Here is a 72,089-nt window from a genome sequence, read left to right as displayed (position 1 = left end):
AAGTCTCCGACATTTGTTCTCGCGGTTGGTGAATGCAACACCAAACTTAATGGACGGGGACATTAACCCTTGGGTATTTCAAAGGCTGTGTCACACACAGCTCATGGTGCCCAAGCGGAGCTCGCTGACGTCCTCCCGCGCCTTGCGTCTGATGTTGGAGCCCACCCACTTCTTGAGCTCCCTTCCTTCTGGAAACGGGGTGTCACTCTTATTTTTCAGCAACACAGTGTGTAGTGTAATTTGGATGTGATTTCCAAAACAACCCTCCCCACTCCTTGACTTTGGACGTTCAGCCTCCAGAAGTGAGAAAATAAATTTCGGTTGCTTTAAGCCACCCAGTTTGTGGTGATTTGTTAGCATCCACAGAAAACGAATACATCTTGCTTTATTCTAATGTGTTAGGGGCACTAAACCCCGCTTAGGAGATCCAGCCTAAGTTGTAGAAAGAAGGAAATGTCATAGCTTTTTCAGGGCAGGCCCGGTTGCTTCAAAAATAGTCCAGTCATCAGAGTTTCCAAAATAATATAGTTACCTTATTGGCACAGACACTTAGCTTAGCAAAATTGGACTTTATCTTTTGCAGCTGCCCTGTTTAATCAGGACCTTGCAGTTGTAGGCTGTTCTTTGTCTGGTAGGAGACAAACATCCTTGTATAATGAGTCAAGAAAACTTTTTAGTTTCATTAAACAGCTCTCCCAGAAAGCTTAAAATTAATTTGCTTTGTAATTTCTGATAATAAACGCTGATAGCAAGTTTCCTTGCCAGCATTTGTAATCCTGTTGACACCGCAGAACCTCTGTCACTGCAGGAAATTGTTCTGCTGGAAGGCAGTGGTGACACCGACTGCTAGGAGGGGAAAAGAAACACCAGGAAACTCTGTGCTCAGCAGCAAACTGGCAAATGAAGAAGGAACTGGTTTTTCAAATAATTTCCCTCACCCTGGCTGGTGGAGCTCAGTGGCTTGAGCTCGGACCTGTGAATCAAAGGGTTGCCAGTTCGATCCCCAGTCTGAGCACATGCCTGGGTTGCAGGCCAAGCCAAGTTCCCAATATGGTGCGCACAAAAGGCAACCACACGTTGATGTTTCACTCCCCCTTTTCCTCCCCCCTTCCCCTCTCTCTAAAAATAAATAAATAAAAACCTTAAAATATAATAACTTCCCTTAACTAAGCAGCAGTCTCAATTACTTGGCTTTATTTATTCAGTCTATTTATTTGCCTAACCTCACTTGTAGTACAAGTACCTAGTCAAAACATTGCAGAGTATAGACCAGAGTTCCTCTCTTTGGAGGTCCCCTGGTCGTGTTACCTCATGTCAGGCATGAGCAGAGGGGCTAAAATACGACCCAAGCACAGTGCAAGGAGATAATTTTTAGGAAGAAAAAAAGAAAAGGAAAGAAATTTTTAAATGAAGAGAAAATAATACAGATGGCCAATAAACACCTGAGCTGGGCAATCTCACTAATTATATTAGTTGGGATTCTCCAGAGTAATAAAACCATCAGGATGTGTTTATATAGAGATTGAGCTTTACTTTAAGGAACTGGGTCGTGCATTGTTGCCACAGGTGGGTCCAAAATATTCAGAGGCAGCCAGTGGGCTGGAGACCCAGGAAAGGTGACCTCAGTCTTTTCTCTTAAGGTGTTCAACTGATTGTGTAAGGCCAACGCATGTTATGGAAGGTAATCTGTTTTACTCAAAATATACCAATTTACTTATTTATTTAAATTTTTCCTTTATTGTATTTTTTCCATTACCATGCATCTTCCACCTCCACCCCTGCCGCACAATCACCACACTGCTATCCATGACCATGAGTCCTTTTCCCTTTTTGCTTCATTCTTCCAGCCCCTAACTATCTCTGCCCAGAGCTGTCAGCCTGCTCTCTATCAGTCCGTCTCATTTTCACATGTTAGTTCAGTCTGTTCATTAGATTCCACATATGAGTGACATCATATGGTATTCATCTTTCTCTGGCAAAATATACTGATCTCAATGTTAATCTCATCTAAATATGTGTGTATGTGTGTGTGTATCTTCACAGCAGCATCTAGACTAGTGTTTCACCAAAAACTGGGCACCAACTTCCAGCCAAGATGGAGGTGTAGGTGGAAATATTGTGCCTCCTCCCACAACCAAATTTAAGGACAACAAAGATTTAGAAACACAAACACAACCAGAACAGACAGAAAATCGAACTGTACTGAAGTCCGACAATGAACCATTCATCCAGACCAGTAAGAGGGGCGGAGTCTGCAGCCGGGCGGAGAGGGGTTGCAGCAGGAAAAAGTGGTGGTTGGCAGACCCCGGGTGTGAGGAGGAAACCAGCAGACCCAGTGAGGTGCACAAGGCAGTTGGCTGACCGTGGTCACACATTCAAGCGCAGAAAAAAACAGGTGAAAACAGGCAGTGAGACAGACCACATAGCCCAGGGCCCCGGTGATGAGAAAGAAAGCCTAAAAGCACCAATTGGAAACACTTGTTGGGGGTTGAGTTGCCAGGAGAGACTCCCAGCCTCACAGGAGAGTTTGTTGGGGAGATCCATAGGGTCCTAGAACACACACAAGCCCACTCATCCAGGAACTAGTACCAGAAGGGTCCAATTTGCTTGTGGGAAGTGGCAGAGGAGAACAAAATCCAAAAGAGCTGAACAAGCGCCATTGTTCTCTCTGACCCTGCCCCCACACATAGTGTCACAACCCAGTGATGTTCATTACTCCTCCCTGGTGAACACCCAAGGCTCCACCCCTCACTATGTAACAGGCATGACCTGACCAAAAAATTATGGCTCAAACAAAAAAAGAAATCAAAGCCCCAGAGCCAATACTTTTAAGCGACCAAGAGATAGCCAACCTATCAGGTGCACAGTTCAAAACACTGGTGGTCAGGATGCTCACAGAACTGGTTAATTTTGGTCGCAAATTAGATAAAAAAATGAGGGCTACACTAAGTGAAATGAAGCAAAATGAACAGGGAACCAATGGTGATAAAATAAACAAAACTGGGACTAAAAATCAATGGAGTGGACCAGAAGAAAGAAAAAAGCATCCAACCAGCAAAGAATAAACAAGAATTCAAAAAAATGAGACTTAGGAACCTCCAGGACATCTTTAAATGTTCCAACATCCGAATTATACGAGTACCAGAAGGGGAAAAGAAACAGCCACAAGGGGAAAATGTATTTGAACAAATAATAAAGGAGAACTTCCCCAATCTGGCAAAGGAAATGGACTTCCAGGAAGTCCAGGAAGCTCAGAGAGTCCCAAAGAAGGTGGACCCAAGGAGGAACACACTAAGGCACATCATAATTACATTAGCCAAGATTGAAATGAAGGAGAGAACCCTAGAAGCAGCAAGAGATAAGGGGACAGTCACCTACAAAGGAGTACCCATCAGACTGTCAGCTGATTTCTCAAAAGAGACCTTACAGGCAAGAAGGGGCTGGAAAGAAATATTCCAAGTGATGAAATCCAAAGACCTACATCCAAGATTACTCTATCCAGCAAAATTTTCACTTACAATGGAAGGGCAGATAAAGTGCTTCTCAGATAAGATCAAATTCAAGGAGTTCGTTATCACCAAGCCCTTATTATATGAAATGTTAAGGGGACTTGAATAAGAAAAAGAAGACAAAAAATATGAACAGTGAAAGGACAGCAAACTCACAGTTATTAACAACCACACCTAAAACAAAAGCAAACTAAGTGGACACCTAAAAGAGGAGCGGAGCCACAGAAATGGAGATCACACGGAAGGTTAGCAACAAGGGAGTGGGAGGAAGAGAGGTAGGGAGAAGGTACAGGGAATAAGTAGCATAGAGGGTGGGGAAAAATAGGGGGAGGGCAAGAGTAGTGTGGGAAATGTAGAAGCTTATGACACATGGACATGAACTAAAGTGGGGGACTGTGGGGGAGAAGGTGTGCAGGATGGAGGTAAATGAAGAGGGGGAAATAGGACAACTGTAATGGCCTAATCAGTAAAACATATTTTAAAAAGTGAGCACCATAGGCTAGTCAAGTTGACATATAAAATTAATCATCACACTAATTTTAAAAAGCAAGTATTAAAAAAGCAAATACAATGGAAAATAAGCTACTCTTCACCCAGCAGGCATGCAAAGATGGAAAAGAGCCACATCCAGTTCTGTAATGAGCTAACAGAACACTCATACACCTTTGGTGAGGGCACAGGTACCAAAAACTTTTCTGTAGGGCCGTTTGGCAGTTTCAAAATGTGAAATGTGCATACTCTTTGACCCCACATTTCTACTTCCAAGAGCTCACCCTAAGGGGATATTCAAACAAAGGAAAACTGAGTATGTGTAGGTGTTCCAGTGATGTTATGTACAATGAAAACTGGAAGCAGCTGCAGTGCCCATCAGCTGGGGCAGGCTCGGTACGGCAAAGCTGGGAGGCACTGTGGGTTTGGTTCTGGCCCACTGCAACGAAGCGAGGGTGGCAATAAAGCAAGCCCTGATCTTTCTGCTGGCAGAGGGCCTTACCTTTAATGTGTGCAAAACAACAACTGTGAAGTTCAGTAAAGGGAGGTGTAATAAAATGAGGTGTGTCTGTACATTTGTGCAATGGAATACATTCTGATGTTAGAACGAGTGAGGATGGTTTATGTCCCTAGATGTGAAATCATCTTTACAATATCATGTTGTGTGAAAAAAATCAGGTTTCAGAACATTAGTAGAATTTGATCTCATGTATGCACAATTGAATAAGTAAATTGATCTATTTCTTAGAAATCACATTTACCAAAATGTTAATATTGGTTATCTTTGGGTGGTAAAATTTCGGGTTATTTTTTTTACATTTATTGAGGGAATGTTTTGTGTCAGGCATTCTTTTAAGTACTTTACACAGATTAAATCCGTGTATAATGTATACTGTCTGCATTTTTTGAAGAACAAAAGCATGTATCACTTCCCCCCAAAACTGCAAAGCTGTTTTTAAACTCTCCTTTTTTCTCTCATCTGAGGGCAGCCTTGGTTTCCTAAAGCACCACAATCTGGGCACCACTGAGAGTCTGATCACACCCAGCATTATCATCGGGAACCTGCCCGTTTCACAAAAAGTGGACATTCCCGTTGCTGTTGGAGCGCTTTGGTTGTTTGTTTTCATGGCCCCTCTCTTGTTTACTATGGGCTTACATCAGTGAGTAATGTGTTCCCTTCTAGCTCATTCTTACTCTCAATCCTATCTCACAGACAGCCCTTCTACTGTATTCAATTTGCCTCCTTTTGTTACAATGCATTCTTATACAATATGCAATGTTTAATGAGCTTGTATATTTAGTTTACCTACATGGTTTGATCTTATATTTCGTTCAAGGGTCCTCCCTGCCTCCCCTTTACCCATCCTGTGCCAGTACCCACTTAATGCTCTCACTGGTTCTGTTGTTGCTGACCTGGGATTCCCAGAGCAGGAAGAGTGGGCGCTAGCAACCCTCCACCAACCACCCGCTCCTAGTCACGTGGCTTGCCCCGGTGCCTAAGGTTCATTAAACCACCCAAAAGACAACCTTGGCTCTTGTTTCTATTTGTCACACATGCAGCCCTCTCTACTGAGAAACTTGGGACAAGTTCCCCATTTGCCCGCTGGGAGGAACTGCAAAGCTAGCAATGCATGCCCGGTGGAGAGCATTTCATTCCTTGTAGATCCCAAACTTAGGTGCCTGGAGAAGGCTCTGTCGTCCAGTTCTCTCACCTCTGAGTAATTCCTCTGTCCTCCTCAGTCACATTCTCTTTTCCACTGGGTTCCCAGTTTGTGCAAATGTTTACATCAGAAGGCCTGATCTTCAGCCCAAGGCTCTTTTATTTTCTGGAAGACCTAACGTGTCCTTGGTCATCTCCCAGTTGAGAACTCAACATGTGCACAAGGAATAGGAATGTGCAATGTGTGATGAGTCCCCAGTGTGAGCTTTCTAGTTTCTGCCACCCACAGCACTAATCCCACTGGCTGCCTTTAACTTTAGTTTGATTTAATCTGCAGAAAATGCTAGAACGGGGCACGGTCAGAGCAGGGTTTATCTCAAAGTTGACGAAGCTTGAGTTTCAAGGCCCCTAGCTGGTAAAGGCCCTAGGAGAAGTTTTAACAATGTGTGCACAAGAACACATGTTTTTGTTAAATTTGCAAAGCGAAGACATTTTGACCACAATCGGTTAAGACCTCTGTTTCTGCTCTCTGAGTTTCCTTCCATCACAGTCTCTCTCGTGTCAGCCAGCTTTGGAGGGGTCTTGAATGGTGCGGGATCTGGTCAAAGCCAAGTTTGCTCAGGGATGCACATACCGGAGGTTAGTGGATATATTCACATGTTTTTAAGCACTAATGTGTTTTCTTGTTATAGCATTTTTATCCTAAAATTGTATTGTTTTCTCACAGAGTGTTTTCCAAAATTATAACACTTCCCTCCAACTCCCAAAGCAGAGACTCCCCATACAGCGAAGCGGTGGCATTTGCTTCAGAACCCACAGATCCCGAGGGCCAGCTGGACTTCCCCGGCTCTGTCCTGTCTGCAGTTTGGGAGCCCTCCTGTAGGTGTAGCTTCTACTTACCATGTCAGCTCAGGGTACGGCTTCCAACCCACATCTCTTTGTTGGTTTTCTCTCTGTGCCTCTTCCTGCTGTTCCCCCCACTCCCCCTCCCTACTGCTCCTGTATCTGGTTCCGTTGAATTTTCTATTTATGTACAAGAAGCTGAAGTGAAGATTGGCAAGAAGCCAGTTTTTAAAAATGAGCTCCAGTGTACCAGGCCAACACTTTCAAGAGTGCCTGCGGCTGCCAGTGTTCAGAGCGCAAGGGCAGGGATGGGGACATGTGGCAGGTGCTCTGTCTGGCTCTTTGGAACTGATGCTGTCTAATGAGGTAGAAATAGTTCCAACTCTTCGCCTAACTAAAGAGTAAAAGGACAAAATTCCTCTAAGTGAGAAAGGGCCCTCAAACCAACATCTCAGTAAAAATTTTAGCACACAAAAACAGCGCTGGAGAATTCTTACATTAACAGGATCTCATTTTAGAGAAAAGCACTCCATACTGCACATGGACTCTGAGTTCATCTAAAATACCCTGGATAAGAGGTCTTCCATTGGCCTTTGTTCAAGATCAAATTTTTAAAGTTTTTTTAAGGGGTGAGTGGGGTAGGAGTGAATTGTTTTATTTCCTTTTCTCCTTGTAAAATACCTTTCCAGAAGTATTAACTCTTTCAAAAAAATGTTATCCTTTATCCTTCTGGCAGATTGTTAAATCATTTTTTCTAGTTATAAAAGTAATCCATTCATGTATTGATTGAACAAATATTTACTGAGTGCTTACAATATTTCAGACCCATTCTAGGTGCTTTGTTCACTAGGAAAATTTTTCATGTTATTAAGTAATTTTTGGAAGCATTTTTAATATAATATTTTATGACAAGCAGGCTTGATTATTTATTAGGCATTCGTTCTCTTTTATTAAATGTTGAGACCATTTCCAATTTCTTCCTCTTGTAAATAACGTAGCAGTGACCTTCCTTGTAATAGACTCTTGTGCAGTAGATCCATGATTCATTTCTCAGGGCAAACATCTAGGAGTGAATTACTAAATCAAAGTGTATGGACACTTTTAAGTCTCTTAATAAATATTCTGGCAAACTTTCTAACACATATTATCACCTGGACCTCCTCAAATCCTCATTGAGTGAAGAATCACCCATTCCTGTTTAAAGACTATTCTCTATTCCATCTACAGAGGTCTGCTGAGCCCTAAAATAACTTCATTTTCTGATGGCAATAAAAGCAACCTGGTGGTGATAAAATGGACATTGTTTTCTTGAACACTTATGTACATACTACACTCCTCTTATGAGGACAACATTTCTGCATTCTTTAGGCAAAGGCAAAAGGTTTAAAGAAGAAAGAACATCCACACACTCATCTGCACACCAGTACTGCTCTCAGCAGACAAGAAGTCAATCTGGGGAGGAAATCATCCATGAAAATACAAAGTATTTGCAGGGCCGTGCGAAGGGCGCAAGAACATAGCAATCATCTTGCTTAGTGCACTATGGGGACTGGGGGCAGGGGGGAGGGTGTGTAGGTAAACACACTCCCAAACAGTGTCACTCACAGCAAGAGCACAGTGAGTAAATGAGCCTTCCTAGCTCATCAGCACCTCCGCTCCGGCCAGTCAAGTGGGATAAATGCCTCACGGAGGTGCATTTCAACATAGAAGCGGGCTTTACTGCATAGCATTTTATCCTCTGTTTTTTTTTTCCTGGAACTTCATCCTCTGACTCTCTACTAAGAAAAAAACTCTGCTTTCCAAGAAAACCAGTGCACCTTGAGGATGCCCCAAGGTCTTGTTGCTGAAGAAGAAAAATAAAGAAAAACAAACAAAACCAGGAGTCAGTCTTGGCCTAGTCCAAGGTGGACTGTTTGCTAACTTCATTGCCTCGTTGTCTTATTTGAATCCGAAGCTCTCTTAGTGGGAATTTTGTTCATATAATGATCTTCTTAGGACAAGACCTATTAAGATTGAAATTCAGCTTTTGTCTTTTCTGGAAGTGAGGCAGCCTAAGAATAACTGCTGGCCTGGGGTTTTTCCCTCCAGCTGAGTCCAGGCCCCAGAGAAACCCATGGTAAGGACAGAGTTTATTCTTTGGAAAGAGATTTTACTCCAGTGGAGAACAGAATCTGGGGAGGGGCCAAGAATAGCCATTGTTCATTTGTCCAACAATGACATACTGCGGGCTTAGTGCGTGCCGGAAGCTAGGCTCGCCACGGTGTAGATAAAACAGACATGTAACCTGCCCATGTGGAACTTGCTGCTTAGTGAGAGGCAAACATTAAACCAGTCCTTGTGCCCATAAATATAAAAGTGCAGTCTTGGTCTGTGCTGGGGCATAGGAAACTCAGCTAGGCAAGCCTGTTGTAGGGATTTTACCTCCACAGGCAAGGCAGGCAGCTGCCTGCTGCTGGTGGTCAGGTGTGAGAAGGGAGCTGCAAAGGGGGTCTGGCAGAGGGAAGAACACTCACAGGAGGGCTGGGTTCAGAGAGCGAGGGCAAGGGGGGAGCGTGCGGGACCTCCCCGGAGACATGATCAGGGCCATGCAGTTTTGTTCTTCATGCTACGTGGGCGTGTAGGCTGTGAAAGCCGCTATTACTTGACAAGTCCACTCTTAGGTATTTACCCAAGAGAAATGAAATTATACGTCCCCACAAGAAGTAATATGGACATTCACAACAGCCTTAAAATAGCCTTCAAACTAGAAACAATTGAAACATCCATCAATAAGAAAATGCATAACTAAATCGTGGTATATTTATACTCAGTTGAAAGGAATGAATACTCATCAACATGGAATACTCTCAGAAAGATTGTGTTGAGTAAAAATAGCTGATCACCAAAAGATCCCTGCTGTGTGACCGTATTTGCCTCAAATTCAAAAACAGGTGAAAATAATCCATGGTGATGAAAATTAGAAAGTGGATGCTCACTCTCCAGCGGGCACGCCGGTGCCTTTCCCTTCCCCCGCTCCTTCCCTCTCAAGCATGAACTTCCTCCTAAACTCTAAGGGTCCCCATGAAACTTGCAACAAGGGAACAATGCGCAGCAGCAGCTCGTCCTGTACTAACCGCCGCCCACCCCCGAAACCTGTCCCCAAGGCCCCCACTTCTCCGACTCTCCAGTGAGCTTCCAGCAGCCCCACTGTGGCCCACTTCGTTCCCATAGCATTTCTAGAGCCAGAGCAGCCCCGCCCAGACTCTCTCCTGTTGCTCCTTCTGTCCTAAGCCCTTCCCTGTCCCACTGTCCCAGCTTTAATAAATGGACTCTCAAAATTAAAAAAGAAAAAGAAAGTGGCTGCCTCCAGGTGGGAGCCAGGCAGGACACAAAGTGACTGCAAAAGGACAGCAGGGAGCTTTCTGAGGTGACAGAAATCCTCTTTATCTTGTTTGGGGTTGTGGTTTCACAGGCATACCCACTCACCAACACTCCTCCAACTGTGCTGAAGATACGTGTGTTGTATTATTTGTATAACTATGTCAAAGTTCTGTTTAAAAGTACACTACACACAGTAAAATGTGTTAAGCATGGGAATGACACCAGATTTGCAATGTGAAAAGAGCCACCTGACTGTGGCATGGAGGGTAAGAGGCCAGATGGAAGTAGGTGCACAGGTTCCACCGCTGCTTGTCAGTGACTCAGAAGCCGGAATACCCCCAAGCACCAGTGCATGGGAGCCCCTCACCTGCCCATACTATAGGAGAATGCAGACCTCCCCTTGGCCAGCCTCCCCGAGAAACTGTGCAAAACAGTTGGCAATGGACTGCAAAGGGAATTTAACTGGAGAAAAAAGGCCAGGAAACTGTGGCAAAGGAACCAAAGAACCCACAGACAAAGGGGACAGATTGTGCTACACTTCCACAAGGGCGAATCTTTCAAGGCAGGGTAAAAGTGGTCATGTTTGTTTTTAGCATTTTAAATCTGTCAAATGCCTTCTTAGGTTCTCTTCCCCACATCTACAGTTTTCTTCCAAAATTGAGAAATCTAGCAGGCTGGGCTGGTAGAGGCAAGAGTGGAGCAAAAATTATCTTTTACCCAACTGAAATGAACAGAATTAAAATGAGGTAAGATAGAGTCAGGTTATATCTCAAGAAGAATATGGGCAATATTGCAGTAATGAAAAAGGTTCTGGGACGAGAGGACTGGTTTGCAGACTCAGCTGTGGGATCCTAGAGGATTTGACCTAGACAACAATGCAAAGTTGGAAAGGTACTTGCTTGCTGAACATTTAAAAAACCACAGAACTGAAGTGTTTTAGAGCCAGAAAGGATTCTTGGAGGCCATTTCAGCATACACATTTCATGGATTAAATATGGAGGTAAAGGGCCCATATTACCCAGGCATATTCCTAACTAACATTTGATTAGCTCTTTACCAAGTACTTTCATGTTTATTGCCTCATTTAGTTTTCATAAAGCACTGGCACACAGCAATTATTAATTCTACTCAGAAGAGGAAATTGGACTCAAAAAGTAAAGCAGAAGAAGCTAATTCTCTCCAGTGCTGGAGTTTCTCTTCTTTGAGGCATGCTGGTAGACCATAGCTCCTAGCTCTCCTGCAGTCGAAGGGCCGCGGGCGGGGGGGGGGGGCAGAGTCCTGGCCAATGGAATGTGGCCATTCTAAACTTGCATATACAATCCATTGTTTGCCAGATTTCTCATTTCTCCTTTACCTGCTTTCCAGACACACAGAATCCAGTGTATGAGTCCAAGGTCTCAGAGATAGTGAAGCCACCATTTTGCAGGACCCTGGATGCCTGAATGACTTTGTAGAGCAGAGATGGTCTTTCCCTATTCACTGACCTGAGTTAAACTGCAACAGGGGTGAAAAATAAACCGTTATTGCGTCAGGCACTTTGGTGGTTCTAGTATCATTCAGCCTAACTAACTTAAAAAGGAAGTGATGCAAAATCCATGTATTCACTTATTTAACAGAAATCTACTGAGCACATAGTGTATGTGCCAGAGGCACAGTGTGCCCGTGTACTTGGCATTGAGTATATGTCAGTGAATTAAGATAGATCTGGGCCATACCCTCAAGGAGCTGACATCACGTAGCTCACAGTTATGAACAAAACTAGGATCCCAATAAAAATCTGCTAACTCTCACGTTCTTCTGTTTCCTACTCCGCATGCTTCCTTCCAACTATTTGAATAAAAGTGCATGATATTCCTCAAAGGTTACTTTGGGGGAAAAAAGATTTGTCCCTCCATAGGAGTTATAGGATGGAGAGAAAGAGGTAGGGGTTCTTTGTTAAGTTTCTATGTTCCTCTAGACTAGGAAGGCCAACCCACAGTAAAATTCCCCTGTATTGTAGAATCTCTGTTAATAAAAAGGATTGGAAAACCATAGTTTTCATGTACTTCAGTTTTTAATTAAGGATTAACCTAAAACATGTTATTTCACTTATTGTTGAAAATGGCTGCATTAGTGAGTATGATAGGTGATCTTTAACTCCTGCAGATCAAAACTTCTATGAGCCTATGAATATTTCTCTCTGAAATCTGGCTTTCTGGAGTCTCCTGGTCACTACTCAGAAAAACTATTCTCAATATAGTGCATTGTTAAGGCCTGGGCTAAATCCCAGACTCAGGATATCCCAAGCAATTTGTCAGATTTTTAGAATAAACAAGAGCCTAGTTTCTTATGCTTTAGTCTCTTTTCTTGACAAGTATCTTTGGCATATAGGACAAGCTGACATGGCCAATAGATTCTGAGTTTTCATTTGTTTCTCAGATCTTGCTCTTTAAAATAATCAGATATATATGTATATATACAAGTTTTCATTGTATTCAACTGAATTTCCAATGATCATTATTACATCAGTTAAAACCCTCTGTTTATAAGTAACAGAAAGATCAATTCTAATGGGCTTAAGCAAAAAATAATTTTTGGTTCAAGTAACCAGGACCTGGTTCCTCTTTCTCCCTCTCTCAGATCCCCATCATTGGGCTGGCTCCATTCTCAGATGGACAAGCATCGCCTCATGACGATAAAATGGCTGCAGGAAAGACAGCTGCATAGTCCCTTAAATTCATATTAAGTGGGGAGGAAAGACATATCTGCTGGTGGTATTCATAAACATCTCAAAATGTGCTCTGGCTGTACTGTTTGGTCATGGAACCTCAGGACCATGTGTGCACTTGGCTGGGGGCTGGGTCATGGATCCTCTTGATGTGGAGGTTAGAATGCCACTGAACCCTGCAGAGTGACCGTGGGGAGAGGGTGAAGCCCCAGAAGGAAACGGGAGGCTGATTCTGTCAGGAGGGGTGGGCAGAGAAAAACCACGGGATGCAGTGGCCAACACTGCATTGCATGATTATAAGCTTTGAACAAAACCCAGATTCTTTTTAAAGAACAAAGCTAATAACTAGCTTGACTAGCTGTCCTTGAACTGAGCAAATGTCTGGGCACACACAGGATTAGGGTTTCTACTTAGCCTTAAGGGGTAGAAAAGCTAAAAGGGTAAATAGGGACAGTAAAACCTGTTTAAAAAACTCTCGGTAAGAGAAGGTGTAAGCTTGAGTAGGCACTTAGGCAGTTGTTTGTAACTAAAGGAAGAAAGATAAGAAAACATACACACTTTGTCTTACAAATGACTTATTTCATGTTGCTTTAGAAAGGAAGCATTTAATAAAGAGACAAGATAATGCACCTTCGGTGCAGCCATGTGCTAGGGGAGGTGAGGAATGGAAATACGGTGCGAACTAAGGTCGTTAGAAAGACCCTTGGGAAAGTACCTGGATCGATGTGCTAATGTTAGACGCAGATAGAAAGAAACCATTTTGAACAACTGCTGCTTTTATTAGGAAAAACTCAACAGTCATTTATGTTCACTTTATTTCTTGTCATTTTGGGTGAGATGTATGAGATGCTTCTCAAAATGACGTTAGCTTCTGACAACCTAAATTAAAACCAGATGTATGTGAAGTCACCATAGGAGTGAGGTCTCTCTCTTTCTGTAAAAAGGGCTGAACTGGCCCTGGCTGGTGTGGCTCAGTGGATTGAGTGCAGGCCTGTGAACCAGAGGACTGGTTCAATTCCCAGTTAGGACCCGTGCCTGGGTTGCAGGCCGGTTCCCAGCAGGGGGCACTCAAGAGGCAGCCATACATTGATGTTTCTCTCTCTCCTTCCCTTCCCCTCTAAAGATAAATAAATAAAATATTTTTTTAAAAAGGACTGAACTGACACCCAAGTCAAATCAGCATAGCAAAGAGGATCGCTGTTGGAAGGCTCCTGTAGTTCCCAGTACACGGGGCACACCTGGGCCTCATGGATAAGGAGTCAGAGGTTCAAACACCATGTGGAGTCTTCTTTCATCTCTTATCTCTGCTTCTCTCCTGTTAGCTTTCTTCTTGGGAACTGTGCCACAAACAAATCAAATGTCCCACCTCTTCACTTGTCTTAGAGAGGGAGTAAGCCTCTTTGCCCAGCTTTACTTTTTCAAGCCATGAGGAAGGATTCTTATTGGCCTAACTTAGGTCGTGTGCTCACTCAGGACCAAAACAGTGTGTTTCAATCAGCCCTACTTGACATGGTTATTCATCTCTCTGGTCCCATTAACTATGGCCAGGAGTTGGAACTCCCCACAAGATCTGTTTGTAGTAAGACAATGGGGATTTTTTCAGAAGAAAGAGGGTTGAAATGCTAAGTCAACAAAACCCAAAATGTTAACACCAAACATAACAGAGACTATTAAAGCCCGTAAATGTAAGTACCATTTTAACAAGCAGAGTTACAGTTGCCAAGCTAAAGCCCACATGCCAGGATAAAATGCTTGGCACAGGGAGATGATCCCACACATTTCACAGGTGGCCTCGCGCTTTGCTTGGTGCCCAGCCTTGACAGATGGCTTCTCTCCCCTCTGAGACCATTTAATGCCTATTGACAAGCAGGACTCTGCCCAGATTCCTGAAATGAATCCAGAGACTTGGGGAAACCTTTGGAGTTCTACAGGCCACTATGGGTCTCAAGGTCAAATCAAATCATCTTTAACCTGCTCTGACCTTCAGCTTCAGCTCTGATTATCAGAATTTTACTTTGTTTATCTACACCTAAGCCAACTTCCCCCCTCTCTCTGTCCTTCCATTCCCCTGTGTGACGACTACGTAGCCACAGCACTTGACAGACAAACTTTCATTTAAAAGTACTACACCAGATCTTGGTTCCAAAATACTATTTGCCACTGAAAGGAAAAAGGAGTCCTTAGAGAAATGTCTGACTCCTGCTAGGGGAGCGTTAGTGTAAGACGATCCTGAATGAGCCAGAAAGTAAACAGGTGCTCAAAAACTGACGGGGACGTGTCAAACAGCTTGAAAGGTCCTGTCTTACTTGACTTCTTCTCAGTGTATAAAACTATTGGTCTCATTCTCCCTCTTGAAACTCTCTCCTTCTCTAACTTTGGGTCTTTTTCTACTTCAGTCTCTTCTTTCCTCAAGTGCCTTCTGGGTATCTCGTTTTCTGCCCACCTCACAAATACAGGTATTCCTTAGGGCTCTGTCCTCAACTCCCTGGTGATTTTAGGGAGTTGAGGACAGAACCCTGTCCTCAATTCCCTCCCTGGTGATTTTAGTTAATCCCATAGTTTCAATTATTACATAAACAATGGCTCTCAAATATATAGTTCTGAGTATATTTATGTATGGGTATGAATTAGATAGATTCAGTACAGACATCTTTTTGAAGCTCCAGAGCCAAAATCTATACAACTGCCCATTGGGTATGTCCACTAGTTTGACCCAGACATTTCCTTCCTCTCCTCTACTACTCACTCTTCATTTCCAGTACTGGTACCACAAGATTGTCCAAGCAAGGAACTCTGGGGTCGTTCTTCACATCGATGCCCTTCGGCCCAAGATCCCCAGGAGCACACCTCTAGCTGAAGCTGAGTTTATTACTCATTGCACTGAAGGAGAATGCACAACCCAGGCAGCCATGAGACTCAGTATGAGAGTGTGAGAAAGAATTTAGGGGATTACAGAACCTGGCTGAGCGCTTTGAGAGCAGGACTGACAGGCAGGGGGTGCTGCAGATTGGCTGTTGTCAGAAGGAGCCTTTTATGACAGGGATCTCAGCACGTCTTATCTACAAGGACTGTTCAGAGGAAGGATAACTGTAATTGGCAAAGGAGTTAGCCACAAGAGGGGGTATTTGACACTTTGTAGATGGCAGAGCGAACCTGGTTTTGTCTGCATTGAGACAAAATTGTGATGTTCTCAGACAACCGTGTGGTGAAACCCTGAGGAATGGGGGGCGAGGGTTGGGTGGAGGTGGGCAAAAGCATCCGTAATAATGTAAACAATAAAAATAAAGTTAAAACACAAAATAATAAGTTTTATTACATTTGAAAAAATTACGAGGTAAAGTTGTTTTGTTTTTTTTATATATTTTATTGATTATACCATTACAGTTGTTCTATTCCCCCCCTTCATTCCCCTCCACCCGCACACTCCCTCTCCCACCATTCTCCCCCCCCCTTAGTTTATAACCACGTGTCTCAAGTTCTTTAGATTCTATATTTCCCCCACTATTCTCGCCCTCCCCCCTATTTTCTACCTACTGTCTATGCTATTTTCTGTGCCTTCTCCCCCCTTCTCCTCCTCTCACCCCCCTGTTGCTAACCCTCCATGTGTTCTTCATTTCTATGGTTCCACTCCTGATCTAGCTGTCCTCTTGGTTTGCTTTTGTTTTAGGTGTGGTTGTTAATAACTGTGTGTTTGCTGTCCTTTCACTGTTCATATTTTTCATCTTCTTTTTCTTATATAAGTCCCTTTAGCATTTCATATAATAAGGGCTTGGTGATGATGAACTCCTTGAACTTGACCTTATCTGAGAAGCACTTTATCTGTCCTTCCATTCTAAATGAAAGTTTTGCTGGATAAAGCAATCTTGGCTGTAGGTCTTTGGATTTCATGACTTGGAATACTTCTTTCCAGCCCCTTCTTGCCTGTAAGGTCTCTTTTGAGAAATCCGCTGACAGTCTGATGGGTACTCCTTTGTAGGTGACTGTCCCCTTATCCCTTGCTGCTTCTAGGATTCTCTCCTTCATTTTGGTCTTGGCTAATGTAATTATGATGTGCCTTGGTGTGTTCCTTCTTGGGTCCAACTTCTTTGGGACTCTCTGAGCTTCCTGGATTTCCTGGAAGTCTATTTCCTTTGCCAGACTGGGGAAGTTCTCCTTTATTATTTGTTCAAATAAGTTTTCCACTCGTGGCTGTTTCTTTCCCCCTTCTGGTACCCCTATAATTCGGATGTTGGAACGTTTCAAGATGTCCTGGAGGTTCCTAAGCCTCTCCTCATTTTTTTGAATTCTCATTTCTTCATTCTTTTCTGGTCAGATGTTTAGTTCTTCCTTCTGGTCCATTCCATTGATTTGAGTCCCAGTTTCCTTTCCATCACTATTGGTTTCCTGGACATCTCCCTTCATTTCAATTAGTTTAGCCTTCATATGTTCCTCTAATTTGTGACTATAATCAACCAGTTCTGTGAGCATCCTGATGACCAGTGTTTTGAATTGTGCTTCTGAGAGGCTGGCAATTTCTCGGTCGCTTCGAGTTATTGGCTCTGGGACTTTGAGTTCTTCTTGCGCCATCTTTTGGGCTGTTCGTGCCTGTTCCGTAGCAGGATCGGAGCCCTAAAGTGTTCACTAGAGAAGGGCAACTCAGTCACTAGGTTGTGACGTTGTATGTGGGGGCGGGGTCAAAGAGGAACAATTGTGTCCCGTCTGCCGCCTGCCGCCGCCGCCACTGTCACCAGGCCCACGAGTCACCGCTGTCAGCCCTCCACCACTGGGTTCGCCCCCTGGGGCCTGCGTGGTCCGTCTCACTGTGCGCGAATGTGCGACCGCGGTCAGTCTGCCCCGCACCCCGACTGGTTCTGGGCTGCCTGCTCGCCTAGGTCGGGGGATCTGTCCTGCCTGACCCTGCTCCACTGCTGGCTCCGCCTCTCTTACCGTCCCCATTGAATGGTTCGTCCTTGTCGGACTTCCGTATAATTCAATTTTCTGGTCTTTGGGTGTGTCTTTGTTCTCCAAACCTTTGTTGTATTCAAACTTGGCTGTGGGCGAAGGCACAGTGTTTCCACCTATGCCTCCATCTTGGTGGAAGTCGAGGTAAAGTTGTTTTGTGTCCTGTTATTATAATCACAGAATAATCTTTTCTGACATTGGTATTCTGTAAGATTTTTACGCCCAATGGGAAAATAACATGGTCTAGCTGTGAATGCCACGTCGGCTCTGGAAATCAAGAGCTACTTCCTCCCCTTTTTCATTCATTACTGTCTTCCCATAAAAATTAGTTATGAAGTCCTATCGATTTTACTTTCTACAGAAGTCTGAATGTGGAGGAGTTTGAGTAAAAACAGACAAACCCTTCTCTCAATCTTCTTCTCTGTTTCTCTGCTCCAGACCATTGTCAGTTGTCATCTGAATGACTGCACCAGTCACTCAGCAGTTCACCCACCATTCCTCCTACTCCTGTGCCAGCACTCCTGTGCCAGCGATCCTCTGCCCTCTGCTCTCCAGACAGAATGAACTTCTGAATATGTCGTGCCTGCTTAGGGTCATCTTTGATTACATTACTGGCCATGTTGCTAATTTTTAAGTGGTAAAATTAAAAATCAGTGAGGTCAGCAACAGAAATAAACTTTTTTTCGTTTTCCCCCCAAAGGAACCAGAAGAGTGGGAGAATGTGTTTACACAGGATAGACAGGAATAAGCTAGATTCAGACACCATTTTGATATATTCTGACTCCCTCCTGAGAAAGTACGACTCAATACAAATCAGCTGAGTGAGACACCCGCTAAAACACTTCATGCATTGTTTGTGCCATTAGCAGAAGTACATTGTCCAGAACAAGAAACTAATGTTCAGTTCAGCTCAGGGTAACATGTTTTAAGAAAGACATTATTTAAAAACTATATTCAGAAGAGGGGAACCAGTACAGGGAGGTTGTGGAAACCATGCCATACTGATTATCAGAAAAAGGAGAACTTAAAGAAAAATAAAGAGGGATATGACAGTTGTTGGAAAATATCTGACAAGTTGTCATGTGAGAGGGAGTAAATTTATTTTGTAGAGTTCCAGGGGCAGGATAAAGTCTGAGGATTATAAAGCATAAAAAGATTAATTGCTACTCAATATAAAGAAAAAGTTTCTAATAATCACAACTGCCCAATAATGGAGCTAGCTTCCTGGAAGCTAATGAACTCCTACTCACTAGAAGGGTTCAAGCCAAAACTGAATAATCATGTAGAAAGTATATTGTAAAACAGAGGTTTTCAAACCATCTGTGATAAAGGGACAGTTCTGTAATCCAGTGCGGCCCAATAGTTTTTATAAGTTACAATATATTAAATTAGTATAAATAAAAAGAAAAAACAAAATATAAAATCAAATTTTTCATTATCTGATAGGGAAGTAGAAAATAATGGTTAAAAACTCTTGTTCGCTAAAAATGTACATTTAAGATGAATATGGATCTATAACTCAATTTTTTGTTCTTCAATTGTAATCAACATTGTGAGTGAATTAGTAATTCTCTAGATTAGACCATTTCATATGCATACTTGAAATAAACACCATGCATATTAATATTTTTAAGTTTTTAATGTGATAAATGAGCTTGTTTGTTTCTTACCTATCTAACCCAGATTGGATCAACAGCAATGCTGCTCTCAGGAAGTGATGTCTATATAAACTGCTTTGAGGTTTGGTCTTAATATCACTCATAAGAAAGAACTAGGGTTACAAAGGAATTATTCTGCAAATGGAGATTTAAAGTAATACTGGTTTGCTCAGAATATTCATTTTTAAGTTTTGTCCAAAATAAAGCAAGTAATGCTGTATTTTCAAGATTCACTTTAAATTCTTCATTAATTGCTAGTTAGAATCATGTTAAGTTTATACTTAAATTTAAACCATTGATTTAAAAAAATGATTCCATATCTAAGAATCTGTTAAATGTGGACATTCTTTTAGTAGAAAATAAATTCAAACATTCTATCAAACTCATAATGGTTTGATAACTTTTTGCAAATGTGCAACATCAAAATAATCATCTACTTCACTGGCACGTGTTGTTAAATTGTGGAATGTGAAATAACGGTCTATAGAAATTTTGTTCTTTTAAGCATCTAACTTTTGTTTTTGCCCTTCAGTTTTATCTGCCAGGAAAAACAAGTTGCATTCCTGCCTTTCATGGAAAAATTCTAAAGATAAAAGTCCTGACTATACAAAAAATTAATAACTCAAGCTGGCCAGTGTACATCTTTAAAAAGATGAAGCCAAAGTGGTTTCACGCAGCAATGCTAAGTTCAAATATGCTCAGAAAAACTTTCCTCTAGATAATAACCATGACATCTCAGCATGTAATCGCGGTTGTTGTTTATCATTGTCTTCTATGATAGTACATAATAGATAGAACAATCTCAAATTACTGCATTAGCCTTTATATAATTTATAACCTTTACTAAGGCACTAAGCACACTGTTTACATCAGTTGATAGGCTTTTTATATCAAGCCTTTATCAGTGAAAGTAGTATGTTGATTTATGCTCTGGAATAAGGTCCTCAATTTAGGTCACTACTCCAGAACATTTCGTTGTCACTGCAACTGTGCCTCCAATTTTATTCCTACACAAAACCTCAAACCTCATTCGTTGACAGTGTAATTTCTCATAGTTTTCTGTTGTTCAGAGTTGGTTACATTTATAGGCAATGAAGCAGAAATGAAGAGAATTCTTTACATTACTACTATATCCAGATAGCATATGAACTAAGAGAATTGCCATATTAGCAACATGTATATACTCACACCCATCAGTCAGGTTGCAAGTGAAAATGAATTACCTTTACTCATTTCTATGAGTAATCTACTTGCATCGTTCAAGCTGTGTTGTTGGTAAGTGACAACTGCAGTAACTTCTTTGCCACAGATGCTCTCAACCTTCCTAAGACAGAATCTTCTGAGGCTTTCACTGCCTGGACAATTGTGTGTGTATGTGTACACAATATTACATTATATTTTTAAAGACACATTGTCTTAATAAGAGGTTTCTTGGAGGAAAAACATACTATATTAAATTGTCCATTGATTTTAAGATGCAATCCCGGTTTTACAAACCTTAAAATGTGCATCTTAGAACTGAAGAAGTGCAGCAAGCTACAGCCACTAATGGCTCTGCTTGATCCTTCTACCAGGACTCAGAATGGGCCTTCACTGGCACTGGTCCCTTTTGCCTTTCGTATGTCTTCTTCTGTGAGTCACCCACAGTTTTAAAGATTCACCCATGTGGGTGGTATTGCTACAGTTTGCTCATTTTCACTGTCCGTGGTGTGCATATACTACAACTTATTTATACAGTCTCCCTAGGAAGGCTCTTTACTGAGACTAGGGTGACTTGGTCTGTCCCCACTTCAGGCCTGCCAGAGTCTACCCTGCATGTACACTTAATGTTTTCTTGCACATGTGACTTCATATTTGTTCACAAGAGATTTCTCCTTCCTGAAATATATCCTGAAACATATTCAAGGCGCTACCTCTCCAACCTCATTTCTTCTGCTCCTCATCACACACTTCCCACTCCAAGCATAGTAAATGACCACAGTTCTGAAAACTGTGTGCTCACTCTGCTCTTCTGCCTCCGTGCTTTTTCTACCCGGAGTGCCCATTTTCTGACCAACTCTTACCCACCTGTCAGGACACAGCTGGTTGGAAAAACCTTTTCCCACAACATTCTAGCTTGGGGCTTTTCCTTGAGCTAACAGGGACTTCCTGAAGTCATCTCAGGTTTCGTCAGCTTACTCAGGCTTTTCCAAAGTGTCCACTGTATTACCATAGTTGTGCTTGGTGCCTGGAAAGATGGTAAAAAAGGTCTGTTTTGTGTAGTAGTAACTGTAAAAAACAGGAAACATGGAAATAACCTTAGAATGTCAGTACCCAACTTATCAAATGTCCTTAGGTTAGGGGTAGGGCACAAATCACATCCTTGTTAGTGAAAAAGAAGTGGATATATACATACTATTTTCATTTGCCTTAGGACTTTAGCTAGATTCCAGAGGACTTTCTCCAAGAGCAACAAGATAAAACTCTTTACCCTGAGCTAGTTCTCTGGCATGGAAAATAAAACCTATCATTTGTCTCCCTCTTCATGTTTTTCTTTTCTTTTTTATATGATTTATTTAAACTAAAAACAAAAACAAAAACAAAAACCAGTTCACCCATTTCTTCGACTCCCAACTCCCCACTTCTGGCAACTACTAATTTCTTCTCTGTATTTGAGTTTCGTTTGTCTGTTTTTTTAGATTCCACATATAAAAGATCATATATTTGTCTTTCTCTGACTTATTTCACATTTTGTAATGCCCTCAACATTCATCCATGTTGTCACAAATGGCAAGATTTCATTTTTTAAGACTAATATTTCATTACATATATATGATTTATCCATTTATTCAGTGATGGACATTTAGGTCGTTGCTATACCTTGGGTTTTGTAAATAATGCTGCAATAAACATAGGGGTGCATATATCTTTTCAAGTTATTGTTTTTGTTTTCTTTGAATAAATAACAAGTGGAATTGCTGGATCATACGGTGGTTCTATTTTTCATTTCCTTGGGGAACCCCCACACCGTTCCTCACACCAGCTGCACCAGTTTCCTCTCCCACCGACGGTGCACAAGGACCCCTTTTCTCCACATTTAGTGTCTCGACAACTGACAAGTTTTAGCAACTCAAAGTTGTTCACTTCATATGGAGCCTGTAAAGCATTAGTTTATTTGAGAAATGTTAAACATCTGCTTTTTCCAGTGTTTTTCATTAGTCTTTCTTTCAAAGATGTCTTTGGATTTTGGACTTATCTTTCTGATTGTTTAAGGCCATTGTTGGGGAGAATTGATAGCAAAGGGTCATGAGATGATAATTTTGGGGGAGTGATAAAAATATTTTATATCTTGATCATGATAGCAGTTATCTGGGTGTATATGTTTGTCAAAGTTCATGAAACCATATATTTAAAATGTGTGCATTTTGTTACATGTAAGTTATACCTTAATAAGGTAGATTTCAAAAATGCTTCTCCATGAAGCAAACTTCCCTAGCTAATCTGATCTCTAGTGAATGCCTTTTCTGAATGTGAATAATGACACACAATTTACAAATTGACTAGTGAACATCTTACTTTGGTCTCTAGTTCCTATGAAGTCCATACTGCCTTTTCAGTTGGCTCTCTCCCTAACCCCATCCCACACTTAGCTAACAGGTGTGTGTGGAAAAGAGATGGCATTGAGCCCTGGCTGGTGTAGCTCAGTGGATTGAGCGAGGGCCTGCGAACCACATGATCGCGGTTCGATTCCCAGTCAGGGTACATGCCTGGGTTGCAGGCCAGTTCCCAACAGGGGACGCATGAAAGGCAACCACACATTGATATTTCTCTCCCTCTCTCCTTCCCTTCCCCTCTAAAGATAAATAAATTTTAAAAATATTTTTAGAAAAGAATTAAAAAAGAGAGATGGCATTAAAGCATATGGTTTAAATTGATAAGAAAATGATCAATTATTGGGCATATCAATGAGTGATCATGAAAAAGAGATTAAAGAGATGCTAGTGGGAGAGATGGTGCAGAGCAGGGGAGGATAAAGGGGAGGAAAAACGGGACAACTGTAATAGCATAGTCATGAAATAGAGACTTTTATAAGTAAAAGTTATGAATTTCTTTTGGACATTGGGAAAGAAAACTCCCATCGATTTCTGACTGAGAGCCTCTGGCACTATGTGTATTCAGCCCAGTCCAAGAGAGATGTGACCATCTAAACCCATAAACAAATCAGTTAAGCTTCAGTGGTTCCTATTGTGAAGGAACGGCCACAGAATTTGCTGCTTATCCCTTCAAAAGGCATAGTGTACTTCCCCACACCTTGAACCTGGGATGGCCTTATGGAAATGGTGTTGTGCCAGTTCAGAGACTAGGCCTCAAGTAACCTTGTAGCTTCCAGTGCTGCACCCTGGGAACCCTGAAGCCATGTGAACAAGGCAGAGCTGGCCTGCGGAATAATGGGAAACACACAGTTCCCCTTACTGCCCCAGTTGACAGTCACTCATCACCAGACATCTGAGTAATACAATGCAAGACCAGCCAGCCTCACCAACCCACTAACGATCTCAGACGCAAAGGCAAACCCAGTCAGAATCAACCTGGGTCCAATCTAGACCAGAGAATTATCCAGAAGAGCTATGAACTAAATAGAGCGTTATTTTAAGCCAGTAAATTTGGGAGTGATGTGTAACTTAGCAATAGATAACTGATACTCAAGAATTTATCTAAAGTTCCCTTAAAAGCCAGACCCTCCAAGTAATTTTATGATTTTTTTAAAGGGGGAGAGAAACACGGATGTGTGAGAGATACATGGATCTGTTGCCTCTTGCACACCCCCAGCCGGGGAACCAGCCTGCAACCCAGGTATGTGCCCTGACTGGGAACCGAACTGGCAACCTTTTGGTTTGCAGGCTGGCACTCAATCCACTGAGCCATACCAGCCAGGCCCTCTAAATTTAAATCTATTTAACTAGATTTAAATACTTATTAATTAGTCATTAAATCCTTAAGAGAAACTGAAAGTGAAGGTTGAAATTGACATAAAAAGAACAATTTATCTCTCCATAAAAATATTAATAAAAAAATAATATAAAGTGCCTCTGAATGGGTAACTAGAATGAGTGAAAAAATTAACTAATGCTCCAATATTAAATGTATAATTTCAGGGGCACATCCAGAGAAATGCTTGTTTGTACACACCAACCTGTGAGATAATTATTTTTTTAAATTTATTTTTCAAATACAGTTTTATGTCTATTACTCCCATCCCATCCTACCGCCCGTGCTCCCCCCTCCCTCCCATTTCCACCCTTCTCAGTTGTTGTCCATGTATCCTTTATATTTGTTCCTCTAAATCCCTCCCCTATTTCCCCTGAAATTCCCTCCCCTCTCCCTTCTGGTAACTGTCCCCCTGTTCTCTATTTCAGTGTCTTTGGTTATATTTTGCTTGCTTGTTCAGTTATTGTATCAGGAATTTTGTGAGCCAGTTGTGAAACTGTTTGTACCTTAAGTCAGCTATCATGACAGTGTTTACACCATGGAAATTGGTAAACAATACCAATCAGAACCAGCTTTCAAACCTTTACCAGTATACTGTTAGGCATATGTGTTGTTGGAGGTGCATTTCATTGGTGTGTGTACATAAATATACATAGGAAAACATCCTTAATATTTAAAGAAGACACTGAGTGGTTCTGCTGTATGGGAACTTAAAGTCAGTCAGTCTCACTGAATCTTAGTTCTCATATCTATGAAATCAAACTCTGTGCCCCCAAATCTATTTTTCGGCTCAACTATTCTATCTTCTATGATTCTATTGACAATTATTTATCAATACTGATAATTATACCTGGGTAGCAAAAACTGAGATCAATGGGATCAATCCCAATTGTCACACTGACCCTATTACTAAGCAGGAACTGCTCTCATTCAAGACACAGCAAAGTGGTATGACAGTGACTCAATGTGCATCAAGTACGGCAGAGTAAGAGGCGAATTCTTACTAGAGGGGAAAGAAAGGAAGGCTTGAAAAGATATTTCCTCAATTGGGAATGAGGGCTCATTTTTAAATCCACAGTGGTCTGAACTCTATAGGTGCTTAATGAAATTTCCTGAAATGATTAACTGCCTAGAGACAACATACGAAAGAAGATATAGTCCTGTTAAAATGAAGAGTTCAAAGAAATTAAGATTCTATTGTACTTGCAATTTCCAGATGTAATTGTGAGACTCGTCTTCAGTTTTGCCATCTAAAAACAGGTGCTAATTTACAAGCAATATTACAAGAACCCAGGCAATTGTGTTTGTGGAGCATTTTAGACTTCCTGCAGGAAGGTGCTGTATAAATGAGGTAATGTCACTAACTCAAAGTGAGTGCCTTGGTGCAAAACTAGAATGTGCATTACACATTCTTCCTGAGCACTTCTTCCCAGTAAATTAAAAATATTAGTTTCAGAAGGTGAAACATTAGAAAATAGTAGGTTTGGAAAAATTGGCTGAGCTGTAATTGGGAAAATATTTCTTTGGCATGAGAATATTTCCAAATTATTTTGGTAAGAATATTAGCAAGTCATTTTGAACTTCTCAGAAAAAAAATCTAAGAAGTCAATACCTTTACCTATAAGAAATGGAGACATCTATTTATGCCTTCAGTGAAATTATTTATGCCTTCAGAGTTTGTGCACTGACATTCAAATTAACTCATTTCTGGAAATCAAAAAAATGCACATCAGAAACTGTAAAAATGTTTGCCTAAAATGCTTCAGCCATCCAAAGCAAAGGCACCTGTCTCGTTTTCTTCTTTTCTTAAAAATAATGCGTGGACTCTAATTAAAGCTGCTTCTTAGAATATGTGGAAACCACACTTTCTATCTGGCATAGCAATATCATTCCTGTACTAATATCATTATGTGCTTAGCTGCAGGCAAGTAAGAGCTAGGGCGTGAGGTGGCGACACAGTGTTTTATGAACTGATGAAAAACCACAGACCTATCCCTAGGAAAACACATAGACACATATTCTCAGACTTCAACACAATTTCAGGAGTTTCATAAATACCCCACCCCCAAATCCCAGTTAAAATCCTTTGCACTAGAGCAATTTCTTTCTTTCTCTACCTTCTTCCTCCCTCCCTCCCTCCTTTCCCTCCTTCCTTTCTTTTTATTATTCTTATTTATTCTATTACAGTTGTCCCAATTTTCCCCCTTTGCCCTCCTCTGCCTAGCCCACCCCCTGCTCCCACGGTCCATCCCCACACCGTTGTTCATGTCTGTGGGTCACCTGTACATGTTCTTTGACCAATCCTTTCCCCTCCTTTCTACCAGTCCCCCCTTCCCCTCCCCTCTGGTAGCTCTCAGTTGTTCCATGTGTCCATGTCTCTGGTTCTGTTTTTCTCATTGGTTTATTTTGTGCATTAGATTGCTTTTACAAAATCACATTTATATGCTTGGGGTACAATGAAGGTTCCAGTCCATATGAGGCACCAGGAACACTGTGGTATACCTAACCTAATTACGAACTTTGGTCAAGTGCTGTGGAGATAACAATTACACCCACATTTCTTCAGCGAGCAAGAAGAGAATGGAGTGAAATAGTTAAAAGTTGAGAGCCAAGAAAACATTCATTTAGAACTCAGTACCCTACAAAATTATCCTTCAAAAGTGAAGAAAAAATAAAGACTTTCTCAAACAAAAATTGAGGGAACTTGTTGCCAGTAGCTCTGCCTCACAAGAATGTTAAAAGAAGTTCTTCAGAAAGAGGGAAAATGGTATAGGTCAGAAATGTGAATCTGCATTTAAAAAAGGAAGAACAGTAGAAAAAAATAAGTGCATAAAACCTTTTTCTTATTCTTCATTAATTGAACATACAATATTGTTCAAAATACCAACAATGCATTTGATTATATTTATATGTTTATGTGTGTATGCTCATGTTTAAGAGAAATGAATGACAGCAATGATACAAGGAATGAGTATGAGGAATCAGGATGATTTTGTTATTGTCAGGTACTCTGCTAACCACAAAGCAGTACAGTGTTATTTGAAAGTGGGCTTGGCTTAGTTGCAAAATGTATATTACAAACTCTAGGGCAACCAATAGAAAAAAAATTTTTGGTGTAATAGATAGGCTAAGAAAGGAGAGAAAAACAATCACATAAAATGATTAATAAAAACCACAAAGGCGGAAGAAGAGAAGACAAAAAAGGTAACAAAAAACAGGGCATAAAATAGAAAACTAACAAATATAGTAGATAGTAAATCTAACTGTTTCAATTATCACTTTGAAGGTCAACAGTCTAAATGCACCAACTAAAAGAAAGTGATTGTAAAATGGATCAAAAGACAAGACCCAACTATATATTGTCTTCAATAAACCCACTTTAAGTATAAAGGCACACACAAATTAAAAATAAAGAAACAGAGAAAGATATACCATATTAATACCACTTCAAAGAAAGCAGGAATAGCTATATTAATTTCGGAGTGTACTTCAGAACAAGAAAGTTATAAGGAAAAAGAAGGACATTACATAATGATCATAGGGTCAATTCTCCAAGAAGACAGAACAATCCTTAACATGTACACACCCAACAAAACAATGTCAAAATACATTAGGTAAAAAATGATAGAAGTGAAAAGAGAAATAGATGAATCCACTATTATAAGTGGAGACTTTAACACATCTCTATCAGAAATGTGCAGATCTGATTTCAGGCAGGAAATCAGAAGAAAGAACATAGCTCAACTCAGTAACACCATCAATCAACTAGATATAATGGACATATAGAGATGACTTTATCCAACAACAGCAGAATACATATTCCAACCTCACGTGGAACACTCACCAAGATATAGCACATTCTGGGTCATGAAACACACATTAACAAATTTAAAAGAATAGAAATCATATGGTGTCTGCTCTCAGTCCTCAATGGGATTAAATTACAAACCAATAAAAGACAGTTGGAAAATCCCCAAATACTAGGATATTAAATAGTATGCTGCTAAATAACACATAGGTCAAAGAAGAAATGCCAGGAGAAATTAAACAGCATTTTGAACTAAATAAAAATAACAATTTTTCAAAATTTGTGGGATGTCGTTAAAGGAAATTTTAGCACTGAATGCTTATGTCAAAAAAAATGAAAGAACTAAAATCAATTATCTTAAGCTTTCACCCTAGGAAACTAGAAAAAGAACAATTTAAATACAAAGTAAACAGAAGAAAAGGAATATGACTTGCAGGAGAAACAAATAAAAACAGAAAATTAGTAGAAAAAAATATCAACAAAATCAAAAGCTGGTTCATTGTAAATATCAATAAGAATCAGTCCTGGCTGGTGTGACTCAGTGGATTGAATGCTGGCCTGTGAACCAAAGGGTCACTGGTTCAGTTCCCAGTCAGGGCACATGCCTGGGTTGTGGGCCAGATACCCAGTAGGGGGGACTGGAGAGGCAACCACACATTGATGTTTCTCTCTCTCTCCCTTCCCCTCTCTCTAAAAAGCAAAATAAAAATCTTTAAAAAATAATCAATACACCAGTAGCCAGGCTAACTAAGAAAAAAGAGAGAGAAGATGCAAATTGCTAATATAAGAAATAAAACAGAACATCACTACAGATCCCATTTACATTAAAAGGATAATAAAAAATATATGAACAACTCTATACCCACAAGTTTGGTAACCTAGATAAAATGTATCAAGTCTTTGAAAGACACAATCCAGCAAAACTCACACAAGAAGAAGTAGACTAGAAAGAAATAGCATCAGTAATTAATATTCTTTAAAAACATTAAGCATCAGGCCTAGATGGGTTCACTGGTGAATTCTACCAAACATTTAAAGAAGAAATAACAGCAATTCCCTATAATCTGTTTCAGAAGACAGAGGTAAAGGAAATACTCCCTAACTTAATATATGAGGCCAGCATTACCCTAATATAAAAAACCAGCCAAAGTCATTACCAAAAAAAGAAAACTGGAGGCCAGGATCTAAAATGAAAACAGATGCCAAAATCCTCAACAAAATATTAACAAAGCAAATCCAAAAGGGTATGAAGAGAATTATATACCACAACCAAGTGGAACTTACTTCTGGAATGTAAGGCTGGTTCGACATTTGAAAAGAAATTAATGTAATCAATTAATATTTAACAAAAGAACAAAGTTAAATGAAAGACACTAGTTAAATGACAAGACTTACTATAAAGCTACCACCATCAAAACATCATGGTACTGGCAAATGAAAAGACAAATAGGTCAATAGAACAGAACAGAGAACCCAGAAAAAGACCTACATAAATACAGTCAACTGATCTTTGACAAAGGAGTAAAGGCAGTACAATGGAACAAAGACAATCTTCAACAAATGGTACTGGAACAACAGGACATCCACACACACACATAAAAAGGAATCTAGAAGCAGCTCTTAAATTTTCCACAAAAATTAACTCAAAATAATTTGTAACATCAATACATTAAATGATTTTAAAATTTAAAAATTAACTCAAAATAGATCATAGACCTAAATGTAAAATATAGAACTTTAAAACTTTTTAGAAGTTAACATAGGAGAAAACCTAGATGATCTTGGGTTTGGTGATGACTTTTTAAATATAACACCAAAGACATGGTCTGTGAAAGAAATAATTGATAGGCTAGACTTCATTAAAATTAAAAACTTCTGTTCTTTGAAAAGACACTATCAGAGAATTAAAGATAAGCCACACACTGGGAGAAAATATTTGCATAAGACATATCTGATACAGCACTGTAAACCAAGATATACAAAGAACTCTCGAAACTCAAAAACAAACCAGATTTAAAAATGGGCCAAAGACCTTACCGGACACCTCACCAAAGACATACAGATGGCAAATAAGCATGTAAAAAGATACTCCACCTCATAAGTCATTGGAGAAACACAAACTAAAACACAATACCATTTCATACACTTTAGAATGGCCAACATCCAAAACACTGACAACAAATGCTGAATGATGAGGATGTGGAATTCTTAGTCACTGCTGTGTGAATGCAAATGGTCCAGCCACTTTGGAAGACAGTCTGACAGTTCCTTACAAAACTAAACATATTTTTACCATACAACCTAGCAATCATGCTCCTCAGCATTTACTTGAAGGAATTAAAAACTTATGTCCACACAAAAACCTGAACATGGATGTTTATAGCAGCTTTATTCATAACTGCCAAATCTGGATGCAACCAAGATGCCCTCAGTATATAAGTGGATAAACAAACTATAGTACCTCCATATAATGGAATATTATTCAGCACTAAAAAGAAATGAGTTATTAAGCCATGAAAAGACATAGAGGAATCTTAAACACATATTAATAAGTGAAAGACACCAACCTGAAAAGTTACATATGCATATGCTATGATTCTAACATATAACATAATGGAAAAGGCAAGGCCATGAAGACAAAAAAGAAAAAGAATCAGTGTTTATCAAGAATTAGGAAGGAAAGGGAAATGAAAGGTAGATCATGCAGGAGTTTTAGGGCAGTGAAACTACTCCGTATGATACTATAATGGTAGATACATGTCACTATACATTTGTCCAAATCCACGGAATGTACAACACCAAGAGTGAACCTAATGTAAACTATGGACTCTGGGTGATGATGTGTTAATTACTCAATTGTAACAAATGTATCACTCCAGTGGAAAAGGTTGATAATGAGAGAGGCTATGTATGAGTGGGAGACATGAGAAATCTCTTCCACTCAATTTTTCTATGAAACTAAAACTGCTCTAAAAAATAGTCTGTTTTGGAAAGAAAAAGTATCCACTAGGTTGTTAATAACAGCATTATTTATAATAGGAAACAAACAAAACCAATGATTATGTCTAACAGTAATTTAACTAATTATGACAAGCTAGATGATAAAATAATATACACTCATTAAATCAGAATATATACAGATATGGCAAAAAATCATAATAATCAATGAAAAAAGCAAGCTTTAAAATAGCATGCATAAGAAATAATTTTTATTTTTTGAAATATACTTATGTATTGAAACAAAGTTTAAGAGGTAAGCAAAAATATTAGTGTTATCTTAGTATGAGACAACTATGGATAATTTTTATTTTCTATTTAGTTTCCAATTTTAAAAATTATATGAATTATATGACACTCATGGTTAAAAAAGGTCATTAGAAATACCAAGTATCTCAATAGATACTATTTAAGTAGATACTATCATCCCTAAAAAGGGATTTTATTTTGCTATTGGCCTACCAAAAAGTATACCTCCTCACACACAGTAGGAGTTTAATAAATGTATGACTGGATCAAAAGAATGAACAATGGTCTCCGAATATGTCAACCCTTAATTTTAGTTCTGCCATTTACTCCACTAGTCAACTTACCTAAAAAACATCAAAATATTCTTCGCTAATTAAGCTAATTAAAAGTGACTACCTTTGGTTGTGGGATGTTCCAACTGAACTCATGTTAGAGTGCCCTCTGGTGGTTTCACTGATGATGCTCTTTATCGATTTGGGGTGTGTTAATCCACCTCACCAACGGAAACATGAGAATGAGGACTGGGTAGTAAGTTTTTCATGAAACAAAATGTATTCCGTTTAGATGACCACCCCACTTTAAGTAATTTTTAAGTTTCTTAAAATAACAGACAAATATGTGGGTCTTTCAAAATGACAAATAATGGTAGTGATGGTGGTAAATAGGAGGACCAGAGGGGTGGCAATGGTGATGAGGGAATATGTACTTATTTAGAAAATTAAATATCAGCGGCCCAGGAAAACCAAAATTCTAGGGACTACAATGTTAATCTGCATTTCCAGTACAATGAAATCAAAGTTAATTCTCCAAAGCATTGACATATGAGTGTGTAGTTGGGGTAACTTAAAATCAAACAATTTCTATTTAGTACTCTTGGTACTTGAAGAAAAGAAAATGTCACTTTTCTTTCATTCTCTCTACTATAACGTGGCATAGCTCAACCTGTGTAAAACATTAGATATAAATCATTCTAAAAAATTATTTCTCAACAATATGTCATCAAACATGCCTGGTAAATATTTCTGATTATCAAGTTCTATCAACTTTTTTTCTTTGATCTTTCCTCCAAATTAGTAATATTAATGAAACAAGTAAACTACTTAAATACATTTTCTTTCAGTAACAGTAGCCATTATTTCCTTCTGTATTCATTATTCCTTACATTTCACTGAACACTTGAAACTCAGCTAGACTTTTATTTAACGAACTAGTTTAAACAGCAGATCTTGAATGTAAAATCATTTCTCACACCAATTTTTAAGACATCACAAGGAATGTTTTAGAAATTTAAGTAAAGTATCTTTTATCCTCTCAAAAGATTCCTCATGTCCTATACAAAAATCCCAGGGAAGCAATGCTATTAAGGAATATATACAGCGTGGGGCAATAGTAGGTTTACAGTTGTGAGTATGTGAAACACAGGACTTATTCTTGTATTATCATTTATCTTCTTTATTATTATTATTATTTTTAAAAAGACGTTTTAACATTTCTTAAATTTTTATTTTTTAACATTTTTAAAAAGATTTTTTATTTATTTTTAGAAGGGAAGGGAAGGGGAGAGGGAGAGAAATGTCAATGTATGGTTGCTTCCCCTGCTGGGAACTGGCCTGCAACCCAGGCATGTGCCCTGACTGGGAATCAAACCGTGGTCCTTTGGTTCACAGGCCCGTGCTCAATCCACTGAGCTACACCAGCCAGGGCCTATTTATTATTTTTTAATTTGATTTTTTTAGAGAGAGAGAAAGCACTGATTTTTTCATTCCACTTATTCATTCAATGGCCGATTCTTGCATGTGCCCTGACTGGATATTGAACCTGCAACCTTAGTGTATCTGGACAACACTCTAACCAACTGAACTCCCCAACCAGGTCTTTATGTATTAATTATTGTATTATTTTCCCATATGAACTGTAAACCTACTTTTGCCCATTCCTGTATAAGCTGGTATTGACAACCAGCAGCAGAGCATACCATTAATATTCTCATAACACTAGTTTAGTGATATTGTTTTATCACGGAGTTACACGTATTACAAAGCTAGCATAATTCTAAGACAGCTAAAAAACCCCTCAAACAACCTATGTGGTATATTCTTTATAGGAAAGGACATTCCTGGGTGAAAGAAAATACCACTTTGTCATTGTGATGCACTGTAAAAAAGCTTTGAAGCCGGTGGTTTGGATCCTGGCTCTGCCACTTGTCAGGTAGCTAGGTCAACTTCATCTTCTCTGTAAAATGAGGATGATGCTCTTTCCTCAAAGGATTATTGTGAAAATTTAATAATGATGTATGTAAAGGACCTAGCAGATAATAATAACTGATTAAAATGTAACAAATTTAGTTACACACACACAAAACATCATAACATTTATTTTCTGAGTGGATCTCCTGAGTTTCTTTTCAAAGCAATTTAAAAATCTTCAGGAGGGGATTCCAAGATGGCTGCAGAGTAGGTAGAAGCTCTTCCACTTGCTACTGGCCTCAAACCAGATTTGGAGCTAAATTACAGAGCAATCGCCCTCAACAACCAACCAAGTGAAGGCTAGCTGATATGAAATATTACAACCAAGGAGTAGAGAAGAAACTACAGAGACTGGTAAGAAGGGTTGAGACACAGAAAGGAATAGCCCCCACACGCAGGTATTGTGGCAGCTGAGAAGCTAGAGAGGTATCATGGCTGTGGAACTCCTTTCCCCTAGGACTTTGGGTTCTCAACCACATGCAGGGGTCCCCAACCCAGAGCAACAGAGATGGGAAGAGTAATCCATGTAGCATCTCGCTGGTGGTAGGCATCTGCCAGATTCACTCTCTGGGAGACTCAGAGAGCACCCTCCCAGGGTAGAGCAGTCCAACTGTTACCGCAACAACCTGGGGAGTCCAACTGCTGGAGAGGCCATGCTGCCCTACTCAGGTCCTGTGGAGGAGTCTGCGGGATACATCCAGCAGTGACTTTAAGGGGACCTTTATTTTCGGGGGAGGCTTTTGGTGGAGACCCAAGCAGTGACTAAACTATGTGGCTTGGGAAAGAGGACCAATCTCCCCTACCTCTCACACAGCTGCACCCTCCCCCCACCTGTTGAGCCACTTGGCCTGTGCCCAGCTGGAGGCACAGAAGAGGCATGCTAAGCTGGGACTCTCAGCCCCGACCTGCTGCATTTAGAGCCCTTGCAGGGCCCAGAGTAGGGACTTTTAGCCCTGCCCTGCTGAGACCCACAGCTTGGAGAGGTAGGAGTGCAGCACAGGGCTGGACTCGTTCCAGTTTGGTTCAGCAGCATGCCAGAAGGCCACACAGAGCTGGGATTTTCATACTGTGTCCACTGGGGATGCTTCTGTCCAGGAGCCAGTGCTGGGCTGCATGGCTACACTGTGGGAAGGCAAATCCAATCTCCCCTGCAAGTTCAGCCTGCGCTACCCCAGGAAAAGGAAGAAGTGCCCACCCTACTACTACAGGATTGCAGGCACCACCCCCCATGGAACTGCACCCAGAGCAGGTATCTGGGACTTGGCAGGGCTGATCAAGTTTTCCATTGCAGGGGAGCAGCTCAGAGTGGGAACTTTTCAAAGTGTGAGACCCTCAGATGCTACTGTCTGGGACCAGAATGGAGAGCTTTGTCTCATCCTGCAGGCTGGGCTGGCATCAGCCCCAGTAGGAGGCTCTTTTCATCTAACCCCTTGAGTCAAGGGCTGCTGAGCTTGTACCTGCAAAATGGACCACTGGCTGTACCCAACCTGAATCTGCAGTGAGCCTGCCTGGGGGAACTAGAGTCAGGGACTCTGGCAGAGACTGAGGGGTTTGGCTTTGAAGCAAGGGGCTTGTTTCCCCTCGATGAATGCCCGATTGTGTGACCCCTAAGTAGGGGACAACCCACAGCCGTATCTCAACTAGCTTGGGCTCTTCCTACGGTCTCTCTTTGGAAGGTTCTGGATGAAGACATGGCAAACTTAGGGAGCCTTGGTCCTTTTGCAGAGCTGCCCGCAGCTCTAAATGGGAAGAAGCTGACTCTTTTACACAGATTGGTCCCTGAGTGCACACACAAGTCCAATAGTGAACAGCATGGTAGCTACAGACAGGCAGCCCAAGGCCAGTTACACATGTCTGACAGAATCCTGTACTTGAATCCCACTCAAGTGGACTCAGAACCAACACAACTGGAGGTGGGCTTAAGACATAACAGAGCTCAGCACAACTAGCTACACAACCAACCACCCAAAGGGGTGTTCCAGCAGGCACCAGACTCTGCAGGGAAGAACCTTGCCTCAGGGGGCACCCCCTGCACAGCATCTCATACACGGTCACTGAGGTTTAACCTCACAGTCACTCAGCCTAAAGGGTTAACTCCGCCCACGAAAACAACAACAGCATTCAAGATGCAATTACAACAGGGGTGCACATAACCCACAAGAAACATTCCTGGAGCACAGAACACAGGTGATCTGGAAGCTTGTACCGCTGAGCCCAATGAGACATCTTCACCACAAAAAACCATAACAAGTTTCAGAGACATAGCAGACCTACCTAACACACAAAGACAAAACAGGGAGACAAGAAAAATGCCCCAAACAAAAAAGCAAGAGAAATTCCCAGAAAAAGAAATTGAAGGAAATGGATGAAATGGAAATAGCCAAAAATACCCGATACAGAGTTTAAAATAATGATTATAAGGAAGCTCAAGGATCTCAGAGGAAGAATGAATGATCTCAGTGAAAACTTAAATAAAGAGATAGTAAGCATTAAAAAGAACATACAAATCACAGAAAAGAAGCGGTCAGAAATAAAGAATATCTGAAATTAATAATTCACTAGAAGGACTCAAGAGCAGATCAGATGAAGCAGAGGATCAAATCAGCAAATCAGAGGACAAGATAACTGTATCCACCCAAGGAGAACATGAGAAAGAAAAAAGAAACCAGGAAAGTCTAAGGGACCTCTGGAACAGTATCAAGCCTAACAACATCTGCATCATAATGGTCCCAGAAGGAGAAGAGAGTAAGCAAGGGATAGAGAACCTGCTTGAAGAATGGCAGGAAAAAACTGGTGAAGGAAAAAGTCACACAAGTTCAGGGAGCACAGTGAATTCCAATCAAGATGAACCCAGAGACTCACACCAAAACACATCATAATTAAAATGGCAAAGGTTATGCCCTGGCTCAGTGGACTGAACAATGGCCTGCGAACCAATGGGTTGCAGGTTTGATTCCCAGTCAGGGCACATGCCTGGGTTTCGAGCCAAGTTGGGCCCCCAATAGCAGGCATGCGAGAGGCAACCACACACTGATGTTTCTTTCCCTCTTTCTCCTTCCCCTCTCCCTAAAAATAAATAAATAAAATATTTAAAAAATAAAATGGCAAAGGTTAAAGAAAAAGAGAGAATCTTAAAAGTAGCCAGAAAGAGACAGTTACTTACCTACAAAGAAGTTCCCATAAGGTTATCAACTAATTTCTCAACAGAAACACTTCAGGCAAGAAGGGACTGACACAAGGTATTCAAAGTGACGAAGCCCTGGCTGGTGTAGCTCAGTGGATTGAGCGCGGACCTGCAAACCACACAAAGTGACGAAGGACAAGGACATGCAACCAAGACTATTCTGCCCAGCAAAACTATCATTAAAAAATTGAAGGTGAAATAAAAAGCTACCCAGACCAAAAAAAAGACTAAAGGAGTTCATTACTACCAAAGTAGCATTGCAAGAAATGTTACAGGGACTGCTTTAAGAAGAAGAAATAGAGAAAGGAATACCGGTATAAAAAATGGCAATAAAAAGTAGCTATCAATAACTTTAAAAGTAAATGGATGAAAAGCTCCAATCAAAAGACATAGGGAAGTGAATGGATAAGAAAACATGACCCATGTATACATGCTGTCTACAAGAGATGCACCTCAGAACAAAAGATTCACATAGGCTAAAAGTAAAGGGATGGGAGAAAATATCCTGTGCAAATGAAAATGAAAAAAAAGCTGGGGTAGCAGTATCGTATACCTGACAAAACAGACTTCCAAAACAGCCATAACAAGAGATAATATCACTATATAATCCCGAAAAGGATATAATCCTTGTAAACTGATACGCACCCAATACAAGAGCACCTAATTATATAAAGAAGAATCTTGGTAGACTTGACAGCAATGCAGTCACAGTAGGGGAGTTTAACACATCACTGCCGCCAATGGATAGACCTTGCAGACAAAAAGCCAACAAAGACAAACACCAACCTTAAATGTCACATTAGATCAGATGGATTTAATTGGTATTTATAGAACATTTCATTCCAAAGCAACAAAGTATACATCCTTCTCAACTGCATATGGAACATTCTAAAAGATAAACCAGATGTTATGACACAAATTAAGTCTTAACAAATTCAAGAAGACTGAAATCATATCAAGCATCTTCTCAGATCACAACGGCATAAAACTAGGTATCACCTACAGTAAAAAAACTCAAAAACATTCAAACACATGGAGGCTAATTAGCATGTTTTTAAGCAATAAATGGGTTATCAATGAGATCAAGGAAGAAATATGAAACTATCTGGAAACAAATGAAAATAAACACACAACACCCCAAACCTATGGGACACAGTGAAATCAGTCCTGAGAGGAAGTTCATTAGCATTACAGGCCTACTTCATGAAGCAAGGAAAATCCCAAGTAAACAATCTAACCCTGAACCTAAAATAACTAGAAAAACAACAACAAAGCCCTGAATAAGTAGAAGGAAGGAAGTAATAAAGATAAAGCAGAAATAAACGACATAGAAACTAAAAAAAAAAAAAAGAAACAACCCAACAACTAAAGATAAATGAATCCAAAAGCTCATTCTCTGAAAACATAAACAAGATTTACGTACCTTTAACCAGACTCATCAAGAAAAACAGGAGGACCCAAATAAATAAAATCAGAAATGAAAGAGGAGTAACAACTAATATCACAGAAATATAAAGGATTGTAAAAAAATAGTATGAACTATATGCCACCAAACTGGACAACCTGGGCAAAATGAATCAATTCCTAGAAACATACAATCATCCAAAACTGAATTAGAAAGCAGAAAACTTGAATAGACCAATAACAGCTAATAAAATTTAAGCAATAATTTAAAAAACAAACAAAAGTCCTGGACCAGATGGCTTCACAGCAAATTTTACCACACATTCATAGAAGAACTAACACCTATCATTTTCAAACTATTCCAAAAAATTCAAGAGGATGGAAGACTTCTAAGCTCTTTTTACAAAGCCAGCATTATCCTAATTTCAAAACTATATGAAGACACTATAAAGAAAGAAAATTATAGGCCAATATCCCTGATAAATATAGATACTAAAATCCTCAACAAAATATTACCAAACCAAATCCAGCAATACATTAAAAAGGTCTCACATATCATGATCAAGTGGGATTTATCCCAGGGATATAAAGTTGGTACAATATTCACAAATGAATAAATACGACACATCACATAAACAAAGTAAAAGATAAAAATCACATGATCAGGTCGACAAATGCAGAAAAAGCATTCAATAAATACAGCACCCATTTATGACAAAAACTCTCAGCAAAGGGGGAATAGAGCGATCATACCTCAACACAATAAAGGCCATATATGAAAAACCTACAGCCAATATCATACTCAAAGGGCAAAAACAAAATGTTTCCCTTAAGATCAGGAACAAGACAGGGATGTCCACTTTCACCACTCTTATTCAACAAAGTACTGAAGTCATAGCCACTGTGATCAGATAAGGAAAATAAATAAAAAGTATCCAAATTGGAAAGAAGGAAGTAAAATAGTCACTAATCACAGACTACATGGTATCATATGTAGAAAACCCTAAAGACTGCACCAAAAAATTACTAGATCTAATAAAAGAATGTGGCAAAGTATCAAGTTACAAAATTAATATTAAAAAATTGATGGCATTTTTATACACCAATAATGAACTATCAGAAAGAAAAACTAAGAAAACAATGCCACTTACTATTGCAACAATGACAGAAAAATAAGGTGCCTAGAATAAATTTAATCAAGGAGGTAAAAGGCCTCTCCTCAGAAAACTATAGGACACTGAAGAAAGAAACTGAGGAAGATACAAATAAGTGGAAGTATATACCATGTTCATGGATTGAAAGAATTAACATCATTAAGATGTCCACACTATCCAAAGCAATCTATAGATTTAATGCAATCTCTATTAAAATACCAATAGCATATTTCACAGATCTAGAACAAATATTTCAAAAATTTATATGGAACCAAAAAAAGACCCCCAAAAGCCTTAGCAATCTTGAGAAAGAACAACAACATTGGAAGTATCACAATTCCTTACATCAAACTATACAAGGCCGTTGTAATCAAAACAGACTGGTACTGGTGTAAGAACGGGCATATAGATCAGTGGAGCCAAACAGAGAACCTAGAAATAAACCCATGCCTTCATGGTCAATTAATATTTGACAAAAGAGACAAGAGCATACAATGGAATAAAGACAGTCTCTTCAGTTAGTGGTGTTAGGAAAACCGGACAGGTACACGCAAAAAACCAAAACTAGTCCACCAACTTACACCACACACAAGAACAAACTCAAAATGAATGAAAGACTTAAATGTAAGCTGCAAAATAGTAAAAATTCCAGAAGAAAACGTAGGCAGTAAAATTTCAGACACCTTACAAAGCAATATTTTTGCAGATATCTCTCCTAGGTCAAAAAAACAAAGGAAAAAATAAACAATGGGGCAACATCAAATTAAAAAGCTTTTGTACAGCTAAAGAAACCATCAATAAAAGGAAAAGGGAATCCACTGCATGGAATGATAACCTGATTTGGCATTAATTTCCAAAATACATAAAGCACATACAACTCAACACTAGGAAGAGAAAAAATCCAATTTAAAAATGGGCAAAAAACCTGAATAAACACTTCTGCAAAGAGGACACACAGATGGCTGACAGACATATGAAAAAATGCTCAACATCCCTAATCATCAGAGAAATGAAAATTAAAACCACAATGACGTATCACCTCACATGTCAGAATGGCTAGCAGAAATAAGTAAACAACAAATGTTGGCAAGGATATGGAGGAAAGGAAATCCTAAAACTGTTGGTGGGAACGTAGATAGATCATTGCAGCCACTGTGAAAAACAGTATGGAGTTTCCTCAAAAAATTAAAAATGAAACTTTTTTGACCCAGGGATCCCACTTCCGGGAACATATCCTAAAAATCCCAAAACACCAATTTAAAAGAACATATGCACCCCTATGTTCATAGTAGCATTATTTACAACAGCCAAGATCTGGAAACAGCCCAAGTGCCCATCAGCAGATGAGTGGATAAAAAAGCTGTGATACATTTACACAATGGAATACTACACAGCAGTAAAAAAGGAGGAACTCTTTTCTGTTGCTATGGCATAGATGGATCTGGACATTATTATGCTAAGGGGAATAAAGGAGTCAGTGGAAAGACAAATACCATAAGATCTTGCTTATATGTAGAATCTGATGAACAAAATAGAAACAGAGGCAGGGATATATGGAACAGACTGATAGCTGTTAGAGGGGAGAGGGAAGGGGGGAACAAGATAAAATATGGGATTAGCCAAAGTACATGTGTATCTAACTCATAGACACAGACAATGGTGTGGTGATGGCCTGAGGGAAGGAAGTGTGAGGGCTGGATGGAGGTGGGTAAAGTGGGGAAAATAGGGATATCTGCAAAAGTGTAAACAATAAAGTTTAAAAAATAAAAAGTAAATAAACTCTCCAGGAGAATCATGCATATTTCTATTAACCATCTTTACACTACTAACAGTATTTGCCTGATAATGTAAGATACTTAATTATACTAGTCACATGAAAATAAATGGTGGACTAAGGTCTCAAAGGGAAAATAAAGTAGGTTTCTTTAAGGATGTCAAATGTAGAACTACTTAATATACATAAAGAAATACACATTATAATAGATGAGAAGACATTTTATTATTTTACTATACAGCATGGTAGTGAATATACTTGATCGCATTTCTTCAAATGGCAAATGAGACACAGGAAAACATTTTTCTTTGATTACTGAAAATCTCAATATCACCTGTCTTTTGGAGGATTCGATTTCTTATGACGTCTATGATACCTTGAAAAGAAGAAAATATTTAAGATTACTTATTTTAATAAAAGTTAACTGTTTCAGATATATGTACCAAATTTATTTTGCCATTTATTAACATTCAATAAAATCAATCAAATTATATACATAAGCTGTTAAATATATCTCAGTACTTAATAAGCCAAATTTGCCCAGAGTAAAAATTGTTTTCTAGTAATTAAACATTTTGGAAAATCTTCATTGAGATCTTGACGATAATTTCAATAAGGTAACTTGGATGACTGTTAAAAAGCAATAACTGTCCTTTTAATAAAGAAACAGAACATTGTGAATATGCTCTAGTAAAGCTTTATTTCAAAAATCTTTCAGATTTTGAAGAAAATTTCAATTGGTAACATGGATGATTGATCTTTAATTAAAAACCAGTAAATGTGTTTACAATAAACAAGTAGCACATTGTGAACATGTTCAATTAAAGTTTTATTTAAAACGGGATGTTTTCCTCTCAACTGAGCACTCAGCTGCAAAATCATGTTTTAATATACCCTAGAATGAGGTTAATAATAAGTTTATGGAAAAATGTACAATGTCACCAAAAAATGGAAGAAATGAAAATTAAAACAGTGATAAAACTTACATGTCTTTGCAATTAGAAATATTTATAAAGTCATAATGCCCAATCTAAGCACAGGTGTGGTGAAATAAGCAACATCAGACCTGACTGATTAAACCATTAATTGGCATAATACTTTTGATAAGCAGTACAGCAGAATATATCAAAAATATTTTTAAATAATTGTAACTTTTGATCTAGTAATTCCTCTTATGGAAATCTATCCTAAAGCAATACAGAAAATGGTTAAAATTTTAATTGGGGGAAGAGAAGATACAGGATGCAAATTTAAATATACAGCATAATTAAAACCATATAAAAATAAGCAAATTAACACAACTTAGGTATAGATACAAAGAAAAAAACAAATAACTGCTAGCAGTGATCATCTTTTGAGTAATTTCAACATGAAGAATTCTTGCCCTGGCCAGGTGGCTCAGTTGGTTGGAGCATCCTATACACCAAAAGGTTGAGGGTTCAATTCCCTGTCAGGGCACGTATCTAGCCTGCAAGTTCCACCCTGTTGGGGCACATACAGGAGGCAACCAATCAATGCTTCTTTCTCTCTGTCTCTCTTCCTTCCTCTCTCTCTGAAATCAATAAGTATATCCTTGGGTGAAGATTTTTTTTAAAGAAATTTTTTTTTGCTTGTCTGCATTACCTTATTTTCTTTATTGATGCAAGAAAATTTCTGCAAAGTACACGTGGTTTTTGATGATGAGCTGTCTTCAAACAATTGCTCTATGCCCAGATTTTGGCAAGTTGATCTGAGTTACATTTTTTTTAACTTTTTTGCTAATGTGGAAATACAATGTAAGGATTTCTATACCACAAATGATAAAAATGCATGTATCATATGCTCTTTAGTTGTTATGATTCAGATATCAAAAGCATTTTTCATTTATCTTAAGACTTCATACAGGCAACTTTCCTAGACATTATTTTTTTCTGATGTTGATTTTCTAAAATATAAAAATTAAGTTGAAAAAGTAGTGAGTAGATCTATATATACTAACATGGAACACTAATTTGTAGAATAATACATATAGCGTATCTGTGAACACTGATGGACCTAGAGGGTATTATGCTAAGTAAAATAAGTCAGACAGAGAAAGACAAATACCATATGATTTCACTTATATGTAGAATCTAGAAAACAAACAAACAAACAAATAATGGAAGCACACTCATAGACACAGAGCAAACTGATGAAGTGTTGGGGTGGAGGACTGTAAGGCTGGATGAAAAAGGTGAAAGGAATTAAGTACAAATTGGCAGTTACAAAATGGTCACAGGGATGTAAAGTATAACACAGGGAGTATAATCAGTAATACTGTAATAATTATGTGTGGTGCCAGGTGGGTACTAGACTTATCAGAGAGAATCACTTCATAAGTATTATAAATGTCTAACCACCATTTGTACACCAGAAACTAATATAATATTGAATGTCAACTGTAATGAAAAAGTAAAAATTAAAAAATACATATAGAAAATCACTTATATATAAACATTTCTACATGTACTCGTAGTGGCGTAGACAAAATTACAGTTTTCTTACGGGTTCCAATTATGTGCCAGATAATCAAGGTTTCACTAGTGCAACAGTATCCCTGGAAGGGTACTCTCAAATGCAGCAGGATTTTGGGGAGTCATGAACTTTCTGAAATTTATAAAATTTTGAATATGCGTTTTTTCTGGGAAATGGATTCACATATTTCCTCAATTTCTTAATGAGTCTGTTGCCCTAAAAATGCTAAAAGCTAACCTATAAAAATGTGATTCAGCTTTTGCATTGCTCAACCATTTTCACTATTCAAGAATGCCTGCAAAATGCTCGAGACCCTGACAGCCCAAAGCCTGACAAAGTCAAGTTCTAAAATATGCTGAACAAATGTCAAATAGCACTTACAGATGTCTTATCATGCATGGATTTTGTTGGGAAAGCGGGACAGACACATTAAAAAAATTAAACCTAGACCACCTTCTTAAACCATATATAAGAATAAACTCAAAATGGATTAAAGACTTAAATGTAAGACCTGAAACCATAAAATTCCTACAGCAAACACGGGCAGTAAACTCTCTGGAATTGCCCTTAGTAATATTTTTTCTAATGTAGCTCCTTGGGCAAGAAAAACAAAAGAAAAAATAAATAAACTGGGCTACATCAAACTAAAAAAATATGCACAGCAAAGAAGACCATCAACAAAACAAAAAGATAACCTATTGAACGGGAGGAGATGTTCACCAATGTTACATATGTTAAGGGGTTAATATTCAAAACCTATAAAGAACTCATACATCTTAACACCAAAAACAAAACAATCAAATTAAAAAATGCACAGAGGACCAGGACAGACATTTCACCAAAGAGGACACACAGATGGCCAATAGCCATATAAAAAGATGCTCAACATCACTAATCATCAGAGAGATGTAAGTCAGAACCACAATGAAAAATATCACCTCACATCTGTTGGAATGGCTATCATCAAAAAATCAACAAACAAGTGATGGCAAGGAGGTGAAGAAAACAAAACCCCCATGTACTGTTGGATTGCAAATTGGTGCAGCCACTATGAAAAACAGTATGGAGAATCATCAAATAATTAAAAATAGAACTACCAAAAAATTGACCTAGCAATTCTATTTCTAGGCATACCTGATGAAATCTGAAACACTAATTCAAAAATATATATGCACCTATATGTTCATTGAAATATATATGCACCTATGTTATTTACAATAGCCAAGATACAAAAGTAACCCAAGTTCTCATCAATAGATGACTGATTAAAAAGTGGTACTTATACAGTGCAATATTACTTGCCCATAAAAAAGAATGAAATGTTACAATTTGCAACAACATGGGTGGACCTAGAGGGTATTATGCTAAGTGAGATAAGTCAAACAGAGAGAGACAACTACCATATGATTTCACTTATATGTAGACTCTAAAGAAAAAAACAAACAAATTAAACAAAAACAGATTCGGTCCCAGGTAGCTCAGATGATTAGAGCATCACCCCAATAAGCCAAATTTGCAGATTCAAATCCAGTCAGGGCACATATAAGAATCAGCCAATAGGGTCCTGGCTGGCATAGCTCAGTGGATTGAGCACGGGCCTGCAAACCAGATGATCGCGGTTCGATTCCCAGTCAGGGCACATGCCTGGGTTGCAGGCCGGTTCCTTGCAGGCTAACTACCAGCAGGGGACGCACAAAAGGCAACCATACATTGATGTTTCTCTTCCTCTCTCCTTCCCCTCTAAAGATAAATAAACAAATAAAATCTTAAAAAAAAAAGAATTAAAAAAAAAAGAATCAGCCAATAAATGCATACATAAGTGGAACACATTGATGTTTCTTTATCTCTCCCCACATCCCTTCCTTCTTCTTTCTTTCTGAAAATAAGTTTAAAAATTAAAAAAGAAAGAAAAACAGGAACAGACTCACAGATACAGAGAACAAACTGATGGTTGTCAGATGGAAGAGAGGTTGGAAGACTGGGTGAAAAACATGAAGGGACTAAGAAGTACAAATTGGTGGTTACAAAGTAGTCACAGGGATATAAAGTACAGCATAGGGAATATGGTCAATAATATTGTGATAACTATGTGTGGTGCCAGGTGAGAACTAGACTTAGTGGGGGGATCACTTCATACATTATATAAAAGTCTAACCACTGCTGTACATCTAAAACTAATATAAACTATTGGGTTGGCCAAAAAGTTCATTTAGTTTTTTCTACACGATGGCTCTAGTAGCACTTAGTGATCTTTAACTTCCTTTGAAACAATTTTGTTAGATTGTACCATGACAGCTGTCATATCAGTGTGCATTTTTTTAAAAACTTATTAAAACTGGGGAATTTTGTGTATCCATTTTAATATTGAAGATGGAAGAAAATAAGCAAATTTTGGCATATTATGCTTTATTATGTCAGGAAAGGTAAAAATACAATTGAAACACACACAAAAAGATTTGTGCAGTGTATGGAGAAGGTGCTATGACTGACTGAATGTGTCAAAAATGGTTTGCAAAGTTTCTTGGTATTATTGACTTTGTGGCCAAATGATTCTTTGCTGTGGAGCTGTCTTATGCATTGGAAAATGTTTAGCAGCACCCCTGGCCTCCACCCACTAGCCAGGTGGGAGATAGCCAACATACTCAAAATATTCAAATCAATAAAGTTATTGGTGAAAATAAAAAATGTCCTTTATTTTATGGAGAAAAGCAAACAGAATTTTTAGTCAACTCAATAACACTGAATGACAGCTGTAATTTAAAAAAAATCTAGAGCAGAAGATACAACCAAAAATGTACCCACAAATATAACATTAACAAATATCTAATAAACTACAGTTACATATACTTGTGCTAACAGAGATACCAGCTAATTCAAAGTAACTAAATCAAATGCAATTTCATGAAGGAAGTGAGTGAGAGCAAATGGCAGAGGAAGAGTGAAAGTGCTAAAAATTAAAGGAACAAAGCACTTTAGATAGCTCGATACTGAAATGAAAAATCAGATCAGAAAGCACAACCCAACTATATGTTACTTATAAGAAACCCACTTTAAATATGAAGCTAGGGTGAGACTAAAAACCAGAAAAAGATGTATCATGCAATGCTAATCAACAGAACAGAAGGCTGGAGAGGCTATATTAAAACCAGATAAATTAGATTTCAGACTAAGAAATATTAGCAGTGATAAAAAAGAACACTTCAGCCCTGACCAATGTGGCTCAGTTGGTTGGAGCATTGTCCAGTAAACCAAAGGGTTGTGGGTTGGATTCCCAGTCAGGGCACATGCCTAAGCTGCTGGTATGGTCCCTGGTTGGGGCATTCAAGAGGCAACCAATCAATGTTTCTCTCTCACATCGATCTTTCTTTCCCTCTCTCTCTCCCTCCCTTCTCCTCTCTCCAAAATCAATAAGCATGGCCCTAGGTGTAGATGAACAACAACAACAAAAGACTCTTCATAAAGATACAGGTGTCAATTCAACAAGATAATACAAAAAATAAAAATGTATATATAACCAATAACAGAGCTTCAAAATATATTGAAGACAAAGCAGATAGAATTGAGAAGAGAAATAGAAAACTCCACAATTACAGTGGTAAATTTCAACATTCCTCTTGCAATAATTTTTTTTAAGATTTTATTTATTTATCTTTAGAGGGGAAGGGAAGAAGAAAGGGAGAGAAACATCAATGTATGGTCACCTCCCATGCATCCCCCGCTGGGAACTGGCCTGCAACCCAGGCATGTGCCCTGACTGGGAATCAAACTGCAATCCTTTGGCTCACAGGCCCGCACCCAATCCACCGAGCTATGCCAGCCAGAGCTGTAATAATTGATTAAATAAATAGAAAATTAGTAAGGATACAGGCAATTTGAACGATATCAGCCAACTAGACCTAAATAAGATTTTTTGAACACCAGTCATAGCAATGACAGAACATACACTTTCTTTTCAAAGGCACAGGAAACATTCACCAAGACAGACCATAATTTGGGCCATAAAATAAAATCCTAATCAATGTAAAAGGCTGAAATCATACAAAGTATGTTTTGTGATCATAGGTTATAATAGAATTAAACTAGAAATCAGTAACAGAAAGATTTCTGGAAAATTTTGAAATATTTGGACATTATCACATTGCTTAAGAGTCAAAGAAGAAATCACAGAGAAATTAGAAATAATTTTGAACTAAATAAAATTAAAAGAAATCAAATTTTGTGGGATGCAACTAAAGCAGTGATGAAAGGGAAACTTACAGCGTTAAATGCTTAAGTTAAAAAGGCAGGTTTCTAAACAATGAGTCTTAAAAAACTAGGGAAAAAAACAAATTAAACCTAAAGTAAACAATGTAGGACTTGAACTAAAATATTTGAAAAATGACAAGAAATAAAAATAAACATGAGAGATTCTATAAATCCTGGAAAGAAACCTTAGAATACACTAATGATTTAGACTTGGGGCTATGAAATAGCTTGCTAATATTTTTTCACATACCTTAACTTACAATTACTTTAATAGGGGAAAAGCCAGATGGCATGCACAAGCAAAATGGGTTGGTGCTAAATAAGAAAGAAAAATCAAGAAAGGGGATATATAATAGAAGCAGGAATTGAAGACACCATGGTAGCAAAAAAAATATCAGATTTTTTCCTTGGGAAATGGATACAGAAATACCACTTTTATTACAGAAAGATTAATAAAGGGTTTTTTTTAAGACAAAAAGAGGAGCTGTGTTTCATTATAGAGTTCAAAACTTTGTGCAGATGTCTAGTTTGAAACATTCTAAGGGCAATGATATTGGAAATAAGACTCAGGAAATAAAAAATGTATTACCAAAGCAGGTTGCATGTATCATATAACAAATGTAATCAAAACTGTCGGAATGAATTTTAGTAAGGCATGGAATGTTAGGCACAGACCTGAGGGATCTCTATGAAGACTAAGGATAAGGAAGGAAATAAATACCTTCTAAAGAGAAAAAAAAGTAAACTGAGCTTCAAATCTATATATCCACTTGCTTTCAGAATTGCTCCCCAGATGTTCCTCAGACCCTTCAGACTCAACATAACCAACAACGGGTCCATCTTCCTCACTCCCAAACCTGTTTCTCCACTTGTACGAATGGCAGCACCACACCTGTCAGAAATGTGGGAGGAAGGTATCCTCTCTCCCCCATCTCCCCCTACCCACACCCCGTTGAGTCACCTACTGCTGTTCATTCAAGTTCTTAAAGATAGTCCTCTCTCTTATTTCCCTCCATCTGATTTCCACCGCTGGTCCTTCCACTTAGATTTTCAATATTTTTTTATCTGGACTATTATAGTAGTTCCCTAACAGGCCTCTCTGACTCCAACCTTTCCAAATGTTACCTTATCCCAAATACAGAGCCTACTTAATCATCTTCTAATGTATAAAAGCCGGGCATGTCAGTTTGCTTCTTAAAATCTGGCAATAAAAATAAGACATAAACTCCTCAGCATGACATAAAATCCTTCATAAGCCACTTCCTAAATTCCTTCCTCATATTCTGGGTCCTATCCAAGCTGAACTATGCAAATTTCTTGGTATATTCTAACATATAGAGAACATGCTGTTCTCTCTACCTGTGGAGCCTCTTCCCCACTTCCCACTGGTTACTAACCATCCTTCAAGGCTTAATCATTTGGCTTTTACCCTGCTTCCTCCTTGCCTACAAAAAACTTCAAAATAAGGATCATAATTCTGATTATCCAGCACTTAGTAAAGCAGCTCAATGAATGTACCCATATTTTGCCATGTATAATGAGCACATCTTTGCCCAAATTTTTGAGGGAAAATAAAGATGTGCATTATATGTGGGTATAATGATTACATGCCATGGCCCCATGTATAATGTGCACAAACACATGGCTGTGCATTATACACCGAGCACATTATGCACGGCAAAACACAGTATATTCATTAGTCCCACAGCATTCCTAGCGGTAAATGTGCCAGGCCATGGCCCTTATGGGGACACAGTGAATAAGAACAAAAGGTGCTCAAACAAACATAAACAATGAAGAAAAGCCATCCCACAGTCTTGATAGATGAGAGAGAGAGAAAGTGAAAGTGAAAGAGAAGAAAACATTAGAGCCAGAGTCAGACAGATGTTGAAATCAATGTCATAAAATGTGAGTATTTACAGAGGGGTGAGTGTAAACTACTAAAGGGACTGAGAATAATATACCCTGTCCAATTACTTGCTGTATACCCTACTGTTTTTTCCTTCTGCAGTAACTCAAAATCTCTTAAAGAAACAGATAATGGGATGAAATCAAATTTATCAGGAAGATAAAAACCAGTATGTTAAATGACTATATCACAGAATGGAAAATTTTTTAAAGAATTCTTGCAAAATTCATTGAAAGCTTTGTTTAAATTCCCTCATTAAAATAGAGAAAAAGTACTATTTCGTTTCGGTTACAGTGTATGTAGATTTAAATATATACTGTAATATATTAAGTGATCTGGTGGGAATGTAAATTGGTGCAACCACTATAGAAATCAGTATGGCAGTCCACCAAAAAATAAAACTAGAACTACCAAATGATTGAGCAATTCTAATTCTAGGTATTTAGCCAAAGAAAACAAAAACACTAATTCAAAAAGATATATGTACCCCATTATTCACTGTAGCATCTGTAGCATTATCTTTATTTATAATAGCCAAAACTTAGAGATAGGCTAAGTGTCCATTGATGGATGAATGGATTAAGAAAATGTGATATGTATGTATGTTAAAGCATGATGCTGTATTCCTGAAACTAATATGATGTTATAGATCAATGATACTGCAATAAAATATATGTATTTGGAGTAGGTGATCATATTGGGTATTAATTTCTCCTTGCAGAAGTTCATTAGATTTCCGCCAAGATGGAGGCATAGGTGGAAACACTGTGCCTTCTCCCACAACCAAGTGTGAACACAACAAAGGTTTAGTAAACAAAGACGCAGCCAAAGAACAGAAAATTGAACTATACAGAAGTCCAACAACAACGAGCCCTTCAACCAGAGGGTAAGAGGGGCGGAGCCAGTAGCGGAGCAGGGTTGGGCAGGAAAGATCCCCCGACCCAGGCACACAGGCAGCCAGGGTAGCAGCACAGACCCAGTGAGGGTGCGGGGTAGGCTGACCGAAGTCACACATTTGAGCGCAGATAAACCAGCAGAGGAGTGAGCAGTGAGATGGACCGCAAAGGCCCCACCAGCGAACCCAGTGAGGATGCAAGGCTGCAGGTTGACGGCGGTCGCACATTCCCGTACAGTGGGACAGACTACTTGGGCCCGGCGGCGGGAGGTGGCACAGGGGACCGCCATTGCTTTCCTTTGACCCCACCCCCACATACAGCAGCACAACCCAGCAACTGAGTTGCCCTGCCATGGTGAACACCTAGAGCTCTGCTCCTCATACTTAACAGGCATGAACATTCCAAAATATGGCTCAAGAAGAACTCAAAGGCCCAGAGCCGATAACTCTAAGCGAAAAAGAAATAGCAAACCTCTCAGATGCACAGTTCAAAACACTGGTGATCAGGATGCTCAAAGAACTGGTTGATTACAGTCACAAATTAGAGGAACATATGAAGGCTAAACTAATTGAAATGAAGGGAAATGCACAGGAAACCAATAGTGATGGAAAGGAAACTGGGAAGGAAGAAAAAATGACCAAACAGAAAAGAATGAAGAAACAAGAATTCAAAAAATGAGGAGAGGCTTAGGAACCTCCAGGACATCTTTAAACGTTCCAACATCCAAATTATAGGGGTACCAGAAGGGGAAAAGGAACAGCAACAAGCAGAAAACTTATTTGAACAAATAATAAAGAAGAACTTCCCCAGTCTGGCAAAGGAAATAGACTTCCAGGAAATCCAGGAAGCTCAGAGAGTCCCAAAGAAGTTGGACCCAAGAAGGAACACACCAAGGCACATCATAATTACATTAGCCAAGATTAAAATGAAGGAGAGAATCCTAGAAGCAGCAAGAGATAAGGGGACAGTCACCTACAAAGGAGTTCCCATCAGACTGTCAGCTGATTTCTCAAAAGAGACCTTACAGGCAAGAAGGGGCTGGAAAGAAGTATTCCAAGTCATGAAATCCAAAGACCTACATCCAAGACTGCTCTATCCAGCAAAGCTTTCATTTAGAATGGAAGGGCAGATAAAGTGCTTCTCAGATAAGATCAAATTCAAGGAGTTCACCATCACCAAGCCCTTATTATATGAAATGTTAAAGGGACTTATCTAAGAAAAAGAAGATAAAAAATATGAACAGTGAAAGGACAGCAAACTCACAGTTATTAACCACCACACCTAGAACAAAAGCAAACTAAGCGGACAGCTAGATCAGGAACAGAACAGTAGAAGTGGAGATCACATAGAGCCTTAGCAACAGGGGAGTGGGAGGAGGAGAAGGAGGAGAAGGTACAGAGAATAAGTAGCACAGACAGTAGGTAGAAAATGGATAGGGGGAGGGCAAGAATAGTAGGGAAAATATAGAATCTAAAGAACTTGAGACACGTGGTCATAAACTAAAGGGGGGGAATGGTGGGAGAGGGGGTGTGCAGGGTAGAGGGGAATGAAGGAAGGGAATAGAACAACTATAATGGTATAATCAATAAAATTCATTAATGCAAGGTACATTACACGTTCTTTCAGTGTATCTAGTGCGAGTTGAAGAAAAGAAAACAAAACTTACTGTCCACGGGGATACCAACGGTGCTTAGTAGTAAAGAACATTTTGCTAAGTTGTTCTATCATAGGTCCTTGCTCCAAGTGTTCTTTTCCTTCTAATCTGGTTTTCAGTACTTGATCTAGTGTTTCTTCATAATTATGCACAGGATCTGGCCGAGGGATAGGCTGCAAAATAATTAGTAATGAACAGCACTGAAATGTACAAATGTACAAATGTACAAATGCCAGCATTTGATTGAATTTATGATGAAAGAATTACCATTCTCAAGAATTCATTATAGTATCTCAAAGTGGATAGGTAAGTTATCTGAACAGAGTTTGACTTAGTTACAGTATTCATTAAAGAATAAGAAATAGCCCTGGCTGGTGTGGCTCAGTGGACTGAGTGCCAGCCTGAAAACCAAGGGGTCACTGGTTCGATTCCCAATCAGGGCACACGCCTGGGTTGCAGGCCAGGTCCCCAATAGAAGGCATGCAAGAGGCAACCACACGTTCAAAGTTCTCTCCTTCTCTTCCTCCCTCCCTTCCCCTCTCTCTAAAAATAAATAAATAATACATTTTTAAAAAGAATGAGAAATATTTTTCTTTTTACATTAAGTTTCGGATTTCTTTTTCAATAATAAATGTCTTATTTAAAGTTCTGCTTCCCCCTCAATAATCGAGATATTTCTTTAGTTCCTATTTCTCAAAACTATAAATTATGCTCATTATTATTATTAATTTTTAAAGATTTTATTTATTTATCTTTAGAGGGGAAGGAGAGAGGGAGAGAAACATCAATGTATGGTTGCCTTTCGTGCATCCCCTGCTGGGAGTTGGCCTGCAGGGAACCGGCCTGCAACCCAGGCATGTGCCCTGACTGGGAATCGAACTGCAATCCTCTGGTTTGCAGGCCCGTGCTCAATCCACTGAGCTACACTAGCCAGGGCCTATTATTTTTTAAATTAAAAGTCTAGTCTCCCCTGGCTGGTGTGGCTCAGTGGATTGAGTGCGGGCTGTGAACCCAAGGGTCACTGGTTCAATCCCCAGTCAGGGCACATGCCTGGGTTGTGGGCCAGGTCCCCAGTGGGGGCTATGTGAGAGGCAACCATACAATCATGTTTCTCTCCTTCTCTTTCTCCCTCCCTCCCCCTTTGTCTAAAAATAAATAAAATCTTTGAAAAATAACAAATAAATAAATAAATAAAGTCTCTACTTTGAATAAAATTAAAGTGAGATACAATGATAAATCTTTCACTGAAGAGGACATTTTTGGAGATGACTTGGGGTGGTGGCAAACACACAATACAATACATATGATGTACAATATTACAGAATTGTTTACCTGAAATCTATATAAGTTTATTAACCAATGTCACCCATATAAGTTCAATGAAAAACACAAAAGAAATGTCAGTAAAAAGAATGGGAAAGGAGTGTGCTAAAGATTGATTTAGTAAAGATTCAATTTCTTAGCTGGGGATAGGCAGTCTGGGCAAGATGAGTATATAATTGATTTCCTTACATTGAATAAAAAGAAAATTGTGTAATAAAAAAAGAAAAGGATATTTCTCATATATAATGGAAGCAGAAAAATTTTAGTGTGTTTATTTTAGATGACTGAAATGGCAAAAAATGATGCTTTATGGTGATTTTTATTGAGGTTATATACATGAAATGATAAGACCTCTTTAAAATGTAATATATAAGTACATGAAAGTGGCACAAGTATATCGGAAATGCAAAGTAACAAAAATATCAGTGAGAAGTATAATGGGAGCCAAGTCAGACACCTGTCAGAGGGCAGAAGATATTTTACGAGGGATAACAAATCCTCTGAGTAAAGGAAGAACACAGGACAAACAAGTAATCTTAATAAATGGGACTTCTGACCAAAATGGAAGTGTAGGTAGATACACTTTGCCTCCTCCCATAACCAAAAGAAGGCCAATGGCAAATTGAAAAAGAAAAAATAACCAGAACTGCCAGAAAATTGAGCCATATGGAAGCCGGACAACCAAGAGATTAAAGAAGACACATTCATACAGACTGGTAGGAGGGGTGTAGAGGACACATGGCAAGGCAACGGCTGTAAGACTGGGCGGGGAGGCTGCGGCTGGTGGTTCTGCATTTGTGTGCAGATAAATGGGGAGGAAAAACTGGGGAGCAAGACAAACTGTGCAACCCAGGGTTCCAGCATGCGAAATAAAGCCTCAAAACCTCTGGCTGCAAAAACCTGTGGGGGGTTATGGAGGCAGTAGAAACTCCCAGCTTCACAGGAGAGATTGTTGGAGAGACCCACAAGATCCTAGAATGTACATAAACCAACCCACCCAGGAATCAGCATCAGAAGGGCCCAATTTCATTGTAGGTAGCAGGGGAAGTGACTGAAAGCTGGCCCAGAGCCAAGCAAGTGGCATTGTTTCCTCTCTTACCCCTCCTCCACATATAGCACCTCATCAAAGCCAAGTGGGTTGTCCTACACTGGCCAATACCTAAGGCTCCACACCTTACAACCTAAGGTGCACTAACACAAAGAAAGAAAGCCCAAATGAAAGAATAGATCACAGCTCCAAAAATAACAACTAAGAGGTAGCTAACCTATCAGATGCAGAGTTCAAAACACTGGTAATCAAGATGCTCACAGAAATGGTTGAGTACGGTTGCAAAATGGAGGAAAAGTAAAGGCTATGCAAAGTGAAATAAAGAAAAATATACAGAGAACCAACAGTGAAGGGGAGGAAACTGGGACTCAAATCAACAATTTGGACCAGAAGGAAGAAAGAAACATTCAACCAAAATAGAATGAAAAAACAAGAATTCAAAAAAATGAGAAGAGGCTTAGGAACCTCTGGAACAACTTTAAACGTACCAACATCTGAATCATAGGGATGCCAGAAGGAGAAGAGGAAGGGCAAGAAAGTGAAAACTTATTTCAACAAATAATGAAGGAGAACTTTCCCAATCTGGCAAAGGAAACAGACTCCCAGGAAGAGCAGGAAGCTCAAAGAGTCCCAAGGGAGTTGGACCCAAGGAAGCACACACCAAGGCACATCAGAATTACATTAGTCGAGATCAAAGATAAGGAGAGAATCTTAAAAGCAACAAGAGGAAAGGAGACAGTTACCTACAAAGGAGTGCCCATAAGACAGCTGATTTCTCAAAAGAAACCTTGCAGGCAAGATGGGGCTGGAAAGAAGTATTCAAAGACATGAAAGGCAAGGACCTACATCCAAGATTACTCTATCTAGCAAAGGTATCATTTGGAATGGAAGGGCAATAAAATGCTTCTCAGATAAGATTAAATTCAAGGAATTCATCATCACCAAGTCCTAATTATATGAAATGTTAAAAGGGACTTACCTAAGCAAAAGAAGATCAAAACTATGAACAACAGTAAAATGACAACATACTAGTAACTATCAACAACTGAACCTAAGAAAAACAAAACCAATAACAAAGTAAGCGAACAACTAGCACAAAAACAGAGTCCCAGAAATGGAGATCACGTGCAAGGTTATTAGTAGGCAGGGAAGGGGAGAGAATGGGAGGAAAAGGTATAGGGAATAAAAAGTGTAAGTGGTAGGTACAAAATAGGGTGAGGTTAAGAATAGTATAGAAAATGGAGAAGCCAAGGAGCTTATATGTACAACACATGGACACGAACTAAGGGGTTGGGGTGGGGGGGGCTATGCTGGTGCAGGGGATGCAGGGTGGAGGGGAACAAAAGGGAAAAAAATGGGACAACTATAATGGAATAATCAAAATATACTTAAAAAAAGAAAAAAAAGAAATGGATCTCAAGAAACCAGATTATGAAAGACCTTCAAAGTAACATTTAGAAGCAACAATTCGAAATAAATAGAAATAAGGAACTGCTTATGCAGTATGGGAGGGGTAAGGACGAAGTATAATGAAGTTAAGAACTTGAGCTTTGGCCTTTGAGTCTATCACTTATTAGCTCTGTCACCTTTGGCATGTTACTTAAGCTCTGAATTTCCCTTTCTATAAAATCAGAGAAGTAATATCTATCTAATAAGGGTTTGAAGAGGCTCAAGTGAAATAATAATATGTAGTATGCTTAGCTGTCTCTTATCCTCTCAGAACTCAGTAATGGTAGGTAGCTATTAATTTTTCTTTTATGTCCTCAAACAGAAATAAAGAGACATAAAATTTTTTTAAAATGCTCCATAGACACTTAAAATTATATTAAAATATTATCTCTTAAGCCCTGGCTGGTGTAGCTCAGTGGATTGAGCACAGGCCTGCGAACCAGAGGATCCAGGTTCGATTCCCAGTCAGGGCACATGCCTGGGTTGCAGGTCGGTTCCCTGCAGGCCAACTCCCAGCAGGGAATGCATGAAAGGCAACCATACATTGATGTTTCTCTTCCTCTCTCCTTCCCCTCTAAAGATAAATAAATAAATAAAATCTAAAAATAAATAAAAACAAAGTCATGTCTAAAACTATATTAAAAAAATATATTATCTCTTATTTGTATCAGACCCTTAGCGGTGCTAGGAAATATGGAATTGGAACCTGTATTTTCTGTTTTAGGTCACTAAATTTGTTGCTTAAGATCAAATGTTTTAAACATTATCAAAACGTTAAGTTATTTTTGAGTGTCAATGAATATTCATGGTCTATGGTTCTATTCCCAATCAGGCTCAGTTCTAATACGTCACAAATTCTCTCTACTTTTTGTGATTGAAAACAGGTTCCTCCCCTACCCTCCCCAGGCATACAGATAAAAGATAGTAAACTTCTAAATTCTTCGAAGCCTACACCAGGAGCCACTGGAAGACTCTGAACTGATTATTAGGTACTACTTGATCTCTTTGATCAACTTCAAAGAAAGAGTGCCTAAGTGTTTCATTTAAAAGGAAAAACTAAAATAAAGATGAATCTTAACTTTATAGAACATTCCTAACTATCATCCTGAATTCCTAGTTTTTCTTAAGAATTTAAAAAACTTGACATTCAAAATTGTTCACTAAATCAACCACCAAAAAGAACTGCCTACCACTTATACTTTTACTTTATTTTTCCAATCATTTTAATTGTTACTTTTTGCCTCTGGTAGAATATCTTTATTTTCCTAAACTAGATATCCTAAATTTGGAAAACATTTTGAGAATATTAGTACTTTTAATAAAACATACACCAAGCAGAAGCAGAAAAGAAGGCTCTTTTTACCTGGATCTACAGAAGATAATCTAACATGCTTTAGATTCAAATATACATGACCAGAAAGCCAAAGATGCCAATTGCCTTAGTATTATTAAAGCCAGCCTTAGTTGGTATTTCTACATATGGCCAGATTATTTGTACACTCTACGCTTTCTAGGCCCTAGAGAATCAAAGGGTCCATTAGAACTGTAGCCTTACCTCCTAGAGAAAGAAAAAATCAAGTCTGAATTTTAAGTTAGGTTTGAGGATATTATTTGATGCTATATACTATCATCATGAGATTTGTAAATCTGGGTTCAGAAAGAACATACTGTTCTTTAACAGTATTCTTTAACAGCTAATAATAACATGTTTTCATGAATGCTTCTTATTAAGCAGCCCAATCTACAATTTATTAGCTGAGAAACAAAAAAAGCCATGCCTCCCCATGGGAATGTTTCTTACTCCTAAAACAGAAAACAGTAGATGGTATAGTTTAATGATGTGCTTATCCTCACCTAAAGCATGGTGAAAAAGAAATAAATTTATTCATTTAAACAACAAATATTCATTGTGAACCTACTGTGATTCCAGGTGCTGAGGATATAACAAAAGAGACAAGGCCCTGTCCTCATGGAGCTTACATTTCAGTTGTGGGAGATGGACAGAAAAATAAGAAAATATCCAGTGTGTCAGAAATGAGAAATGCTATTGAAAAAAGTAGAACAATGGACAATAGAGAGCCCAGAGGTAGGGGTACTGCTACTTTAAACGCAGTAGTCAATGAAGGCCAGTTTGTTGTAGTAGTCAAGTCACTAGGTAATGAATAAGAAGATCTAAAGGAAAGGAAATAAACTCTGAGGATTTCTGCGGTAAAAGCATTACGGGCAGAAGCAGCAGAAAATACAAAGGCCCTGGACTTCCGCCAAGATGGAGGCGTAGGTGGAAACACTGTGCCTTCTCCCACGACCAATTTTGAATACAACAAAGGTTTGGAGAACAAAGATGCAGCCGAACAACAGAAAATTGAATTATATGGAAGTCTGACAACAACAAACCCTTCTACAGGACCGGTAAGAGGGGCGGAGCCAGCAACAGAGCAGGGTCAGGGAGAAAAGATCCCCCGACCCAGGAGCCCAGGCAGCCCTGCTTCAGGCTGACCCAGGGAGGGCTCAGGATGGTGGGCTGGCTGCAGTCACACATTCGCGAGACCAGCAGGGGAGTGAGCAGTGAAACGGACCACGCAGCCCCCAGCAACGAACCCAGCAGCAGGCTGAGTACATTTGAGTGCAGTGGGACGGATAGCGCGGCCCGGGGTGGCGACAGGAGACAGCAAACAGTGCCCACCATTGCTTTCCTTTGACCCCACCCCTACATACAGCATCACAACCCAGCAACTGAGTTGCCCTGCCATGGTGAACACCTAGGGCTCTGCTCCTCATACTTAACAGGCATGAACATTCCAAAATATGGCTCAAGAAGAACTCAAAGGCCCAGAGCCGATAACTCTAAGCGAAAAAGAAATAGCAAACCTCTCAGATGCACAGTGCAAAACACTGGTGATCAGGATGCTCATAGAACTGGTTGATTATAGTCACAAATTAGAGGAACATATGAAGGCTAAACTAATTGAAATGAAGGGAAATGCACAGGAAACCAATAGTGATGGAAAGGAAACTGGGAAGGAAGAAAAAATGACCAAACAGAAAAGAATGAAGAAACAAGAATTCAAAAAATGAGGAGAGGCTTAGGAACCTCCAGGACATCTTTAAACGTTCCAACATCCAAATTATAGGGGTACCAGAAGGGGAAAAGAAACAGCCACAAGGGGAAAACTTATTTGAACAAATAATAAAGAAGAACTTCCCCAGTCTGGCAAAGGAAATAGACTTCCAGGAAATCCAGGAAGCTCAGAGAGTCCCAAAGAAGTTGGACCCAAGGAGGAACACACCAAGACACATCATAATTACATCACCCAAGATGAAAATGAAGGAGAGAATCCTAGAAGCAGCAAGAGAAAAGGGGACAGTCACCTACAAAGAAGTTCCCATCAGACTGTCAGTGGATTTCTCAAAAGAGACCTTACAGGCAAGAAGGGGCTGGAAAGAAGTATTCCAAGTCATGAAATCCAAAGACCTACATCCAAGACTGCTCTATCCAGCAAAGCTTTCATTTAGAATGGAAGGGCAGATAAAGTGCTTCTCAGATAAGATCAAATTCAAGGAGTTCACCATCACCAAGCCCTTATTATATGAAATGTTAAAGGGACTTATCTAAGAAAAAGAAGATAAAAAATATGAACAGTGAAAGGACAGCAAACTCACAGTTATTAACAACCACACCTAAAACAAAAGCAAACCAAGAGGACAGCTAGATCAGGAGTGGAACCACAGAAATGAAGAACACATGTAGGGTTAGCAACAGTGGAGTGGGAGGAGGAGAAGGGGGGAGAAGGTACAGAGAATAAGTAGCACAGACAGTAGGTAGAAAATGGATAGGGGGGAGGGCAAGAATAGTAGGGGAAATATAGAATCTAAAGAACTTGAGACATGTGGTTATAAACTAAGGGGGGGAGAATGGTGGGGGAGGGGGTGTGCAGGGTGGAGGGGAATGAAGGGGCGGAATAGAACAACTGTAATGGTATAATCAATAAAATATATTTAAAAAATCACAAAGGCCCTGAGGCTGGAGCTGCCTAAATATACTTGAAGAACAGCAGGGAGGCCAGTGTGGCAGCAGAGGAGTAATGACATGTAAACTGATTAAGAGTGACCTTCCAGACTAGAGAGAGGAATACTCACTGACGTGGGAGAGGAGACAACTGTTACAACAAAGGGAGTACATCAAAAAATGAGAAAGCAGAAAGTTGGGCATATATGCAAGGGATTATAATGATGGATCATGGAATCTATGCTGGGTAAGGAGAGAAGGGAGAATGTGTGAAATACATGAAGAACTGTAAGAAAGTGGTTCAATCCACTGATAATGGTCTCAGTGAAGGATAAATAATTTTTGGAGCTGAAACACTAGGGGCAGTTGGTAGTAAGCTAGCAGAAATCTTGAAAGCAAGATTGGGAGACAGGTGAACCAGTTATTTGTGATTAGACTATCTCTAGGGTACAACCAAGGGAGTAGAGGCTGAGGTAGGGAGAAAAGAGCAAGTGAGAGGCCAGGTTATTAGACAGCTTATCTACCTAGGTACTGAAATATTAGGACAGAAACGGTGTTGGAGAGTGTGAAAGTACATCTAAAATCTTCAAGGAAGGATGAAAGGAGAGAAGAAAACTGCAGGTTGGTAGATAACAGCCACACAAAAAGGTAGTAGATGGTATAGTTTAGTGACATAAATGACAAAGCTAGAAATTGTTAGAGAGAAGGAAAAATGGTCTGGATATGACAATGAGATGCTACAGAGACACCTACCTCACTGCTTGGCCCAGTAAAAAAATATATATATATAGGAAAGAAAATAGCAACTACTTAAGAAGGCTAGGCAAGCACTGGCCCTAGAGTACAGCCAGGTTCTGTTAAGATAGAAGATGAAGGCAACATTCTGAAAATACTTAAGTTTATGAGAGATTTTGTTGATGACATTAAGTTCTAAAAGTACTGTGGAAAAGTTTTGAGATTTGGGAGGGATAGGAGAAGGGACAGATTCAGGGATGTAAAGAGCCATATACTAATGAGAATATGGATGCGGAGAAATAACCTTGCAGTCTTGGGCTTCTTAATATTACTACTAAAACAAGAAAAAGCACTTAACCAGAAATATACCACAAAATAAGAAGGGAAGAAGCCACAAAATAGTATAAGCTGGAAGGTTTACAGGCCAAAAGTTACTGACTTAGGCCTATTTTCTGCACAATGCCTAAAGAAATGAAACAAAAGAGGTACTGAATTATTACTACGATATGTGGCTAGAATACAAAACTGGAAGACAAAATGGTGAGGTTAAAAAAAGAATAAAAACTAGCAAAATAACAATCAATTCTGTCAACCAGTATTCTGGCCCTAATGGTAATCTTTAAAAATAGGTACCACTAGATGCATCATGTGATGACTTGAATTATTTAATTATTTTCTCCTCAAAAAGCAAATCAAACATTACCAAATATAGTAGAAGAAGGCTTAGAGAAAGAGAAGGCGGCCTTTCAAATATAAAATAATAGAAAAGACTTGGGCCAAGGACAAATTGTACTAAAAATAAAGCAAAACCTCTTCTATCTAGTACTTTGCTTTAAAGAAATATGAAAACAATTAAATTAAGCCACTTAAAACATATGCCCATGTTGGCTGATTAGAAAGAACTAACATGCCCTGGCTGGTGTGGCTCAGTGGATTGAGCATGGGCCTGCGAACCAGAGGATTGAGGTTCGATTCCCAGTCAGGGCACATGCCTGGGTTGCAGGCCAGTTCCCAGCAGGGGAAGCACAAGAGACAACCATACATTGATATTTCTCTCCCTCTCTCCTTCCCTTCCCCTCTAAAGACAAATAAATAAAATCTTAAAAAAAAAGAACAAATAAAAAGTTCAGCAAACAGTAAAGGGATTATTAGACCAAATACAATATAGAAGTTATAAACAGCACTCTAAAGTACAAGTTTTTCATAATTTACTATATTATAATATAGAGTACCATGGGACAGTGTATTTATATTAGATGTATTTGATCACTAGTCAAAAATCTACCAAATTTCAGACAAGAAAACTGATGCCATTATTGTGTTTTAATAATTCAGTTTCTGTGCTGAAAAAAGCCTTTAAAGACAGAAGATGAAATAGAAATAAGAGAAAAATCAAAACAGTACAATAAAAAAGCCAAAAGGTTTAAACCAAAGTTTTAAAAAATCAAATAAAAGGAAATCCATCCTTTTAGATACTATAAGGAAGTGTGACTATTTCTAATAGCAACTTAAAAATTATAAGAGATTTCCTCATACATACTTTCGTGTGTTCATATGGAATGTCCACAGAAGGATGGTAGCAAACTATTGTCCTGCCATCAGATGTCAAAGCAAGCTCTACTTTGCTAAAAAAAAAAATAATAATAATGTTTCAGAAATAGAGTTATACTGTATTCAAGGCAGAATGATCATTCTTAGAGCTAAAATTAATTAATCATGAATCCCTGAAGAATAGATGCCATGTCACTGGACTGGCAAACCTGATACCCATACCATACAGAACTCAGGCCATCCCACCAAATATGTCAGCTTAACAACTATGACAAACCCTGAATGCATTACCCACTATTATATGTAAATTATTCTTGAAATTATTGGTTTTTAGACTACCCAGATCTTTGGAAGAGACTTTCATGTTTATTTGTCACTATTGTTAGAACTTCTTTTTCTTATTTTCTTATCCTAAAACTGCCTTCAAAAGTTGTAAGAAGGACATTACTTGGCTGAATTATTAAAGCTGAAAATCAACAAAGTATTAATCTTCCAGGTAAAGGATCACCTGACTTTCTAATCATAAAGATTGTAGGTGAACACTTTGTCTAGATCAGCATTTTTCAAAGTGCCTTTGGCAAAAGAAGAGTACGACAGTAAAGGCTTCCCATAAAAAGGGTTCTATGGTCATATAAATTTGGAAACTACTGAATATTGTCTCTTGCTTCCATTAATATAGCCCTCAGAAGAACACATTTTGAGCAATATTCCTCTAAACACTTCCAGGAATGCTCTGACTGGATCTCATTCTTTCAAGTACCAACTAACCAAGCCTCTTTTTTTAAAGACTCTGGAAATTAATATTGTACTTAGATCCATATACAATCTAAGGAGCACAACTTTCAGCTTTTATAAAACATCTGTGTTCTCTACATGTCTATAAATTTAAGTTTCTAGGTTTTCAACACCAGCCAGATTTGAGCCAGACCAGCAATGATGCGATAGTGTTTTTTAGCTAAGACAGGATAAGGTGGTTTCACCATGATTTTACGATGAAATATCATAACATGACTACAATGAACATTTAATCTATCCAATAATTTTTGATGGAGTTTTACACAATGCCCCATGAGACTCATTCTTTTCAGGTTCAAAAAGTGTTACCTATTACAATTTCATCACTATGTTAACACTTACTAAATATACAGTTAAAACTTAAAACTAGATAGTGTCAAGAGGAAAGAAAATATATCTTTAATAAAATTTGAGATAAAACTGCAGCTTAAGAAAATATGTTGCAATTTCTGCACATCAGACTCTGCTATAGAGACAAAACACATTTTATTCCTATGCTATTCCTAGTTTTTAGCACAGTGACTAGAATTGAATAAGTACCAAATAATTGTGGTTGAATTAAAAGTTTGTGATTTAGGATTATTTAATGTGAAACAAAAGACAGGATAAATAACTGCATAAGTAACAGATATGAACCTTAAAAGAAAATTATAAAAATTAAGATTTTCAAGAAGCTAAGGAATCCTTCAGGAATAAGAGACCATTTCTAACACGTGTGTCTTATAACAAATTAAGTATCTGCTGAAAAATAATGATAATGATTTTTATTTAAAACATTTATAAGCCTTGATACTGGGTAAATAAGGTCACTGAAATCATTTTTCAAAACGAAATTAAAGAAAGAATAATTAAAAAGCAGAAAACACCCAGACAAGAAATAAAAGTAAATCATTTCAGATACAGCTGTTATTTTTTTCAACTTAATTTTAATACATACCAATTATAGTCATCTGGAAGAGGAGAATATGTGGACTTATGACGAACACAAAATAAAGCTCCATCTGCAAACCCCCCCCCGAAAACAAAGTGAATTTAGTTAATTTGAGCATATGTTCTCACATTAATGTAAAGCTAGTTTCACTCATTCAACCAATATTTACTGTTTACTATGAAACAGGGATATACTAATGGCCAGGGATTCAACAAGATCCAGTCCGAGCCCTTGGAAAGGGTACAAGTGTGACGAGAGACAGACAAGTGAACAAACAATCCCAATACAAAAGATAAGCCCTGTTAGAATGGGTAAGTATTGGGAAAGAGAAGGAAACACAAAAAATTACAAAACACAACAGTATAGGTTAAAGAATGCCTTTCCAGTGGAGAGGATGTCTAAGGTACTCTGAAGGATGAGGGAATAAATAGGAGTTAGGGTACGTGTAATGTTCCTTGAAGAGGGAGTAACAAGCGCCAGGCCCCAGAGGTAAAAAAGAATACGAAGTATTTGGGAATTCTAAAAATTTTCAGGTGACTGGAGTGAACAGTTCATAAAGCAGAGGCAAAAGAGGTCCTTGAATTTTGATGAAATTCAAAACAAATTGTTCAACATTATTTTTCCTTAATCGAAATGCTCATATTTTAAAGTCCATTTTTCTTTTTTAGAATACCTACAAATTCAGGAGCCATAATCATATTTTGAAAAGTCTGTGAAAGGTTCTCCTGTGTTCAGAGAAAGGGTGTTGTTCTTCAAATATAAAGAAAAAATGTGAATGTAGCTCAGTATAGTTAAAAGCAAGTTCTGAAAATAACTTGGCTGAAGTCAAGGAGCAACTTCTCTCAATTGAGCCTCTTGCTCCTCAGTATGAAACACAACCCTCACTTTGTTCAAATATCACTCATCCTTCAAAGTCAATGCTCCTCTTCCATAAAGTCCTTCTCCCCTCCTCACCTCACACACCCCAGTACAGAGGGCAGGGCTGTCTACTTTACATGTCCCACAACAAACATTTTCAATGACACTGCTATACTTTCTTTGCAGTATTTTCTGCATCAGTTGTTGATGTGCATCAAATATGTGTAAAAAAGATGACTTCATCTTTGCATACCTATTCTTTCCCCAAGGACTACACACACTTATGGGTCTAAACATAAATCCTTACTGCAGCCCCGGCTGGTGTGGCTCAGTGGATTGAGCGCTGGCCTGTGTACCATACAGTGGTAGGTTTGATCCCCAATCAGGGCACATGCCTGAGTTGCAGGCCGGTTCCCCAGTAGTGGGGGTGAGAGAGGCAACCACACATTGAGGTTTCTCTCCCTCTCTTTCTCCCTCCCTTCTCCTCTCTAAAAATAAAATAAATTAAAATCTTTTAAATTCTTACCCTAAAGCATAAAAAGTATCTTAACAAAATTCACTATTATCACAAAAGACTGTTCAGCAAAATGTCAAACCCAAGATTCTACCAATATAAAAAATACAAAGAATTAGAAATTTAACCTCATCTCTCAAAAGACTCATTAATTTTCAATTAACTGTGCTAATACAGAAGTATTCAGTAAGACAAATCAGAGGATAAAGTAAAAAATATTTAAGCATTTTATTTTCTTGTTTTACACTGTTGAGGATTTTCCTAATTGTGCCTGGATGAACATGAAAAGAAGTTTTACTCCGAATACAAACCAGCTAGGTGATATGCGTGTTCACTGAAAGAAACAGGAATGGGTAACAGAGGCAGGACAGACAGAACTGTGTTCTTAAACAGGCACAAGGGAAAACTCAAAACAGTATTTCAGTTCAACAAAGAACTGTACAATTTCTACTCTGGACTTACACAGACATTTGTTTGAACCCTTATGACATATATCACACTCTACCTCATATTCCAGGTATTTCTATTTTCTATAGATACCTGTTTCACCTGCAAATCTACCATATTTTTTGGACTGTAGGACACACCTAGGTTTTAGAGGAGGAAAATAGGAAAAAAAAATTTGAAGCAAAAAATGTGGTAAAATATTTAATAACATAAATAACATAATATTTCACCAATGTAAATGTAAACGGAACTCAACAGCAGCATTAACAACCATTACTTCTCCCAAATTTGGGGGGGGTGGTGGGTGCATCTTATAGTCTTAAAAATACGGTAAGTGAGTTCCTTAAGGCCAGAAACCACAAGAGCAACCACATGTTCATTAATGTGTCCCCTACAGTGGTACTAATAAAGAAGTGATTGTCAGACTTCCTCTAAAATGTTAATTTCTGTACAATTAATACCTAAAAATTCAAATGACATTTTATCAAGAGAAAAATTCTAGTTATGGTTAAGTATCAGAGGTTCTAAATGTATAATTAGAACTGATGCCAAAGTTAACATCAATCAACTAAAGCAAATAAATGTGCCAAAAAAAATTCTAATGAGTCAGATCTCTGTAACTTACAGGCTATTGGTATATATATATATATATATATATATATGTTTAATTGCATTTTGATAAGATATATAAAAGCTGAGAACTCCACTTTTTTACAAATTTTCAATATTTTAAGTTATTACAGGAATGGCAATACAGCAGAAAGCATATTGGACCAAGTAAAATGGAGAAACCTAGTTTTTTATCACAGTTCTCAGTTACCACATAAACAACCATGAGTAAGCTTCTGAAGGCCAGAGAACTCACGTTCCTTCATTTTCAGAAAGACAACACATGGCATAAAATATTTAAAAACTGTAAAATATTCCACATTCCACACTGACTGTATATTTTTGGAAGGGTTTGAGAGTTCCTTCCTTTTTATTTTTGTTTGTTGAATTTTCTCTCTCTTAATCATGGTTTTGCTTTGCCTTAATCTTAATGTCCTTTCTTTAAGTATAAAATATCAATAATAGTAATAACACTTTACCTCCAATGATAATTGTAGAAATTGCGCAGACTAAGGGGCTTCAGGATGCAAGAAGTTAGGTGGTCACTGAATACTAGGATGGCTAAGTGAGAATGGAATAATTTTCTGGGGGGAATTTAAATTAATTTTTAGCTAATTAGATATTTGAAACTCCAATCCATTCAGATCACTTCAACGTTTATTTATTACCTACCATGTATGAGGAGCATTGAGTGAACCAAAATAAATTAGACACTGTACAAATTTACAATCTATTGGGTAGAGTATTCATAGACAATTTTCACTTATCCAAGGGCAGATTAACCTGAGTGAGGACTGACTACTGTATCAGGACATGTAGTAGGTAAAAACTGATTAGGTCTGATTACCATTAGCCTTGGTGCTGGGTTCCTATCAGGGCAAAGAGGAGGTTAGGCCGTAGGGGGGTCTCACAATTCTGAACAAAAATTCTCCCAAAAATCAAGGGCAGACTATTGTTTTGGCTCTGATATTTACATCTGAAGTCTCTCAGCAATCTTTTACTTAATTGTACTTTTACACACACACACGCACTTTTACTCCTCAACCAAGGATATATTTATTGGCTTGAAAGAGAGAGAGAGAAACATCAATAGGTTGCCTCCCATACGTGCCCCGACCAGGGAAAGAACCCACAACCTAGGTATGTGCCCTGACTGGGGATCAAACCCACGGGATCAAACCCACGGGATCAAACCCACAACCTTCAGTATAGGATGAAACTCCAACCAGCTGAACCATCCAGCCAAGGCACTTTTACTTGTACTTTTTTTTTTAAGACCCATTTTGAGCAAATAATTGAACTTTATTTATTTATTTACTTATCTTTAGAGGGGAAGGGAAGGAGAGAGGGAGAGAAATATCAATGTATGGTTGCCTCTCGTGCATCCCCTGCCAGGAACTGGGAACTGGCCTGCAACCCAGGCATGTGCCCTGACTGGGAATCGAACCATGATCGTGCGGTTCGCAGGCCCGTGCTCAATCCACTGAGCTACACCAGCCAGGGCTTACTTGTACTTTTAATCTTAATCTTCAAACAACTCTTTTCTCCTTAATTCAATAAACAAACATTTAACTGCAAATTACAGTAAATAGGATACACTAAGGAGAAGATTGGAGTGAAGCAAAGATGTGTAAAAAAGTTAGCCAATGTTACTAAACATGCAAAAGCAAACCTACTGGGGCACTCTATATCTGCTTTAGAAATGGGAAAACAGCATTCACACAGTAGAAAAAGAAAGGGGAAGTAAGGCTGGCTGGGAAACAAAATTTTAATAATCTATTTACTTATATGGGTTGATGTTTTAACTATCAAATATGTATTAATAGACTTTGAAGAAAAGGCTACATACATTACTTCAGAAAAGGTAGGTGAATCCTGACTGAGGTGGCTCGGCTGATTGGACACCATCCCACAAGGCAAAAGGTCTCAAGTTCCATTCCTAGTTAGGGCATATGCCTGGACTACAGGTTCAGTCTCCAGGTCCCAGTGGTAGGAGAGGCAACTGATTGATATTTCTTTCCATCCCTTTCTCCCTCCCTTCCCCTCTCTATAAAAACAAATAAATCTTTTAAAAAAGAAAGAAAAGGTAGGTAAAAGTTAAATTTTATTTTTTAATGGCTAAATATATAGATAAAAACACAGAGAGAATACACCAAAATGTTAACAGTGATTATCTCTGTAAGATGGAATTGTAATTTTGCCCTTTATTTGCTGATGTTAAGTACTACTAAAAAAGTAATATATGAAAACATACTAACTATGATTCAAACCAGAGAAAGTTCTTCTTTATCAATCCCTTCCTTGCCCTGTGTTAAAATCCCACTTGTGGTTTATGCAGATAACCCATTTTTCTCTGCATTTATATATAAAAACACACATACATATGTAGTAGATAATCTTTTAAATGCAGAAATGGGAATCACACAATAGATACTGTTCTATGACAAACTTTTCTCCCCTTCCATTTGGCAATACATACAGTAAAGATATACAATAATTTACCCATTTCCCTTTTGATAGACATTTAGGCTTTCTTCCTTTTTCCTTCTCCCTTTTTCCATTATTGTAAACACTCCTGCTAAAGCATACACAATAATAAATGTTTTAAATTTTCTAAAATGAATACGTTTCTTCAGCATTTGAGAAAGTTTAAGACTTTTTAAATATTAAAAAACTCACTTACTTTGAAATGGAAATAAACGTTTCAAGATAGTTCTGTTTGACACCGCCCATTTCACTGCTGCTACTGCCATGGTGAATCAAGATGCTTATCAGGTGGTACGGAAAAAGATGATTTGAAGAGCAAAATCTTTTAGAAGTTGCTTCTAGGCATACCTATTTTCATCCTAAGCAAGAGATAAAAAAAGAAATCACTGCTACCAACAGTAAATCAAAGTGACACGATATACTGACCACTACAGGAATGAGACAGGAATCACTACCTAGAACCAGACACCTAAAGCAAAACTTTTAAACAACTGTCCATTCCATGTGATATAAGAAAAGAGCAACATTCCCTGGCTGGTGTGGCTCAGTGAATTGAGTGCCAGCATGAAAACCAAAAGGTCCCAGGTTTAACTCCCAGTCAGGGCACATGCCTGGGTTGCAGGCCAGGTCCCCAGTTGGGGACACTCAAGAGACAGCCACACATGGATGTTTCTCTCCCTTTCTCCATCCCTTCCCCCCGCTCTGAAAATACATAAATGAATAAAATCTTTAAAAATAAGAGTGACATTATCAAAATGTAAGATCAGAAACCCCACAACTATGTTCTTTACAATTTCTTTCAAATGCAAATTTCTTAGCACCTAGTGTAGTTCTTACCACTTAATGAGTGCCCAGTAAATGTGATTACCCTCAGAATCAGTCACTCACATATGCTACATTGATCACCCTCTTTCATAATGCTAATGTGTCTCTGTACAACTTCCCAGGTACCACAGCAAGATCTTATTACATCTCTTAGAGTAGTATTCTGTTTCCAATTAATGAAATATTAAATAAGGCCTATCCTTTGCTTATTAAATACTGATTTAGAGAAACACCTATTAACACTTCAAAGTGCCAAATATAATTTCACTGTTACACACTGGCTGGAGCAAAAGTAGGTTTACAGCAGTGAGTACACAAGTTTATTCTTGTATTATTTATTATTGTATTATTTTCCATATGAACAACATAGTTATGTCCCATCTTGTATGCATAAGATTTTTAACTGTCCAAGGTGCTTTCTTTACCATTCATTTCATTCATGAGGTATCTTTATTTTGATTCATGAAGAAACTAAGTACAAAGTTTAAGAGTCAATCACAAATTGGAAAGCATTTGGGAAGTCATTAATTAGATGACACTCAGTTTCTTCCCTGGTAAATATGGAAACAATCACAATCCCCATGGCTGTTGTGAATAAAAGGATATAAGCATTGTTACATCTCTTGTTTTTAACCGGCCTCCATGACTATTTCTTCCCTTCCCCCATTCTGATAACATGGAATCAGCATGCGTCTTGTTTGCTAAACTTTGCAGGCTGTTTCTCTGCACTGTCAGAAAATTAGTACTGCTACCTCTGATTTCATACCACTTGCCTATGCATTATGTGCTCTTTCACAAATCTGTGAAGTAGGCATCTTCATTTTAAACACTCAGCGGTTCAGAGAGATGGATGTATTCACTCTACCGCTACACTGCTGCTTAATAGGTAGCCAGGGTGGCACATAGACCCTAGTCTTCTGGGCACGAGCCGAGAGACAGAACATTTGATGACAGGGGGCGTTAGGTCTCCCTGCCCGAGGTCCAGAGGAAAGCACACCCACAAGTGGATCAAACTGTTCACCCCAGGGAGAGTAATTCTGAGGGTGTCACTAGGCCCAGAACTCAACACCGAAGCAGAAACTGCAGGGCCTCGGAGGCCCCTAAGTGTGAGGAGCACGTTGCCAAAAGCACGGGGACTAACACCCGTGGGCAGGTCCGAAAGACTTGGACCTGGGAGGGATCCCCAAGCGATCGGCAGCGGTACCAGGGGAGTGCCGCCACAAGAAGCGCGCTGCCACACTCCAGCTCTTCAGCAGGCGGACCGAGTCTGGTGACGCCAGAGGCTTTCTGCTGCCGCAAACGACAAGTAGGAGACCTCGACAACTGCGGATAAACCTTCTGGGCCTGTCCAGCTTAGCTTCTACGGACTCCTTGACCGAGGAGGAAAGGACGACGGTTACCTCGACTGCAGCTCACCACGAACCCGCCATCTTGCCACAATCCGGGTCCTAGGAGCTACAACTCCACGCGACTTCCTGACCTGCGGGGCACCCTGGGAAATGTAGTCGTGCGGGAAAGAGCACCTTGACTTGGGAGGGCGGGGATTCACTTATCGTGCTTCCACTCTTAGTTGCAGCCGCTTAACCTGCAGGTGTACTCATGTCACACAAAAACAAAAATCACTGTCCCCCGCACATATCCTTAGAAAGTAGTAAGTGCTCTTTTTTTAAGTTTATATTAATAACTGGAGGACCTCGAGATCATTTTTTGGTGGATGAGTTAAGCTTCTCTAGAGGAAGAGGAATTATTTCATAGAGGCACCGAAAAGGGCTAGTGTTGAATATGAAGTTTAAAATGGGGAAGTTGGAAGGGCCTCCAATCCGAACACCGCACTGTGTTCTGAGAATTGGGCAAGCTATTCATTATGGGAGGAAGAAACTACGCAGTATCCTGGACTTTGCCTTTTATCTTGCATGGAGAAAATGCCCTGGAGTCTTTGCACTTTCTATTCTTATTCCCAGCGGGGCTCTTCTCTCACCTCTCGTGACCGCTGCCTCACTTTATGTAGGCCTTGCTCAAATATCATCTCAGAGAGGACTACACCATTGCATAGCCTCACTCGCTTTTATCCTGTTGTCCTGCTTTACTTTTCTTTGTAACATGTACCATTATATGACATCATATTATTTGTTTCCTCATTTAATGTCTGTTTCATGCTAGAATACAAGCTCCAAAAAGGCAGGGTCAAGTGTCTATCTTCTTCTATACTGTATACAAACCCAACATCTACAACTGTGCGTGGTCTCACTGCAAGCCTCCATTATTTGTTGAATGAGTAAGACAAATAACAAGGCAGACATCCAAGATAGCAGATGATCAACTGCTAGTGAGGCAGTTTTACCTAAAAATATCTTTTTCTTGTG

The 72,089-nt window shown here is 38.9% G+C and overlaps 1 protein-coding gene across 1 annotated transcript; it reads right to left on the bottom strand.

Moving 5' to 3' along the window:
* Positions 1–41,157: 41,157 nt before the first annotated feature.
* On the bottom strand, positions 41,158–71,179 carry MRPL42 (mitochondrial ribosomal protein L42). Its single transcript, XM_037064673.1, has 6 exons — positions 71,127–71,179; positions 69,098–69,260; positions 63,993–64,056; positions 62,250–62,334; positions 52,161–52,321; positions 41,158–41,327 (listed from the first exon to the last, which is right to left on the bottom strand). The coding sequence occupies exons 2-6, from the start codon at positions 69,165–69,167 to the stop codon at positions 41,282–41,284; spliced, it is 426 nt and encodes a 141-aa protein (XP_036920568.1). The 5' UTR covers positions 69,168–69,260; positions 71,127–71,179; the 3' UTR covers positions 41,158–41,281.
* Positions 71,180–72,089: the final 910 nt, after the last annotated feature.

Source organism: Sturnira hondurensis, unplaced genomic scaffold, assembly GCF_014824575.4.
Source record: "Sturnira hondurensis isolate 20B ecotype Veracruz unplaced genomic scaffold, ASM1482457v3 Scaffold0015509, whole genome shotgun sequence".
NCBI lineage: Eukaryota > Metazoa > Chordata > Mammalia > Chiroptera > Phyllostomidae > Sturnira > Sturnira hondurensis.
This window is presented reverse-complemented; position numbering and strand designations above follow the sequence as displayed.

Coding starts and splice junctions, on each gene's coding strand:
- MRPL42 (XM_037064673.1), bottom strand. CDS start 69,167: ATGGCAGTAGCAGCAGTGAAATGGGCGGTGTCAAACAGAACTATCTTG. Junction 62,335..63,992: donor CTTCCAGATGACTATAATTG/GTATGTATTAAA, acceptor TTTTTTTTTTAG/CAAAGTAGAGCTTGCTTTGA. Junction 52,322..62,249: donor TTCCATATGAACACACGAAA/GTATGTATGAGG, acceptor ATTATTTTGCAG/CCTATCCCTCGGCCAGATCC.